Source organism: Etheostoma cragini, chromosome 24 (assembly GCF_013103735.1).
Source record: "Etheostoma cragini isolate CJK2018 chromosome 24, CSU_Ecrag_1.0, whole genome shotgun sequence".
Taxonomy (NCBI): domain Eukaryota; kingdom Metazoa; phylum Chordata; class Actinopteri; order Perciformes; family Percidae; genus Etheostoma; species Etheostoma cragini.
In genome coordinates, this window is record NC_048430.1 from 4664958 (window position 1) to 4737046 (window position 72089).

General features: G+C 39.5%; 1 protein-coding gene across 1 annotated transcript; it reads right to left on the reverse strand.

The window, feature by feature from the left end:
- Positions 1 to 42142: 42142 nt before the first annotated feature.
- slitrk6 (SLIT and NTRK-like family, member 6) lies at positions 42143 to 59621 on the reverse strand. The gene is made up of 2 exons (XM_034864750.1): positions 59052 to 59621; positions 42143 to 46143 (listed from the first exon to the last, which is right to left on the reverse strand). The coding sequence occupies exon 2, from the start codon at positions 46126 to 46128 to the stop codon at positions 43591 to 43593; it is 2538 nt and encodes an 845-aa protein (XP_034720641.1). The 5' UTR covers positions 46129 to 46143; positions 59052 to 59621; the 3' UTR covers positions 42143 to 43590.
- Between the last annotated feature and the right edge of the window lie 12468 nt (positions 59622 to 72089).

A 72089-nucleotide genomic window follows, 5' to 3' on the forward strand; every position in this document is an offset into this window, starting at 1 on the left:
ATCTCCTGTGATCAAGACAACAAAAGGGAACTGGCGCTTAGAGAATGGTGTCTTCTTTGCTAGAACCCTGAATTACAAACATATCCATTGCTAAATGCACCAGGTACCAGTACCAGGGAGGCCTAATCTGAGGACACCCTCAAAGCAGCTAGGGTTTTCAAACTTTAAAACTAAGATTAATTTCAAATCCCCACACATGCAGTCATTGAGGGATAAAAAAGGAATGTCCTTTGATCCTCTCATTTTGGTAGAAAAAAAGAAGACCACATTGAGAAACCTTACAATGTCTATGGACGAGACAGAACAGCAGCAGCTTTGGCCACAGCAGTGCCCTGGTGGCTACATGCAGGTGAGCCTCGAGAAGTCATCAGTACTCATCCAAATATTTATGTCACCCAGCCGACCCCCACCCCCCAGTTCACAACCCTGATGCTAACACAAAGCCATCAATGACCTGCCACCTGTTTACCTTGAGGCTAACAAAACCCCATGATGCAGCAAGATCTCTCCAGTTGCTTGCCCGGAGCCAGCTGCTAACAAAAGGTCCTTAGAAACGTGTGTCAAGGTTCTCTGTTCTTGCACCCTAACTGTGGAAGAAGCTCCCCGCAGAGGCCAATACCTAAGGATCCCTCGTGGCCTTAAAGAGAACGCTCTACACAAGCATATGGATGATACCAAAATGTGTTGACTCTTTTATTTGCAGTATCTGCAGTGTTGTTAATTTCTCTGGGCAAGAGCAAGATGCTGTAAATGTCGGTGTAACCTGTGATTTGCTTGCTGCATATTCCTAACATATATGTATTCACTTCTTATGTTTGCATTACTTTCTCTGCAATACTCCACAGTGAAAAAGAGACAATCTAAATGATAAAAAATGAAACCCAGTGATTTGCTTTGTGCTTCATCTTGACTCCCAAAGTTTTTAGAACTGCAAAAGCAGTAGCAGAAAGATGAAATGACGAAATCTGCAAGGAACACAGAACAAAGGGAGACATTGTTGCTTCTCATAGTTTATGATATTGATAGTAATATATCGAAGAGAAATGTATATCAGATTCTCTTTAGAAAACGTAAAAAAAAACATTGTGGAGCTACAGAACTGAACAAACATACCAGCATTCCTCGGAGTTTCTATTATACAGAAGGTACAGTGATGATGCCTCCAGGTTCTGTTATTTTAAAGCCATCAAAATGAAGTGCTATCAAAATGAAGTGCCAATGTAATGTTTGGGCCCTTGGCGTCTCTTTTCTTTGTGATAAACATGAGCATTCCAAGCCATATCACCCTAATCCTCCAGCAAATAGAAGATGACACATTGTTGTCCCCACTGTGAATAATAATTAGCCGCTGGCAGCAACAAACAACGGACATAATAATTTGCAAATCAGATTTTAATGGGTGTCACTATTGCATCTTCATCATTACCTCTGCAACAAGTGTGTATTCCTGAGGGCACTGTCTACAATAATGCTTTAATTCTTTTTTTTCATTAACCGATATTTTCTCTCTTTGCATTGCAAACTGTGTTCAATGATTTGTTCTTTGGCTCAGGCTATACATCAGTCAGTGTGGAACTCTGCAAAACCAGACCTGAAGCAACCAAACAAAATTCCACTTGTGCGGAGCTGGCGGGGGGGGGGGATAAATCTCTTGTTACTCGAAGGAAGAAAAGGATGGATTCCTCGTGGTGCCATTAGAAAGGTGAGAGGCAAAGGCTTTGGAGCTTTTCACACACTTTCCCATTACTGGAGAAGCCAGCGTACTGTGGATTGTACACTGTTTGTGACACTGCTGCACTCCTGACTGTCACAGTGTGCACCTCTGGTTTAGTTTTGAGCTGCTTTCAGATCTTGTACCAAAACAGCAGCGCAATCGTTTTCATTGAGGTGCAAACTTAGTGATTTCTATTAAGTTTTGCTCTCAATTTACCTAAAGAGAACTGTAGTTCCTTTGTAGCAAACATAAGATTGGTTGATGTTAATTGGCACTGTTAACTTTCCCTCACACAACCTTATCAGCAAATTCCAACTGCTGCAAGTGAATCATTAGTCCCCAGAGCAGAATGGGATGAACAACTGATTCAGACCAATTGAAACAGGCAAAGCTGTGCATCCCTGTCCCGGTTCTCCTGCCGCATAGCCGAAGCACATTTCAATTAGGATTGTGGCTGGCAGAGCTAATCAGACATCCCTTTTAAAATTAACTATATTTCTGAGAGGCAGCAGAGCTTGAATGAGGTGACAGTGTCTCTAGGAGGAGGCTTAAATGGAAATGCAAATATCGGAGTGAGCAGACATCTTGAATTTGAGTTTCATCATTGACCCCAGTTGTATCTTTTGATTAGTCCGTCCAATCAGACCGGCCTGTGTGTGAAAAAAATACACAACCCTTTAGAGCCACGGCCCTCAAATACGCTACAGAATCTCATTTAAAAACAACCATGCAGTGAATGATATTACATGTTAGTTGTGTGCTGCTGCAGGTTTTGTGGTGATTCCAGTTTAAGACCAGTGGGAGCAGATTAGTAAGAAAAACCTTATTTGACTTAGTAATCCTAGCATTCTGGGCCCGTATCAGCGAGTAGCTGATGGAGATAGATGGAGCCTTCCTGATTGTGGCACAGAGGTGAACGCAGCATCAAGATGAAGGAAAGTTTCCCTTACAGCACTTTGAAGTACAAGGGAACTGTGGGACCAGCGCTGGAAGCAAATTCACTTTTTTATTACTTTCCACGAAGAGCATTCTTAAGATGCAAACATGAAAGTAAATTGACCCGTGGGGGAACAGAGCACTGTTATTGTAGAGGGCTGGGTTCTTCTCAACCAATTGAGTTGTATACATCCAAGAATTTTGACAAAAGCTGGCCTCCTCAAACACTGGCAGGATTCCACACAACCTGTATCCAGGAGGAGGCAGAGGAGAAACAGCAGGGGACTGTGAAAAGTCTCTGAACCATGTCCTTTAGGATTACTGTAGAGAAACGGAGTGAATTAATGTTACATATTTAGGGATCACTTCATTATCTGCAATAACTTGACATCAATGTGTCATTTCCTCACACTATAAATGCATATTAAACAAATAGGCGTCTCTGTGGAATTTTACATTTGCTTATGTTTGCGTACAGAGGCCACACAGTGTACCATTGTTGGCCATTCCTGGCATCCTGTTTTGCATTTCTGGTATGTATGAGCAGTAGAATAGAGAAACAAAGAAAAACAAAGAAAATGAAAGCGCAACTCCCACTCAAACTGCAGTGTAAATCAAAAATGTACATGACTGACAAGTCATGTTTTGTACCATGCTTTATATTGCGGTGCTGTTTCTGAATGACAGGCAGCACGAATTTCAAATACGTGTGTATTGGATCTCACAGGTCCCTACTGTACTCAAAAAACATTCTAACTTTAAAAATCAAAATTAAAAAATCGTATATCACACAATTTATCAGCCCAGACTCAATGTTTTAATGGAAATATTCTGGATGCCCAAATTTAACCTGACCTAGTTGGTAACTCTGAAAACCTTTGACTGAATGAAGTACTGGGAGGTTGTACAATGTTTGGCTGCAGAGCATGAGTTTGTAATAAGATTGTCTCTCCAAGGGTCAGTGAAGTTTATAAAGGGGTTAATTCAATGTTCCCTGGGGAGTTGTCTTGTAAACAAACAAACAGGTTTTTTTGACATCCTTGCCGACCAACAATGCATTTTCTTTCACAGGTTGCTTGCTTCATTCTTCTTTGTCTTCTTCTTCATAGCTTTTTGATGGTGCATTGCAACAGTTGCTATTGTAGAACCACTTTCACGTTAATATTGGGCAATACCCAAGATAACATTCAATGCCAATGTTTTTTTTTTTAAAAGACTTATTTCATTAATATATTCATCTATGGTGACTACATCAACGCTAGGATGAGAGAAAGATTGTGGTTATCAAAAATACAGTTTAGTTAACCAATAGTTAATATTAGACTAAAAAAACCTCATAGTTAAAGGGACTGTACTTGACAGTCAGAACATAGCAGTGAACAAATATTTGCTATGTGAAGATAAAGTGGAGTAATTGTGTCCTGAGCAGAAAACAAGTAGCACTCCCTCTGTGTGTGTGTTGGAATCCAAGCTTCTCTGTTCTTTGTTTTGATAGCGGGTTTAGGCATATTTTAGTAGATGTGTAAAAACGTTTTTCACATATTGGGGAATGGTTTGGGAGAGCCGTGTGGAGACAATCCTAGCCCACAGTATTTTGAGTTAACAAATCCTGATAAAATCCTGCACAAAAGTCAGATGATTTAAAACGCCTATCCAAAGATATTGTCTTTTCTATTTAACACATGTTCCTTTTCAGAACCCAGCACCTACATTTCATACAATGCAACTCAACTGCAGACAGTTTGGTTGGAGATTCAGTTTTGTCATGGAAGTAGCAGCAAATGTAGCCTCCTCTGGCATCAAGCAGAGTTGAGGAGCGGGCTGTAGAGATCACGCCCAGGTTTTCAGACTTTGAGTCTTCAGACCCAACCAGCTCATTACACTTCATGCAGCTCTCTCTGGAGCCACAGACTCTACAACATTTAAAAAACAGACTTTGATGTGGACCATAAGCTCCCCTTCAAGGATACTGGGCTGGTGTCCTCATGTGCATGCTACTTCATGCTAATTCAGCAACACATACATAGGTGCCAACACATCCAAACATTTCCTTAAAGGAGCTAGTGTTTAAAAACTCCAGAGGGTACCTTTAATTTAGTCTATGGTCCAACTGGGAAATAGTGTGGTAGGATGCTGAATATTAATGTATGACTGAGCCTTAAAATCCTTTTAGAATTCCATGTCACTTTGCCCCACATCTATTACTCTATTCCCCAACATGAGCTACTCCAGGACCCTTTCTAAGATCATCACTTGACTATCCTAACCGACAAACACCAGACGCTAGTAGGCAAATCGGACGACAGATTTTAGTAATCAAACCACAGGCACAACCAACGGTCAATATCTGTGGCACAGTGCTGCGCTTGCAGTTGGCTGGCAGGCAAACATGATGATTTGGAACGGTGTTAGTAAAAGCAATGTCATCAGAAATGATTCTGCATTTGCATAAATCTTCCCTAATCCAAACTCTCTCTCTCTTTGTATAATGCTAGCTCCAATGTGATATTGTTTGCCAAATATGCATGGCAACTAGAGTCTCCAGGCTGCAGCTAAGTGTGGTCCACACAAGCAGGCAACCTGGCTGTTATAGATTATCATCAGTGTGACAAATGAGCAGCACCAAGGTGAACTTATTTGTGTTGGCCTTCCTGTGCAGGTAATGTTGTTAAATGCAGAGCAAATTACAAATGTCCCAAAAGTGCAGACCAATACTGCAAGAGTTTGCAGTGGTTTGATATACGGGAGCTGGAATATCAAGCTATCAGACATATAATCAAATCTCTGAATGAGTTAGTCATGCATGGTAATGTGTCTGAACAGGACAACATGTACAGAACAGTAAAGCTGATGCACGTTGTCACAGCAGAGTAAAGTGTGATTTTCTCTTAAACCATCTGGCAGTTTCTTGAAGGCAGTTGCAACAGACTTTATTTCCCTTCTGTGCTTGTTAGCATGATAGGAAAGAATGACAGCAGTTTAAGGTTATGTAATTGACACTGCATGGCTTTTACTCTCAACAACCAAGGCAGGTAGATTACAAAGGTAGCAGTTTCCTTCCATGTGCCACAAAAAAAGTCTTATTGCAACAAAAATTGGCAAAGTTTGACCCCATTTAACCCCAGTTTAGGATATCTCAATAAATTAGCATAGCAATAAATAAATAGCAATAAAAGAAACTTGTAAATATCACTGTTTTCATGATAATGAGGACGACATATTTGAGTCATAAAACTATTTTACATAGTTATTTCCCTTGCCCCCCGGGGTTTAAAATGAACGTTGCATGGGAGCGCAATGAGACAGAAAGTGTCCTATGCTTGAATAATGCATATTCATGGCCTGGATACTAGAAGTATGAGTTAAAGCCCAATATGTTTTAATGAGCTTGGTTCCCAGGGTGAGGGACAAAATTTCTCATTTTAGTTCCAGACAGAAAAGGTTAAAGGAGCTATTCTCTGCCAGAGAGAGGAAGAAACAAAAGGGAGAGTGATGGTGTGTACACAGCAGCCAAAACCTCCTGCCAGGTTACATCCATGAACTACTCTTTTTTATTCCCCGGATCACATTTTTTCACATTGCAATCATTTGCTAGCATCTAGACGTCCTTTTTTGGTGTTGCATAATTCACACAGTATCTGTTTCCATGTCAAAAAAATTAACATTGCAAAATGCTCATATTTTATTCAGGTTATTTTCTGAGTTAATTGAACTATGACAAAGCCCTCAGAGGACAACGAGTTTAATCTAATCCCATTTTATTATCTCTAACCTCACAGTCTGCTATAATTGACAGAGCTGCTGCTATTGCCTTCTAATTTAACACGTGTCAATTTTGACTCTGTCGACCCCCATTTTTGAAAAACAAATTTGATTATGATCAAAACTTTATAGAGTGAATAATTCTGAAGAACCATTCCAATGTCTGTTCTCTATCTGAGCTGCTGCTGAAGGGGTAATAATAATCTTTATGTAGCCTGGTTGCGTCACACATTTTATCTCACATTCTAATTGTTATTGTGAATATATTTATAATATTTCTTTTTCCCCTCTTGGTATTGAAAGCCATCCGGCACCGCCCTTCGCACCTGCTTCCAACAATACGCAGTAATATCCGAGTATGCTTCACTTAATCCATAGCACAACAAGTTGTCTGCATTCCGCAGAGAGGAGCGGCGTCTCACCACGCAAAGTTAATCAAACAGAATCAAGTGTGTGACAGCGACTGTGCTTTCATTGCATGCGCACCCCCTCTTTTACAGTAATGAGTAGGGACATTCTTTTTTATCCCCTTAGAGGCAAAATCACATCTAATAACAGAGGAGATGCCAGATGGGTTTGTCCCCACTTCTTATTGTCCCCGCTACTGTTTACACACCTTCTTGCCTTTACAGTCCTAATCTGTGTTTCAGTACCAGTCCCTTGGTTCTTGATATACTATCCACTACAGCATGTGTCATGTCTCATTTCCTACATGGCTTGCATAGAGTGCAGTTCTTCCAAGACTTAGTGCCCACTTTACATACATGAATCATGTGAAATGCATGTGTGGTCCCCTCAGGAGAAGCCGGTACCAATCACATATTTTACAACATGATTCCCATGAACGTGAATTGCAAGTGGATTCCTTTATGGCTTCCATTAGTCTCCATGTCAATGTGGAGCATCTGCAGATGGACTATGCGTGTCTAATGGATTACATTTTGTTTTTGACATTTAACAAGTATTCTTCTAATATAGAAACAGTGTTTCTGTCCTTAATGTAGATCCCGTACGTTACACACTTATCCCAAACCAGGATCTTTTCCTAAACCTGACCAAGAAGTTTTGTTTCAATTCACAACAACAACGGGATTAAAACTGTTTGACAACATGTGCATATCACTATCATAGGCGGGGATTTACGTTTTTCTCGGGGCATGCTCACAGGCGCACGCCCTTTAAAAAGAAAAAGTATTGAACAACTGTTTGCAACTCAGTAGTAAAGCCGTAAACATCTTTCAATCTAGGACACCGCCACTTCTCACAAATACAAATAGGATTGGAGATGAAAAGCTGAAGTAACACACAACCGCGATCTGCTTCGTGGGAAATTAAGAATCTTTGGATCCGGGGACTGACAGCAACATGAAAAAAGACGCTCCACTTAGCACCAGCTGCAATGTTTCATTTTAAATGAATGTAGTCTACTGGCATTCTGGAACATGTGGATGCTCAGTATTTTCCATCGGCGTACCCATGGCATCGGCGCCTATGATTGCTAGTATGAAGACATGTTGAAAAAACTGAATTCCTGCTTTGCCAGACCTTCTGTGTAGTCCACACAGCATTCCGGGATGGGGGGAAATCATGCTCTGGTTTATAGTCACTTCTTTAAACCAATCACAAATGTCATGGGTGTCACTAAGCGTCCGGACAGAGCCACAGTGCTGCTACAAAAGCCTCGGGAAGGAAATTGTTGTGATGGAATGTGTATGTTCAAAAGTTGTTTTTAGTAGTAAAACAGAAAACGCAGATTGGACAGATGTCTGGATTTACTCTGCAGAGATCTGAGGAGCAGTTAACCATAGCCCAGAAATCCACCGGAGTTTAAAATTACAACAAAAAGAAAGCAGAAGGTGACGGATATCTGGGTGAAAAGAGTGTGATTTGGCTGAATTTACGGTAGCACCGGAGCAATCCCTGAAGTGGAGCGTCATAGAGATAGACTAACACAAACGTAATCCTTGAGAAATATAATTAAGAATGCCATTTAGCTGTATTGGTATGTAAATTTTTTTAGGGAGACATGGTTGAAGCTGGAAGTGCAGTGTCTCACAAGTTCCCTAGGAAGGATTTTAGTTTAAACTGTGAATTCAGTGTCAGAAAAGAACTGCTGTGCTTGGACTTGTCAATTCAATTCAAATTATCTTTATTTTATTTATTTTTTCACAGTAAAGTGGCAAGGAGTATGGGGAGTTTGAAACTGTCGTTTTTTGGGTCTTCAGCTGCCTAATAAAACAATAAGTGCAGACACCAGCCATCCCTTGAAGAGCACACATATTTTGTACAGGTTAATCAATTATTTATAGCTCTATCTTACTAATGCGGTGAAAAAAAAATAAATAAATCAAGGTGCACCAGAGAAGCTTAAGTTAAGAAACTTGCAGCACACAGTAAGACCCAGAACAGCTACTGGTAGATCTACTTTTTGTGCTTTCAACTTCAAAAATGTTGCAGTTTACCTCACACACAACGTTTCTGTCATACTTTCATATTTATTTACGCTCTGAGCCGTGGATCAGGAATACCGACTTCATTGTGTTGTCGGCTTAACACAAAGGGGTCTATTTGTAGCAAATATTAGGGCACACGTGGCAAATTTGATGTCCTGAAATGGGACATACGAAAGGCCTCGGTTATAAAAAAATAAGAATGAAAAGGCACAGGTCCAGATTTATTTTAGGCGCATTGTCCATGCAATCATTTTTACAACACAGCACCACTGCACATGCAACAGCCTTAGCTGGACAGGCTTAAAGTGTACACATTAAACAAGGACTTGAAAGATAAAAATCAGGCGTTTCTTTAAAGGAAAGTGAAACTAGTGGTGTGTCATGTGAGTTTCTTGGCTGATAGAGACAGGAAAGAGCAGACTGAAAATAGCTGAAGGGTTCATTTCTGTCTGATATTAAAGTCACCAGAGAGTTATACTCCGTGGATATTTCTGTCTTTTGCGTATTTAGTTCTTATTTGCGTCAAACATTTACGTGTTTGCCTTTGTCTGTAGTTCCGGGGCTGTTCCACTGCTTCTTATGTTCTCCATTCACAAAAAAAACAGTAAATAAAGCTCTGATGGCGGATTGAGGATCAATCTAACCTTTGCAACTTTAGTCAGATTTTCTTCATCTTTTTGTCCTCATTATGGAAATGTAATATGTGGTGGAGAGCAGCCAGATTAAGAGGTCAGAAGCAGGAGCAGCTGAGCCTGACGGCTCTGCATGTTGAAATTTGGCAGAGAGGGATATTTTACTTGAAGGGCACTTGTCCTGGCTGAGTACCAGTGGTGGTCTGTGTCATATTAGAGAAACTTACACAGAACGACAGCAGGAGCCCACTGTGACATAACGTCACAATCATTATAATTTAAGAACATTTAGTTTGATAAACTGGCATGCTACAGGGATAAAAGTAATGATGGAGAGCAATGCTTGTATTAAATAGATATATTTCAAGAGTGTTAAACCAGCATTGAGTTTCAATTTCGCTCAACTTTCAGTGGGTCATTTTGCCACAAGGGGCAGATAATCATAAAATATTTTCAATAGTGTTAAATTATAGAGTGCTGTTTCAGTAGTTGAAAAGAATATGTGAATATAGGCCTATATTTCAAGCATTGTACCTGAGTATAATTTTGATTTCAGAGAGACATAATACTTTTGACTCTACTACATTTATTTTTCAGCTATAGTTACTGTCATGTTGGTTATCTTTCTGTTGAGTTAAAGGTTATGTCTTATTATTTTGGTTGTCTTTCCTTTCAGTGATGTATTTGAATGTTGTTTTGTTTGGTGGTTGTTTTTAATCTAATCACGTACACCAATGTATGGCGGCACAAGTTTTTGGTGCACTCCAGAAAGAATAGCTGTGGTTATGGCCCCAGCTAACGGAGATCCCAATAAATCAAATCTAATCCGTCACAGTTGGAAAATTCAAAAGGAGGACCGGAGTGCAGGAAACCCAGTGGGGAGGTTAATAAAACAAAATGGGAGCTTTAATAAAAAACAAGTCAACTAACTAGAGGGTATGACACACTAGGAATGCTTTATTTTAGAAAAATAGAAGCAAAGTCAACTGCAATTTTGAAACCAGATTGTAAAACACAGAAAAGTATATATATTTTTGTTGTGCCTATTCAGAACATGCTGCACTTTAACTATATTAAAAAAACTGAACCCATTCTACACTCATTTTGTAATTTACTTGAAAAAAAAATAGCAAGAAAAATAGAGGCAAAGTCAAATTTACAAAAAGTACATAGTAAAACATGGTTACTTCTAAAAAGGTTTGTGGAGTATTCCAGTAGATTCCTGTTCAGACCAGCCATGACTTTAACCATAACACATTTAAATGGCTACACATATGAAGCCACTAACACATTGCCAATATCCCATTCTCCATTAAACAGTTGTGTTTTTAAATCGCTGTCTGTCTCTTAGTCTGAGGCAACAGCTAGAACATAATTCTTGTTATGAGTGAGCATGATGTCAAAATAATCATTTGCCCTGCAAGTGACAGTGATAAAGATGCTTTAGATCATGAAGATGCACTCCAGCAATGTTAGGAGCCTACAAGTCCAATTACATTCCGCAAAGTGATGTATACATTTCTTTTAAAGATGACAAATGCCTCAGCCAGCAATACCCGTGCATTTTCCACACCCCTCCTCATCCTCCTCCAGCCCAGCAGAGCATTTTAACGGCCGAGCCGGCATCAAACCAAGCCATATTGAGGCAGCTCGACACGCGTGACATTGATATTCATGGCGATCACGCAGGTCATTTAGGCCCACATTAAGGGGAATTATGCAGAAAGTGCAGAGTGATGCAGAATTGTCAGACTAGGAAGCGTCTGGGACCAAGAGATGCCCTTGGATCGTCCCCCTTTAGTGGACTCCAGCATAGTGACAGGAGTGTTCGTGTGTTTGTGTATCGGTGTCAATATGTCATCATCTCAATATGTCTTCATGCTGTTGAAGGTCTCATAGACCAAAATATCAGTTGCGTCTCATGAATATGTAAACAGCGAGATGAGGCCGGCCACTCGGAGGAGTTTGATGTATTTGTCCTTGTTGGAACACCTTTGCACAGGAATCATACAGTGTTTCTCATTACCAATTTAGCATCTAATAACACACAAACACACAAAAGCTGCGATATACAGGTGTTACGAAAAAAGAGGGAATCCTGCAGAAAATATGCAGCAACAAAAAAACAACTTCTATTTAACTCCCCAAACTTCTCCCATCCGCTGAAGCACATCCTGAAGTTTGATGCAAAACGTCAGATGGCTTTGGTGAAAAGTACTGACATTTGCATATTGTACTTGACAGAGTCATGCTATCATTCAGCAGCAATGTATCAGCAATGCTGCAGAGTGAAGCAAATGGAAGCCATTCCCGTCACCACAGTCTGCTCTTGTCATTCTCTATCTAGGTCACACAAACTGGGAGACTGGCGATGCTAAATGGCATCGATACTCCACTAAGTGCTCACCCTCCTTTGACTTTTTGTGCATTTCTGTTAACTTTTGAAATTGCTTTTTTTGTAATACAAGATGGCAATTTGTAAAGCAGAAAAATGAAGGCAGGGTGTAAGAAGTGGGATAAAAAAAGTCTTGGTCTGATCTTTGCACCATTATCAGACGATCAAACATCACATTCTTTGATCTGGAGTGATTTGGGGGAACTCTAAAATGAGATCATAGTGACTACAGAGGATGACTGCTATCAAAGTGATTTGGTTTATGAATGGGAGCATAGTCTGCACAGGAAATACCAAAATGGAATGGTTTGATACTTCTGAGTTGTCCACAAAAAAAAAAAATCTGGCGATTCCAAAATGCTAATGATTCATGTGGCTATCAAAAGAATTCTGAAGATTTGATCACAGCATTTCTAATGCATCGTGTAATGGGTCATGAAGAAATGAAAGGAGATGGAAGCATTTGTGAAATGTGGTTTTTCCAAAAAAACAACCATTATGAGTGTGGCTTTATTACACCAATTTAACAGTGAAATTGTGGGACATTTCACATGAATTTTACTTTTCACACACAACAAGGACAAGGTGCAAGTCGAAATACTAAACCATCAGCTCCTTCAACTTGTGAATGATTCATCATAAAGCAGAATGTGTCAGTGACTTGGCCAGGATCAAGCCAAGTCTCGGTGAAAGAACACCACAGCCCCTGAGGGAAACTGACCCACCAAGTCCACCCAGCTCCCCATCTGACGCCTGCACATTGGGAAGTAGAATCCCTAGCAGAGAAGTCAGAGGCCATGTTTGGTCTTCAACGTTTTCCTCCTTTCCGCCTCCGATGTAGAGATGAAGATGGACACAGAGATGGTTTTGCTCTGGACTAATTTGTAGTGAGGCTGTCCTCGCAATATGTGTCAATAGCAAAACGCAATGTTTTTTTCTATACAGAGGTGTCCTACAGTCATCACTGTTAACACCACTTGCTTTTGGAAAATGACATCCCATAAGGGATCAGCCTCGCATTTTCTTATCAGGGAAAGGTGTTACACGAAGATGACACCATGGTGAATTATCTCAACACGAGTGTCACCCTGATCTCTGTTGAAATGTCACAGAGCTAGAGCTAATAGAAGAGAGATTCCTTTTTTATATTCACAGTTCTGTTTAACGGCGGTTACAATTAGTGTAGCTCTGCAGGGCAGAGGCAACCGTCTGGTTACTTTCGACTCTTAAACGTTCTAAAAATGGGAAGTGTTTACATTGCGGGACGTGTTCTTTATGATCCCATATGAGCCGAGTCAGATCTGTTTTCAGTCAGACTCTGGCGAGACTTGTCTGCTTTTACTATTCTCCTCGGACATGATGGATGGTCCCCGGTTGGCAGCCGTTTAAGATCAAGGAAGTTCAGTGGTATAACTGGAAAGTGCCCTTTACAACCTGCCACATGGTATCCATTTGCTTGTTTTAGGTCTTGACAATGGGGGAAATGAAACTCAGGTGCTGTAGTTTGCTCGAAAGAAATATTGTCTTGCATTCCGTTTTCATGTTCCTGTAGAGTCTGTGTGGCATTGTAAATGCCCTTTTGGTATAATGTGTGTGTAAGAAACACATTGGGACACTGTGGCTACTTGTGGGGCACAGCTGCCTGGAAAACATTGCTTAAATATGTATGTGTGGGTGAAAGATGACTCGGCTAGTTGTTTTTTTCCTAGTATTTTTGTGACAGAAACATATTAACATTTAATATTCCATGTATGAGGCCTTTACCTATTTTCTATATTTATAGAAAAAAAAGGTTTTGGATGGTGTATCAATATTGCATTTCCTATGCAAATTCATTGGGAACGTTCCGTCCGTATCAGTTAATTCTGTTGGGTTTTAACAGTAAGCTATCTAACTGGCAGATTAAACTGTCGTCATGTGTTCAATATATATATCATGTGAGCACGCCCAGAGAAAAACGTAAATCCCCGCCTGTGATAGTGATATGCACATGTTGTGAAACAGTTTTAATACATATCAAATACACCCATGTGATTGATGGTCAAACTGAAGAAAGAACAAGATTCAGGAACTCCTTTTAGCAAGGGCTGATGCAAAAATGATCAGACAAATTCAAGGAAGGCCATGAGACTTGTTGTTTTCTGACCAAATTACAAAACCGGCTATGTCACCACAGTGTTATGAGCATCATATCCTGACTCATGCATGCTCTAGCCAGTAGTACTCTGTAGTGTTAACATTGTTGCTAAGTACACATCTGTATCTCTGATCTCTAAGTCACATTAATGACTCTTGCGCATTATTCAAATAAGTAGCCTATTTTATGCAAAATTGATTGTCTCATTGGAACTGCAGCTTGCTTGCTTCTTCAGTCCCCCAACAGGTTGTCTCACAATGAGACAATAAGGTCTATTTCCAATGAGACAACCTGTAGATGGAAAAGTTACATAGTTTTGCTTTAAAAAAAAAGGTTTCACATGGAAACGCCTTGTGGTTATCCGATCCAAATGGCAACGTCTAGCACAACACCTGCAATATCATCCTTTTTATTAAGGATACAAAAGCCCTGGAAATTAATTTCACATCCAAATCCCCAGCAACAAAAAGACCCCTGCATTTACATTTGCTAAAATAAACAAGGGTTAGGTCTGTTTCATGCTTTGCTCACCCACCAGGCGAGTCATCAACCCCAAAAAAAGCTCACAAGAGTTCACATTTACACTAAACAATGAAAATATATTCTTTAGAGAGGCCTGTGATAAAGCCATATAAAAAGAATTCAATAAGTCTTTCCCCCGCAAAAATCAAATGTGGGTCATAGGATTATGATAAAGTATTTCACAAACAATTGTCATCTTATTGCCTCAAAGCTTGACTGCCTTGCAGGATTATGTGAAGAAAAGAAGCACACATTATAAACCTGGGTTGAAAAAAACATTTGGTCAAGATGGAGCTCCACATTAATCCGTTGGAGTCAAGTTTTTTTTCAAGTCAGTAGGAGGTCATACAAGTGGTATCACTGGTCAAAGTTAAATGTTTGGTAACACATTTTCCTGTCTTTTAAACAGCAATTTAAAGCTGTTTGAATGGCGGTTTACCTTTTTCGCACCCCCCACTCTAATACATTGCCAAAGCCAAAGGTCACTAGCTCAGATGTCACACCTTGACAGCTTCACTCTCCGGTTTCAGAAATGAGATACCCGGCCACGTCCCTGTGGTCATCCTCAGATATGTGCTCCTGTCAGCTGTGCTTTTGAGTCAAAAGCAACCAGCTCATCAGGAGCCAAACACGAGCTGAGGTTGTTTGCCAATAATTGACTGTTTCAAGATGCTGACTGTATTTAAAGAATTACAACGGGTGTAGATTCAGCAAAAGAAGCACTTGTTTAAATATTGATAAGATAATTGGTGGCTATAGGCCTTATAACTTACACAATATTGTATCTGTTCAAAGATGATCTGTCACTAAAGCTTAAAGCGTAACAATAGTTGCGTAAATGCAACTTTTGTTTAAAAGCATAATTAGGACGTAAGCGCCACTTTTAAGATTCACTGTTTTATTGCTTATGTGGTGAAATGGCCTTTTGAATGGGAGTACTAGGGGCACAACTTCTCATGTTGTGTCAAGCCTTCTGTAGAATTTTAAAAATAGTGATTTTGATGCAATCATAGAAGTACCCCAAGCACTCCCATTCAAAAGGCCATTTGACCAAAAAACAAGAATACAATAAATCTTAAAAGTGCTTCCATCCTAATTATGCTTTTAAACAGAAGTTTGACTCTAGTGCATAAAAAAAAGACCCTAGCTTTTGGGTTATTTGACAAATAGGTTATTTGACATTGAAGTCTGAAATGTCAATTAACACATTTTTTAACACATAGCCTGTTCCCACCTGGCCACTCTCCGTTGACAAATGTTAACTTCCTTAAAGGCAAAACTACTGAACTATTGGATCTGACCAGATAGCGTGGCTCTGCCCTCCTATGTGCTGTCTGTTAGGACCAGAGGGTAACAAATATCAACAACTGTTGGCATAGCATTGCTAGCGTTAGTCTCAGCTAACTCTTTTACCATTAACGGAGCAACCTGGAAAATCAAACTTTTCCCAAACCCCGTGGGGAGGAGGGCCACAACGTGACGGCCACCAACAAAACCCAGCAAACGTTCTTCTTGCTCAGGCTCTAACGTCGCGGCCACCCGCACTGTTTGCTGATTGGACCTGTAAAATTTGATCGGAGAAGAATATACCACAAACCCAGGTCGTAGGACTGAAGGACTATTAAAACGGGAAACATTTTATTTTTCAACATGGTTACATTGTGCTGCTTTTGGAAAACAGTACATTGTGTTCAGTGGCTGACTTCTTTATTAAAACAGTGTGAGTTTGGTTGGCTGGACTCTAAACAATAACATCAGTTTAGTTTCTGCTATATTTCTGTCAAATTAGCCACTCAATTACTGTTTGACGTTCATTTTAACATGCACGTGTCATTACCACAGCAACAGGTTGTTTTCCCATATCAATTCTGAAATATTAAGGGTAACTTTTTTCTTTGGAACACCTTGAATAGCCAGTATACATAAATTAGCATAATTTTCTCGTAGTTAAATAAGTTAAATCCAGAAATCCTGGATTTGTGTTCCTGTTTGTGACAAGAAGGCCCAGAGTGGGGATCTAAATGTACATAAGAGCCTTGTTTGACTTGTTTTACGAGGTCAACAGTCCCACCTGAAACTGCGGATGACAGGGAGAAGTAGTTCAAGGACTCTCGACGGCGTCCAAGCATAAATGAAAAGCCTCGTCCCATATTCAGAAAGCCATCAGGGACCAGCTGGGTCAATAATGTTGAGGGGGAAACAGCCCTGCACTGTCGGAAACAATGTGGCCTTTTATGTTTTACTGAAAAATAGAGAGAGAGAGTCATTGACTCTCGCCAAACCTTCCACGTTTCTCTCGCTCGGGTTATGACTTTGTTTGTCATCTCCGGGTCCTTGGATGCCCTTTGCACCTCAATATGAGAGTGAGACTACAAGTGAGCTATGAATATAAACACGGAGAGGAAGGATGGACATATGAAAATTGCTGGACTGTAGGAAGGGGAAAGAGTTTGAGAGGTCAGTGATTTTCTGGATGTACATACTAAAAATGCAAACCCTATTTTATGCATTCAAGTGTCAAGGGGAGACAATACAGTTAAAATTATTTTTCAATTTTGAGTTTTTGGGCTATATCGCTTCCATAACATGCAAAATGTTCTTTCAGATTATTATTTCCAAAATACCCTTTTAGTTGTTAATTTTATCACATTTTGTCTATTTGCAGCTGTGTTAGCAGAAGATAATGCCTCATTTACACAATTAAACACAACTTTTCTGGAAACCTGTGTCATGACCTGGCTCAAACCTATGACAAAATGTGGAGAACACACATTTGCTCAATTAAATTAAATGTATTTAAATAAACAAAGGTAACCTTGCTGTCAGTTTATCAGTAATCTGTGTAGTAAATGGATGTAAGTAGGTGTAGCAATGCTAGATCACAAAGTAACTCCACCCAAAGTCCAAGCAAACCAAGCAACCTTGAGGACTGCCCAGGAACTCCTATTTATGGATATGTGAGCAATCAGCTCACCCAGGTGGCAATCATCCGTCCTTATTAGCTAATTCCCAGATCCCAGCAACCAACAGGTCTTAATAGGTCTTAAGGCCAAGGAGCTGTCACACCAGTAATATAGAAAATACGAATATGATCTCCATATTGAAACTACAAGACTGTTTTTGTCCCTTGCATTGCAGAGGGGAAGGATGGATCTTCTAACCACATGCAGCCAACCACCTTAATTCCCTTTAAATCAGCCTCCTCTGCACCACTGTTTATCCTCTGGACCAAAACAGTTACCTCACACAGACTATTTCCTCGCTGGTCATATTTAGATTGCAGTGACAGCCTACCTGCGCTCTCTGGGCCATGGTAAACTTTTGTGGGCCCTGTTTACTCCTCTGGCTCCAATAATCATCACAAGAGGCTGTAGCCTCCTGCTATTAAAATATTATTTATCCTTGTCTGAGCTAGGGTACAAACAGGACTTGCTCGCCTCTCTCTTTCGTTTAAGGCTTTACAAACAAAGCACATTTGGATTCTGCACACATGCTCGTTTCCATCTTATTATACTGTTTGCTGCATGGTGGCCAGACAATACTCGCACTAACAAAATTATGATATGCATTTTGAACCGTTTTTTCAGGTAAACTCATTTCCTGAGGCAAAATTTGTATTTTGTTAAGACACCGTCAATGTGATTTTCCTCCCATCTGGGACAAAATGTTCCCCTGCCCTTGTTGTTGTTATTGTTCAAGTCAATGTTTAAAGTCTTGGAATAGGCAATTACTGTGTGCTATTGACAAATAATAAAACCCAAGTAGTGAGATTACATCTGTCAAATAAACACTTTTGCAACAAGGCCATCATACTTAACTCCCAAAAAGGGCAACAGTGGGCCGACATGATTACATTTCAACTGTGTTTGCGTTAGTCATACAATGCGTCCTGTGAATTGGGTAGTGATAGTGTAAAGGATTACAATTTAAATGTGTTTACTAACTTTAGTGTAAAGTAAGAAAGTACTATTTACAAGTGTATACATAGTACTTTTCAAGTAGCCCACCATGTTCACCATGTTCACAATCATTTGCATTATGATTTATGTGGCGCACAACACATGCACACAAAAGGTGAAGATCTTGTGAAAAAACTATTTGAATAGCAAATAGACCCTGCTGTTGTTGGTGCCCACAGAGGAGCTGATGGTTTGACAAGAGTCAAAAGGAGTGACAAGTGGAAGCAGAAGAAAAAGACAAGGGAGCTGGAGAGAAGTGATGGTGGCCACCAGCTGGGAGAGTGATATAGAGACATTATATAATAATATGTATGTATGTATGTATGTGCAGATGCAGAGGTGGCAGAACATGGAGAAAGACAGTTAAAAGGCATGTGTTCAGGCAAGAGAGAAAGAAGCAAAGGAATGAATGTCGGGGGAATCCATGCAAGGGGTGGTGCGTGCATGTGAGACAAGAAAATTAAAAAAAAGCAAAACAGACTAAAAGGGAGCAAGAGGAGGAAATAGACTTCAGAGAGAGGACAATGATGAAGAGACAATAAGGGACAACAAAATAAGAGACAGAGCTGGAGCTCACTCACTGTGTTTATAGATCCCAGATGTCCGGAGGTAATTGTGCAGAGGGATTGCTCTGCAGACATCTGGCTGCTGAGAGCTCAATATTCTTTCACACAGACACACACTCAAACAAATCCATCTGAAGAGCTCCACATAATCCCATTGGAAGCATTGCTTAAAGCATGTAACCTGGCCTAATTTAAATTACTTTAGGTTTGCCCTCCGATGGAGTTCACCAAATGGGGTGGATTCTTTTGAACAATCGCTTTAATTCTCTCTAACAATTCCCCATTATTTGAATAAGTTTCTTTGAAATGTTAAACTTTGATGCAAACTCTGACTTTAATAAGTGGAAGATATATCATAATGTTGTACAATAGCACAGGAAACAACTGAACTGTAATGGCAGCTTTTGGTTTTGACTCATCGGTTCAATGATCATCTTTGTCATCTCTGTAAATTAAAAAGTTCCACTCTTTTCCTCCTGGCATCAATTGTGTCTACCAGGGATTGGGTTCAAGATGTGCTGAACTGTTTAATGCTGTTGCAATTTTTCCAGTTCCTTACTTTTAGGACAATTTTCACTGATGCCTGGAGTCCACCTCGAGGAGCCAGACTGCAGCTCTTTCTATTCCAATCCGTCTTCTTTCAAGTCGATTACTGAATTATTGAATTTTTGTTGTTGTAGCAACACTACTAGAACCATCTGATTTGAAAATTAATCTGCAGCTGGACCAGAAACTTACTGACGCATTGTAGTCTACAAACCAACCTGTATTTCTAATTAAAGTTGTAATCAAGGGTAGTTCAATTACCACTGTGATTTCTATTAGAGTGTGTAAAGGCCTTTCTCAATCATATCTCCCATCAAGGAGCTTGTAGGCAGTGGAACTGTTTGGTGTTCTAGGTAGTTTGCATCTTATTATCCAACCCGCCTCCATCTGCTTTTATATAAACCTAAGACCTCTTCATATTAAAATAAACCTATTGGCATCCAACAAAACTGCTCTTACTCATACTCTATCTTTGCACAACGCTTCCAAAATAGCTCTTTGTGAATACTTACAGATACATTAAGAGATTTACTCTTAGAAACAGGGATTGTGGTATCAGTAAATTCAATACTATGAAATTTTGCCAAAGCATTTTGGCGGAGACTTCTAAAAAGTAGAACTTGCCTTGGGGGCTGCATTTTAAAACAAGTGCCTTAAAGGCAGTCAGTACAAAGTGTTGCTAGACACAGGCTGCTAAACATACAGTCGCCTGTTGGAAAGCAGAATGCCATGCTTAGCCTCCCAGGACTGGAGAGCAGAGCCTAGGTAGCTGCCAGACAATACCAGATGCTTGACAGGAAGTAAAGCCATACAGGGGCAGCCTTTTAGACAGTTAGATATGAATTAACCCCCCCAGGCAGTCAGGAATACCAAATTGCCGTAACAGTGCCATATGCCCAGCAGAAAGCAAAACTACTATAGGGACAGTTTATTGAGTTATATAGTATCCATTGGCTATCCTTCTTTCTGGCCAGTGTTGTTGTGTGTGTGCTGTAATTTAGTGTGGCCGGTCATCCTTGGATTTTCTGTGCACAAGGATGTTTTTGGCAAACCCCAACCAGGAGGGTGGACCATAGTTAGGGCAAGAAACATCCATTGCACAAAGAAATGGGCGTGAAAGATGAATACAACAGGACAAGATGTTGGTATCGGAAGCATCCTGGTTTCTGTTTGTAGCCTGAGTAGTATTGACCAATCACGTTTGAGTCGGCGTTGGTTCCATGCAGGTGAACAGTCTTTGAGAAGACCAAAATAGCCAGAAATGCAATCTATTGTGGCTGGTTAATAAGAAGATGTTCTGAATTTTAGGTCTGTGCAGTACACAAAATCCCATCCCCTGCATGGAAGTTGGACGCTTTCTGTCTCTCTACACATAGGACAGACTACATCTTGCATTGGCAATGAAGGGTGGCACTGAATTATCCAATATGGATCAATTCGTTGGCACACTGGGCTGGCATGAGAATATTTTTGTAACAATGGTTAGTGGAGACATTAAGGGCAATTTTACTCCCCATCTTTTTCTTGCTTCTTCCTATTTAGCATGTGCGGGAAGATTATGGAGGATGGCATACCTGAAAGGGACCTTTGTCTGTGCATCTTTTCTATCATCTTTTCTAGCCGAAAATGTTCAAATTCTGACTTGATGGCCATATCAGTTTTTGTGATCCTTTGTCTCTGTCGCCCTGCTTACATTCTTGTGTCAACGATTTCTTTCTGTTGGGTTCTGTTTTAAACCATCTCTCTTTGAAAGGCTGGACATCACAGAGACATCTTCCAGACTTTCAAGATTGTGAGCTGGAGGACCCATCAGTGACTTCCTTTCAGTGCTCCCAAACTAATCTTTCTTTCTGTAAATGCATGTCACAAAGTATTTAGATTACACTTCTCTAACTTTTGGAAATATTGTAAAGGTCTCTGGGAGCAGACATATTTTAAAATGTTTATTATACAAATGGATCTACAGTTCAATGTGCAGCTTGTAAAGATTTTCTTATAAAAACTTTTTTTTCTTTTTGTCCATTCATGTTTATTCACATGTGCACACACCGAAATATATATGTGATTTCTGAGCTCACTGCAGGAACAGCTGTTATGTTGCTGGTGCATCTTGTCCCTGAGGAAAGTAATGGCCTGCCCTGGAAAGTCATATAAAAGAGCTTCACACAAACACGTGCAAAAGCAAGAAAGAGGATTTAAAAATTAATTACTTTCCATCTTATCTCTGTACATACATATTAAGCTGCTTAGATGGTATCAGTTTTATTGTAAGGGACGAAAAACATACAATATCTTGTTCTTGATAGAGTTCTTGCCGAGGTCGATTCAAGGGGGGAAAAAGATGAGTTACTGAGCCCAAACTTTAAATTAGTTGTTATACATGAGGTGGTTGAAACTCAAAAAATGGTTTTTGAGGTGTATCGCTTATCCTGCCGATTAGACATCTACATTTCTGACTGAATTTTCAAGGCAACACGGAATAAAACAATTTCTCTAACAAAACATACAGGCTATTTTATTTACCTTCATTAATTATTCAGGTTTTTGGAACTTGTCCACTACCCAGAGCCAACGAGTGCATACGTGCATCAACACCGTTAACGCACCATCCCCCACCTAAGATTAGGAATCAAGACACCAACCTAAAATACTAAATGTATCTCTCCTTTGTTCCCCGCATCAGAGTTATAGAAAAGGACAGGAGCTTTGGTTGGCCTTCCCCAGAAGTCGTGACCAAAGTGGAAGAAACAGTGGAGGAAGACAAATGCTCCCTCCCACTTCTGCAACCCGCTGTTTAGCCAATAGGTGTACATTGTGAATACGTCTCAAAAGGAATTATACACAGTGGACCTGGGAGCCGTTTGAGTTTGAGTGCAAAAACAAAATGATGTGCTTTCTTTGATCTGAGGCACATTAAGCAAGCACAACGGATGTGTCACCCAAAATGATTTTTTTGCATTACAGTTGGTTGCTGCTCGCTTGCATAATCAAGTGACCACATCAAAGGAAATACAGAAGGCAACTGTTATATATATATTTTTTTTCTGTTGGTTACCATTTTATGGCCCAGAGCTGTAACATTGTATATCATCCTTATTTGATTTTTAGAAAGTTAGAAAATTAGACCCCACCAACACATCACTTGTGGTTCTGTAAAGAGAACCGTGGCACAATTTGTTTGAAGTTATAAAAAATAGACATCAGTTTCATCTTTTTACATCTTGCTTTTACTTTGTGCTCTCTCTCTCTTCATTCCTCTCCTCACTCTTGATCAGTGGAGCAGGAAATAGATCCCAAGTTATCTAATAGCCAATAGAAAATTGCCCAATTTACATCAAGCACAACTTGATGTAAATGACCTTCTTTACGGCACGCTCACCGCTGTCAAAACACCCTGTTAGCAAAACACCCGCAATCAGCTTTGCACTTTGCCATGTCACATCGATATGGCTCGCTGTGTGAACACGTCTGAGGAGATGCCACACACATACATATGCACACACACATGCACAATTCTGACCACTCAGACCAAGGATTGTGACAAGGTGTCGAGACTTGGCCAATGGCTCCCGGGTCCTTCGGGGATGCCCAGGAAATATACTGTCACTAACTTTGTTTGTGTGTGTGTGTGTGTGCACATGTGTCCTTAACTTCTGTCACTTTTTAGCAATAGTGAGAGACGGAGGCTTGAGGACCATTACTGATATAACCCATGGCAGCCATACAACAACACAAGGTCATTAAATCCAAAATGCAGACTGGTAATGGTAGCTGAATGTACAGTAGAAGGGTTGAGGATTGGTGGATAGTAATGAGCTTTTTTAGAAATTTCTATCACTGCTGCTGGAGCTTTTTTTTTTTAAATTTTCCAAAGTGATCCTTATTCATTAGCAGTCCGGCTCCAATGCACTGATAGTTCACGGCAGTTTGATCTGATCATTTTGATTTACATGAAAGCGGCCTACTGATAGAGGGCTTTTTTAGCTCCAGTGCTCTTTATATGTGCTCCAAAGGAAAATAAAGCACAGGAAATGAAACTCTACCGCAAGTGTCCCATAAAAAACACATTTTTTACATACTTTCTTACTTTTTGGGGGGAAATATAGCAAGGCCTTTACCAAATGAAGTTTTGCATGTTCATAGTTTACATTGTGTCATCAGTGTTTGGATTTAGCTAAAGAACCAGTTTTTTTTTTCCATCCATATGGTAAATGTTGATAAAGGAAATAACACACTGGGGATGCAAGGTTTCTGATAACACTGTGTTGGTATACATCAATTTGTGACAAGGTAACAATAAACAAACTGAAAGATTGGCTGTAACATTTCCACTGCATGGTATCCAACATATCCTTTGATCATATGCATTTCAGACACCACTAAGACTCTTGGCTTTTTTGTGTTTATGTTGAAAATAAGTAAACTAACCAAGGTCATAGGAATTAAATTACATCAATGCATTGTGTTACAAAATGGATTTAGCAACAGTGGGGTCTAATACAAGCTGTTTCTTTTAAACAAAAAGGCGCATGAACTCTGTGTGGCAGGCCTGCTCACCCCTGAGGGTGTATTACTCCAACGCACTGTACGGCAGATTGTGTGAATCACATGTTAACATTCCATGGTCTTAGTCTACACAATTCACACTTTATTTCGCCCCCTGATAATGACCACGTTTGGAAATCTCTGTTGGAAAGTGACACATCCTCGGCGTGCTAGCATGGAACTTGGTTGTACGTACGTGGCAAGTTGGCATATAAAACACACACTTCCAACATCAATCAATGAACTGTTAACTCACAATTATTGCCTCGCTGCACATAAATCTGCACATATGTTAAAGAAACTCAGTTTTTCGAAACCCGCCATATGTAACTTTTCAAAAGGATTATTAAGTCCAGTTGTTCTGCCCTATGCAATCAAATTACTCAAAATGAAATATGAACTGACACAAAATAGATTGCCTTCTGGCCAGTTTGGTATGAACACTTTAACAAAGCAACACTGTGTTTTACAGGTAAGGAGGGAAACACATGAAGTAATAATCCATCTCAATACATGACATACTAAATAACGATGACGACAATCCAGATAAACACACCTTTAAGCTTTGTTTAACACTGAACCAGAACCTAAAAAACCTGTCACGGCAGCAGGCAAGCGGCCTCTAGCCATTATGCCAGATGGGAAATCACTGAACACAGTCATCTGTGAGGGCTGATCAATCCCTACACTAAATGTTTAGCTCAGCTAGTGCTGACCTTTCTGGTTCTTGGAGCGAGATTTCAGTCACATTGTGTGATTTAATGTTTGATTCAAGTTTCTGTGAAATGTCTGCTGTTTAGCTAGCTTGCTAATGTCTCTTGTGGAAACGGAGTTTACTTTAGAGGTACTGTATGTGCTCAAATTGAGGACTATTACTGATATAACCCATGGCATGTGTTAAAATGGTTATAAATTTACTGCATATTGCACTATAAATAAAGACATGTACTCAAGTTCTCACTCAAGCATTTTTAACTAAAAACTCATGTATAATTTGATATAAATGAGGTTTGTTGACCATGAATTCCAAGAACAAGTGTAAAACCTGTCAGTAAACCTACTCAGGTTTTTAAAAAAGCATCAAGAGCATTTTAAAAAGTTACAAAAACATTGGAAAAGAAAAAAATGATGTATTGATTTTCAATTTTGACCTGGAAGGACAAGTTCATGGTTAACGGGAAGACAACACAAGGGTTAATATGATGTTAGGGATGAGAAAAGGTTTTTTGATGAAACCTTTAGCTTGTAAAATTTAAACCTCTGTTACTGAAATAGTTTGACTTTTCTTTAGAAATATTCTGACTTTAATTTAGAAAGATCATGAGTTTTACACTTGAAATGCTGCCCTTTTTTTCTCTCTAAATATTCTGACTTTTCAAGTAAATGCACATATTTATTTCTGAAATAATATGAATGTATTCATGAAATTGTTTTTACCTTGGACATATTCCAATATTCCAGTTTTAAAATGAATAATTCAAATAATACAAACCTTTTCCTAGTAGTATTGAAACATTGACTTTATTGTTGATAGAACATGCCATCTCCAGCTATGCTTATGAATTCAGCAAGAAATTTAAAAAATAAACACTAAAGGGAGAACTTCAGGACCTGAAACAAAGTCGGTCCTGCTAATCGTGCGTCAGCGAGAATATTTCAACCATTTTCTGCCCACATGTGCCCCTTAGCTCCAGGTCCATGTTGAGCCTATCAGCACATCTTGTTCAAGTAAAGGAAGCCCTCCTGGAGTCACGCAGGACTGCTCTGGCTGTGAGACAGATCATCTGTCAGCTGATAGGGTGTCCTCACAGACCTTTTAGTTGAATCTGGAGAAATAGACTAATCTCCCTCTTGTGGCAGTAGGGGTGCTGAAAGTCTTGGACAGCAAACGTCTTCAATTATTAATGGTTATTTAAATAGTTATCACCTTGTCTTCAGTTTACTCTCTTCTCACTTTAGTTGACACTTCATCAGGAAGTAATGATCAATACTCGTTTTTCTTTAAATTCTTCAGAAACAAAATCATTACCCTGTGAAAGTGGGACAGAGCCTCACTAAGGCGCAATGCACAAAATTAAACAAATCATTGAGATTGGCAGCTTAACGGATACCCAACCACCACACACACACACACACACAGTTTCCGAGGCCTTTCTTCATCCCTTCAGAAGAAGCAATGTGCTGTACTTGAAACAACTTGACAGAAGTTGCCACTATCCATCATAGTAAACATGACGCCTTAATTTGTTTTTGTCCAAGTTTGTTTAATCGGTATTACATTGTGCAACAGAGTGGCTTCACATCAGTGCTGCATTAGTTTACACTCTACTCACTGCCAATCCTCCGACACCCACAGAAAGGTGAATATGGAAGTCTCTGTCAGGGAATAATCCCTCAAAATATGGCACCAACATTGTCACATCCATATTTTTCTATTAAGGGTCTCTTTTGAAGTTTTGTTTATCTTTAAATGTTTCTTAATATAAATATGTGGATTGTAATGCATATCTTGCATTATATGACAGTTTGGAAGTTGACATTTTGGAATGGTTCAGGTACTACTGAGCTGGCATTTTCAGCAGCAGTTGTTGATTGTCGCAGCGAAGACATTTAAAATTTAACATCTTAAATCCTAAATCTTTTTTTACTGTTCATGCACTTGCACATATTGATTTATCATTTCCAGCTAACTTGGAGCTGTGTGTATATATATATATATATATATATATACATACACACACACACACACACACACACACACACACACACACACATGCACACACACACACAAACACACACACACAGCTCCAATTTAGTTAATACATATTTTAATTAATCATAGAAATTTGTACTGGCACGTTTCTGCAAAGAGTACAGTACAGTAACTAGTTGACAAGAATGATTAAGTTTAATTTGGCCAAATACTGCGAACAGCAGTGCCACACTATGTGCTTATCTTCTTCCATTGACATTGTACTGTTTCATGTCTCCGCTTCCCATTCAGACATGCTCTGACTGAGTGTACAGCCTATAAACATGATAATTATTTCTGATCAAAGTATTTTATATTTGTATTGCCTTCAATTAGGTCTTTTGTCATTTGTTTATGTTTGCACATTGCCAAAAAGGGTTAGTGTTAACCAAATGAGCTCATTGTTATGCCCAAAATATTGAAAATATTTTTGGGTGATTCTGTCTTTATCAAGCACACAGAAAATAGACACATAGATGCACGACTCAAAAAAGTAAAATATAATAGTTTATTGAATAATCTAAATAAAATCAGCAATTGTGTTGAGTTACAGCAGGCAAAGGGAAATCCAGGAAAAGGGCAAGGGTCAAAGTCCAAGGGAATCAAAAAACTCAGGCATACAAGAAGACGGGGCACAACGCTTAAAGGCTGGGGAAAGATAGAACTTAAATATCCAAGACAGGGGAGACAAACCGGAACACGTTATGGCGGGAACAGGTAATCACAGTGGTGGGAAAATATTGATAACAGGAAGTAAAACAAGACAACATAAGAACAGAACAGAAAACCTTCAAAATGAAACAGGAACTGGAAAACAAATTGGGAATCTAACTCAAATAAAAACTTGACATAGGGATGGGACATGACAGTCATAAAGACGATACATGTCCAAATGTTCAATCCAAAATGCGACTTGGACATGCCAAGATGACATACATAACAGTTAAACAATAAATATCAAGTGTCACAAACAAGGTGACTACAAAAATAAAAACACAAAAAGTGAATATAACTTATTTTCATGGCAATATATTGCCATGAAAATAAGTTATATTTACTTTTTTTAGCCTGCTAAGCTGATCTCCAGTACATTCAAACAACTGAATGGATGGTTGGATGTAAGGATGAAGTAAATTATACTTACTTTTAGATTTAATTCTTATTTTGAAATTGTTATAAAGCAAATCATTGCCTGTGTGCCTTTTTACACACATAATTAACAGAGTCAACATTCAAAATAAACCAAGGCACCTGTGACTGAGCCACTTGTGACTGAGCTGTTGTGTATGCCTATAAGAATCCATTTATGAAGCATTTGTTAATGATACAATTGCTTTTGTTTGAACAGGTGACAGCTAAAAAGTGTGGCTGAGTCGTGAAATACCTGCTGACTCGGAGGCTTCCAGTCCCCACTCAGGACATCATGGCTCACACACTTTGCAATCACATTAAATCTTTCATTTCATCTTTTGGCAGTGAACAGTGAAGCTCTTAATTGTATATTACATTGCAGCTGGCATCCGGCTCTCCTCATCAGAGTTCCTAACTGCGTAGTGAGCGCACAGTGAGAAAATCTGGTAACATCAGTATTTCTTCCATTTATCTTTAATTGACACTTGACATATCCATGCACCGGTACCAAGTTTTGCAGCCCTTGAAAGACAAACCGGAGCATCATCTTAAAAGAGCCTCATGTGGGGATCCCAGCTTTGTGTAGAGCGCGAACAAAATGAAACCTCCTTCACTGTAATCCTATGCATTACCTTGCAGTCCTTCACATAAAGGAATGAGGCTTGTCACTGTATTTCAAATTTTATCCATGATTTAGTTCAAGGCTACCCGAAAGTCACAGTGCCTGCTGCATGCTTTTGTTATATATAATAAACTTCAAATTTATGTAACCCTGTTGCAAAGTCCTTGAGAGTAAAATGATGAAGAAAAGTAGAAACTAAGCTTGCTTGATGTTTTTGCAGCCTTTAGGGGGAGAGGGCATGTGGGGGGGGATTGGTCATTAGAATGTAATGCTGGCCGCTTTCATGAGATTATCCATCACTCTTGCCCAAAATCAAACTGCTTAAAGAAGCATTTTGCTCTATCTTGATGAGGTAAGCCATTTCAGTTTAAAACCTCTAATTGTTTCATTTAGCTATAGATTTAACATGGACTTTTAGGTTGTGAGAGTTAATCCTGTCCATACTAAATGAATAACTTTCTTGTTGCTAAGTGTATGTTGGCATAGTTATTCACTTTGTAAACGTAAACCACTGCGTGTTCTATTTTTGTAAAATAAATCTCACGATAGCTTAGGCTACTAATACAAACTGAATAGCTGTTGATGTATGCAAACCATCTTCCCCAGTTATGTATGTTAATATTAGTAGCATTCCCCTATGGTATGCTAGCATTACAGTTTAAAAGAGTCAATTATGTATGTTTGCATCTTAAAATGAGACTGTCGAACCCCCAACACCATCACGTTGTCCCACCAGCCAGGCAGCTGAGCATGATGCCTCCATTTAGGAAAAGTATCCTAGTAGTTGATTGGCTCAAAAATGGCAGCTGCTATTGATTAGATCCACACCTGTAAAAAATGAACCAACCCGACAAAGCTGAGACTTGACATCAACCTTCATTAGAGAAGAAATGTGTCCAAAGTCATGAAAGGCTGTCACTGCTCTTATCCAAAATGTCTCAAATGTATGTAGCATGTTTTTGTCCAGGGTTTTCTCCCCCCCATTTTTGTTTTTGCACTCTGCTGGTGTTTGTGATTCTAGGTCACTGAATTCATTCATTTAAATCCACCAGTGAAGTCAGCGTATGCAAGTCAGTGCTGTGTACTCCTCTTTCTTGAAAGAGAGACTCATATTTTTTTCCCAGGCTAACGAGGAGAACGCATCCAAAAATACATAATGCTGAAGAGCCGGAACAACATTAAATAAAAGTGAGACTGCAACAAAAGGTCATTCTCTCATTTATGTCCTCCCGTGCTGGCACCCCCTGCGACGCATGTTAAAAAAATGGATGCCTGTAATAAAAACTGCAAAATAAGAAAAAGGATTTAACTGAAATCTGAAAATGTACCCTCTGGGTATACACACATTAACAGTGATTGACGGGAAAGAGCAAAGAGGACATAGTTTAAAGGACTGAGTGATTTCAGCATATTCATCCACACGTAAAAACAAGCTTGGACCAAAGAAGAGATACTGGAGAGACCTGTGGAACACAGAAGCACTGCAGTCACATCTGTGCTATCTCCTAGAGGATTTAGGGACCTGTTCTGCAACACAAGCCCAGTGTATCAAAGTGATTCAATCTTTGGAGATTTTCTCCTCTCCTAGTCTAACTTTGTAAGGGTGCCGCATAATCACATTCTGGTTAAGTTGGAAGAGTCTGTGTGGCTCATTTGTGTAGGTGCTGCAAGGCGGCTATAAATAGCCCAGAGGGTGATGGAGAAAAGGAGACTGCATGTGATAATGCTTGTACCTCAATGAGCATTAGAAAGATAGTGGCATGTTGCTGCATTTTGTGTTTAACTGCAAGACAGGAATGAGGAAAAGGTTCTGTAAGTGGAAAATGTGATGGGGAATGGGGACAGCAGGAGCAGGATGGAGTGTGTGTGTGTGTATGTGTATGTTTGTATGTGTATGTTTGTATGTGTGTAATGGACGGAGACAAGAAGAGTTTAAAAGATTCTTACAGCAGAAGATAAGAAGAGAAGAGACCTAACTCCAGGGGCTTGCAGCCTCCTTTCACCAAACTGACATCACGCTGGAACCCCTGCTGGGAAAAAGTGTGTGTATCCTGTTACACAAATCCCCTTACGCGTGTGCACCTATGGATATGTGTGTGAGGGGAGGAGGGTGGAGAGGTGGGCTCCTGCTGAAGTGTGTGATCTAGCTCAAAGCAGATATGAGCCCACTAGCACCAGGGTGGATAACAATGCAGTGTCAAAAGCCTGTCAGTGTCCTGTTCACCCCTGGAACACATCATATCCTGCTTCAACAAAAAAAAAATGCTCCAAGGGGATTTGGGCATGATTCACCATGTCGGTTAGACTCACATTTGTCTTTGGGCAATGTTGGGGAGGGCCAGGGGGCCTAATGCAACGTGTGCTGAACTCATATGTGTCCGACAGATCGTTTGTGGAGGCAGAAGATCAGCATTCACACCAAATATTGATCTGCTAGTTGAGTTGGACTGAAAACATTTACCACACATGTACAACCACATTGTAATGAGACCTGCTGATTCACAAAGTGTGTGTGTGTTTGTGGGCATTGAGGAGTGTGGGATGTCATCAGGAACAAATTAGCCTGGGTTTGCACGATTAAGGGTGGGTGGTATCGAAAAGCACATGCTGGCTTAAATAAGCATGGAAATGGCTAACTCTGGAAGGGCACACACACACACACACACACACACAAATACACAGAAGCATCCATGCTCCCACTATATGCAGCCATGTGTACTGGGCCATTTAGCATCAAGTCGTGGCAATCATTCCAGAGCAAGCTGGGACTGGTGTGGGTGTGTGTGTGTGTGTATGTGTGTGTGCGTGAGTGTGTGTGCATGTGTGTGTGTTATATGCAAATCTACAGGATGCATGTGGGTCTCAGTTTCAGCAGAACAGCAATAACATAAACCAAACCAATGACCCCATTTTATGTTCTTGATTTTGTGTGTATGTGTGTGTTCCCTTCCTGTGGCCCAGTATTTATAGTGCTCCCCTGAAAAGACAGACATTTATTACAGGTGTAGCTACAGTAACACAAACTGTTTAAAACGGTCCTTGATTACATCTTGAACCCTGTTGGAGAATTGAAAAAGAACAGAAATACAGAGAATTTGTGTTCTTGTTAGAAAAACTATCCAAATGGAACGACTAGTGCAGTCATATTTAGGGTGGTTCTGCCTAAAATTACTGCTAATAAGGGATTTATTTATACCATCTGTAACGTGGGTTTTAAAACCACAGTACGGATAAATATTTAATATGTCCCAAATCTTTGAAAAGGAAAGAAAAAAAGTGCCTGTGTCTGTTCCATGTGAAAGAATATATGTGTTTAAATGTGCCTACTCTCTCAACTCTTGCAGCCTCTATACAACACAGGCCTATGGCTGAAGACTGACTTAATTGTTTTGACTTCTAACGTCAAGAGTACAACAACAGGAACACACGAGGCCCAGAGCCAAGGGTGCTCAGATATATGGTTGTATGAATCTAAAGTTTGCTGTCAAAAATAAAGTAAAAAATACAGCAAGTTCTGCAATCCACTGTAAATGCATGCTAGATATGCACTCTTAAATTGGAGTTCAAATTTAAAGTGCTCATATCATGCTCATTTTCAGGTTCATACTTGTATGTAGAGGTACATCAGAGTAGGTTTACATGGTTTCATTTTCCAAAAAACCATATATTTGTTGTACTGCACATTGCTGCTTATCCTGTTTCCACCCTTTGTGTTGAGCTCTCTGTTTTATCTACAGAGTGAGACATCTCACTTCTATACTATCTTTGTTGCAAGCTATCTGCTTCTCCAACTTTGTTCAGTCCAGGCAGGATTAGAGGGGCACTTGTGGAATACCTGCAGAACCGGGACATGGAAGTAGTTCTTTTGTAGATCATGGTCAACCAGTGTGTGTTGTAGCAGTGTTTTGCCATTGAGAATGCTGGCGCTAGTTTCGGCCAATGACGTTGAAAGCCCTGCAGATTTTGAACATCTCACCTGGAGACGAAAACGCAGGACACATTCAGAAACCTGTATCTCACTCAAAGCAGCATTGATGTTTTTTTTTAAAGTTTGTATGCTTGTGGAACCACCAGAGACAGAAAAAATCCCAGAAAAAATGTTTTTTTCATAATATGGGTACTTTAAAGTTGGATTGTTGAAGCTGGGTCGGGTTTTGTCTTTAACATCCTCTGTTCCACCAGAAATCTTGGAGCACATCACTATGGAAATAAAACCCATGAATCGCAAATGACGTAAATCGTACCCTCACAGGTTTGCATTTTCAAGATGATTACAATTCATTGTATGTCTGGTTTTATTTACTAAAAAAAAGCTTGTGAAACGTTAACACTGTTGTGAACATTCAATCTACTAAGATCTTTTTTTCCAGGAAAAATTGGGCTGTCAGAATACTTGTATTGCAGTGAGGTCTGTTGTTCAAAAAGGTTGTAGGACCTTAAAGGAATAAATTCCATCACCATTTTATTAATATTCTGTTTTATAAACGTCTCTCTTTTCTGTTAAGCATAATATTTTCCTTTTCTTTGAAAGTAATCCGTTCCTCTTGAACCCACAAGATTAAGGACTGGCTATAATTCTAAATAAGAGGCTTGAGAAATCCACATAATCGACTTTGGGGACTTAGTGATATCACCAGGGGATGGTTTTAAGCCCCAAACACCAAGTGGAAGTGTGTCACTAAGACTGAGAGAGTGGGTGACTCCAGACAGTTGGGGGATGTGACCTTTAATTTGCATGCGATTCATGGAGTGGATGGACATCTGGGACAGGTCTGTTGATTTTTCCCGAAAAAAACTCAAAAGTGTCACTAAGACCTTTCCTGAAAACATAACCAAGTGTGTTAACAATCAGCCATTTTTTTAGGATCATTGCTAAGTAGACAGCAGCTTACACCAGATGTAGCTTTATTCCAGCACATCGCCATTTTGTTTCATTTTATTTTATAGATCATTACACAGTTGATTTAACACATTTATTTATGGCATTTCTGTAATTCATTCTAAATGTATTGGGTTTGCATTCCTTTTTATCACAATGAATAACATAAATAACCCTCTGGCAACATGTCAGACAACATGAAACCTTCTCTGAGTCAATAGTTAAATAAATACACGCATTACAACAAAATATGAACAGAGGAACCAACAGTCATTTAGATTCCTTCATTTGGGGTCCCTTTAATGGCCCTATGGTCCAAAGCAGCCACATACATTTCCTCGGGCTGCTCTTCAAACAAAATAATTAACCAGATGTGCAGTACTGCTATATGCTGTAGGGCTGTCAATTGGCATTTTTGCAAAGCCTTAGAGTCTGTTGGTTTGTTAAACTGTCTATCGTTTTATAACACATTTGAGTTATCTCTGGTAGTCTTTTTTAGGTTGAAATTTTAAAAAAACAGAGCTTTTGATGTGCATGTTTCTGACTATGTATCTGCCAAAAACACTTTTGACTTTAGAACTTTTTTTAGCCGACATCTGCTACAGTTTGAGCAACATACAGTTTGAGCAACTGAGAGAGAAACTGAGAATACATTTAAGCCAAGCAACATCAGAGTTGCAATAACCGTTTGACCTCCATATCTACATGGACTACTCGCAGCCCGCAGAAGATTTCAATACATCACTTTTCAAGTATTCTGACGCAGGCTAAACGCCACACCGTTGCATGTGGTTGTTTTATGTCAAAAAGCAAAGTTACTCATTAATAAGATGACATCTGAGTATGATGGATAAGAATGTGCTTGTCACTTTTGATCATATATATAGATATATATGTATGTATCTTAAAAAAGTCATAAATAAGTCACAAAGAATATGTCAGTGGTTCACTTCAGGAGGCTACTAGATAGAACATGTAGAAATCTGAGTTTTCAGGCATCCATATGTAACTTATGGGCATGAATATATTATGATTGGGTTTATGAAGCACAAACAGCTCAAGGTGGCATGTTTGATTATACATGGTGCACACAGTACAAGGCAAATACAGTACAAAGACACATCTTGTCATACTGCGTGAGCTGCATTTTCCCCTGTTTGGTTTAGTCAGCGACATCTCAACACATTTGTACAACAATAATATATATATATTTTGCCTATTTTGTTCCTGTTACATTCTACTTTTGATGACGGGCTGTCCTTATGTGTCATACCTGTGATCTACCGATTTCTCGAAGGAACAAAGGAGAAGAATCTTAATCTGTTTTCCTGTAGATACCTTGCATTTTAGCAAAAACATTTGTGTTTGTGAAGTGTCTTGCAACACGCTGTGATTAAAGAAGTGAAGTGATTGAATAGGCATTTGGTTTCTCTCCTCCACGGTTGGTCTCTACGTCTTATATAATACACAACAGAGAGAAGGAAGCAAAGAGAGAAAGGTGAACATGCCTTTGTGCAGTGCACACAGAGATCAATTTGAGAGCAAAAGGTTTGAAGTTAACTTCTCTAATTGACATGACTTAGCTGGACTGCTGGAGTGCGGATGCTAGGAAACGGATAAAGTAAGATAAAGTTAAATAATGATGCAAACACAAGAAAATATAACGAAACAAAAAAGAGAGGGAAATAGGAATTAGGCTTGCATCTCATCTCTTTGTGCTTTTCATGACACCTCTTTGAGGCAGAACATAGCTGGGATCTACTGCAGTGGTAGTACTGATGTTGGCACACTATGAAACATTTAATTGTACCATCAGTCAGTGGAGCAAGAAACAAATGGCTTGTGCCGCACGTATTCTTGAGCCATGAAAGCCCATCAGTGATCCTGTTCAATGTTCCAAGTGGGTCGGGACAGGCACTTTTCAAAATGGGTCATTAGCTTGTAATATTATTAGAAACACTTTGGGCTACCATCTCATATTTCTGCAGCGCGATCACGAGGATATTTGTCCTGATGAAGGGAGAACAAGTTGAACTTGTGAATATCTGTCTTGGAGGGTGAGGCTCTCTTCCTCTTCATTCCCATTGCAGATGGGCATGTCACAGGAGACCTCGCTCCATGATCCGCACTCCGTGTTTCAGACAGACAGAACAAAGAGTTCACTTCCTAATGGTTGTGCGTACATGCAGCATGCATGTTAAATTTGCATGATTTGGCTTATTTTTCGCTTGTGAAATTCTGTTCATCGAATCCATGGCGAGGGAATGCAGCACTTCTGGGATGAAGGTCGTTGAGCTTGGTTAGTTTATTCATTTCTTTGTTTCTTCAATATTGTATAGGCAATACCTTTATATATGAACGATGTCATGTGTGGTCTGTCACATGATGCTGCCTTCTATCTGAACACTGCTCAGATGTTGTTCTGCCTAATGTGCATAATAGTAGTCATAGTTGTTTTAAAATGGTACACAGTTGCCGCAGTCATGCACGCTGAGGTGGCTAACATACGTAGACTTTCAGCATCTGCCATTGATGCTCTTGTGTGGGAATAAAAACCTCAAGCTGAAAAGTAAAGAGCTGCTGTGTAATTGATTGAAGCACACTCACAACAAATTCAGGTATACATTTTCACAGATTGCCTGAAGGTAAAAAGGAGAGAAGCAACATTAAATTATACTTTCTGAGGAGCTGTGCAATGTTAAAGGCCCTTGAAAAAAACTTTCGAAAAACAAAAAAAAAGATTTAAATAGTCATTTTTTTTCAGAATTTGGCAAACATCTTCACATAGTAAGTTTTGTTGCTTTTGTTGCCAGGCTACTGTTAATAAAATATATAAAACGCCCACACACAAAACAAATTAGCGAAGTGTTCAATTGAAAGTCGCACTCCTTAAGTTAAATAAAACCACATTTTGTATACTAATGTAGTGACCATGCAGGACTAAAATGGAGAGACTCTCACTGTCTCCTCATCATTCAGCTAGCAAGCCAGCCGTGCGGCGTAGCAGCAAGCAATACACTATTTATGGTAGGAAATGTCTGCAATAGCCATTCAATGCATTATATTCAATAACAAACTCACTATGTGTACATAGATATGTACATTTCATTGTTACTGTAGGAGTCCGCCATTAGCTTGCATGTTTTAAACGGCCTTCATGCTCTTAAGGGACTCACAAGAAAGAATACATATGTATAATCCAGTGTTCTTGTTCGTGCTAAGCAACATTTCCTTCTGCTACTAGTTCAACTGAAAAGCATTTAACAAAAAACATGGTGGCTTTTATTGTAAATCAGTCAAAGGAAACACAGTGAAAAAAAAAACCAAAAAACTAGTTTCTTGCATTTTTTAACAGCGGATAAGATTTACGAAGGGAAGTAATTGAACAGGGGGGGAGCAGCCACTTTAATTTGTTAATTTAGTAATGCATGTTTAATGCTATGGGGAAAAAAACGTTGTGTTTTAAATCAAATGTAACACATGGCTTTCTAAATGAAATGAAACATGTAAGAGAATCCAAGTATAATCATCCACAAACATTCCTTTGAAGTCTTGGTTCTCATCCGAGTGACACATCCTGGCATCTGGTATCCGGATGTTGAGCTACATTAAACTCATATGTGTCCAGAAACTCAATTGCTGGCTTCACAATGTCTAGACATCATAAAGGTCATGTCCAACTCCTTTCACCTGTAAATGTTTGCATTTTCCGCTCAATTGTATATCAATTTAAATTGGAACTATATCCAGCCAGTCATTGGACATGTGGAGATGGAGGTTTTTGTACAGTTGTCTGTCTAATTCATTGTAATTCCCTTTTATGGTCAATAAGGATGGTTTGACCAATAACAATATGATGGCTTTTCTTTGAAAGTCCTGTGCTTCATGAAAGAGTTATTGTTCACGGTTGCATTAAGAAGAATTGTGTGAGCAGGTCAAATTAAACTATGTGTTCCTTTACTTTACCAATGTTACCCATAATGTAATCCATCAATTGGTTATCATCTCACTCACAATCCATTTCCTCTATTACCTGGTCCCACTCCTCTCCACTATTTACTGTATGTCATAAAATGATGCACACACTCCAATAAAGGGATAAATCATCCCTAAGATAGTTTTAATGTTATATATCATCATCTAGGACATTCCAGGCGTTATTTGGTGATGGAGTGGTCCAATTTACTTTCTCTCAGTGTACCCTTATTAATTTGTAGTCCAGTGACTTCCTACATTTTCCGGAGAACAACCCTCAACTTCCAGCTGTGACATTTGCATGCACTGAAATTAATACCAATTGCATTTTTGACAACTTTGTAAGACTTTTTTTTATGTCCAGAATAAACCATACATTCTCTCTTTAGGCTGCATTGCATGCTGATCTATTGAGGCTCACGGTTGGTGGAGAAGCAGGTGTTTCTGCTTCTAATCAGTGCAACACATTGGCATCAAAAATGAAGTGACACAGTTGCAATGAAACAATATCTACAACCAACAAAAAAGAAAATGTTTTAAAAAATATTTTTAATGTTTGATGTGAGGGAGGATTTTCATACAGCAGTTTGTGTCCCCTATACCTGAGAAGCAGCTCTCACAACAACAGATTTAACACGGTACATCCCATGACTAAATACTTCTGATGTTGTGATACAAAACTGGGTCACCAGCTTGCTGTTCAATCTGTGTGCCAAGCGAACAACAGGATAGAGGTTCAATGTCCATGGCTTCATAGCAAGCAGCTCTGCTTGGCAAGCCTGCATCATAGGATATCACCCCAAGGGTAAAAAGCTCAGTAACAGACTACAGTTCAGTCAGGAAGTGGGGGTGTACTGACAGACAAAGTCACCCCTCATGATTCTTTTTATTTATGGTCAGCTCCTGAATGTAGTACACAGTTTATGGACACTTGATATGGATTACTGTCGCAGTGCCTTGAATACATGCCCTTTGAGTTTTTTATATGCTTGATTTTTTTATTCATATTTGAGTCGTATTTTTGTTAAAGTGAGGAGTTTACGTAGGTGTTCTGTGCCAATGGTGTCTATTGAATGCATGCCAGCACACTTGCCATAACAACATCAATTGACATTTTTATAATTTTAATGCAAATGTTGCTGCACTGACATGTTCAATCTTCCGTATCACTTTACATGAACGTGTGCATTTCTGGCACGTCTGCTCTCCATTGCCGTAGAGCATGCTGGGATTGGCTCAAACCCCTGTCATGACCCTGGAGACTAAGATGTGAGTATAGAAAATGGGATGGAAGGGTTGATGGATGGATGTGCATTTCATTCTAAATTCTCCATCAATTAAAGTGACCACAGGTGGATTGAATGATGTAAAGGAGAGCATTTCAATGAGCCTCAAGTCAACTTGTAATGCACTACTGAGTTTAATCAGCAGCTCATGGAAAGCCAAGGATGCCAGATATAATAATGCCCTGGTTGAGAAGAAAAGAACAAATCTTTAAAACATGATCAAATTCCCTTAGTTTGTTAGTGTTACATTCTGTGAAAGTTTAATTGTGAAACTAAATGATTGCTTTTTTAACATTAAAACAATATTTTTTCATTGCATGTCTGGCAGCCACCATGGGTTACGCTACCCTCAGCACATAGCAAAGCCAAGACAGACAATCCTAAACAAGGTTTAGAAGCCAAGGAAGTGAGGAGGAGGAGAGAGAGAAAGTGATTTGTTGCTGTTGTTTTTATTTTCGGGATTCTGATTGGCTAACATGGGCTTGAGCTTCTCGTTACACTACCACCTGCAAGTTTGACATGCTCTTGTTGGCATTGACATTTATGTTGATATTTACACTGCTACGTGTAAATGAACACTTTTCTGAAAACGGACAGCTGTGCATGATGTGCCTTTATGAAAACTGAGAGGTTGAAATTTCCCTTTATGAAAAAAGCTGGCCCCGTCTTAACGTAGCCCAAATGTCCATCTCGCTATGGCATATAAAGGGAGGGAGTAATTTAAGGAACAATAATCAGCTGAGACAATGAACTCACCTGGCACTGCTCTAACGAGCTACACCCACACTTCTCTCCTCTGCAGCTGTTTGCAGACCACGACCACCTCCACACATTGTATTTATATGATAATAGTTCAAATCCAACCGGCGGCTCTTTGCTGCGTGTCAACCCTCATCTCTCTCCCCTTATCCGCTCTATCCACTGTCACTAATAAAGTGATAAAGCCCCCCAAAAATAATAAAATTAAACATGACTTGCTGTTATTATATTGCTTAAGCACAGATTCTGAACACTCCTTCCACCTCTGAAAAATAGTAGCTTATTTCACTTTTGGACCTTCATCTTTTCACCTCTTGCCACATACTATCCTCCAGCAAGCATATCCAACAGCATTATTGTTCTGCATTTCTAACACTCACTTTTCTTTTTTTTCATTAAATGTCAGGAGGAATTAAATGCAAGGAAGAGGTGAAGCTTGAATAACGTAAAATGTGAGACATTAATTGACTGCAGCTTACCACAAAAAAACCTGGTGAAAGTCCTGGATGCATACGAGGGATCAATAATGTTGCACAGAAGAGATGTTCTTTTTTTTTGTTGCAGATATGAATATTAATGACTTGTGGTTGGGGGACGATGCAACTGATTTTTCACAGGACCATTTTATAAAATAATAACAGGGTGAGATCATATGGATTTTTCAGACTGTTCTCTGAAATGCTAATAGATCATCTGCAGTACAATGAGACACATTTGGACCCTCCAATAAGTCTACTTTAGTGCCTGTATTAATGGAGGCAACACATGCTATAATGGCAATAATACGCTGTGTTATTTGGTGCGTCAAAAGCATTATCTGTGTGCCGTTACTGAGTGCTCATGTGTAAAAAGACCTTACCGCTGAGTTTTTGTAATAAGATTTTGATTAACACAACATTATTGTTGCCTGGTGCAAAACTAATTCAGGCGGGGTTCAACATGAATTGTAAATAGTCAGAGGGTTACCAGTGTTTTGTTTAAGTCTCTGTTACCTGTGTGCTTTGTGTGCATGTGTGTATAAACAAAGTAATTTATGTCTGTTTCACCATTGGTTCCCTTTACACCTTTTATGAGGCGTACAATCAGCACCATTGGTCATGCTTCCAGATAATTGCATTGCACGTGGTAACAGTAAGAACATCAGTGGTAGTTTTGCAGCAGCTGCCTCTAAACATGAACATCCATCGTCATTAGAGCGAGGTCTCCATAGCTATACCAAATAAGAGGTACTTATCTCTAATGTAACACAATTTTTCATCATCATTGTGCAAATTCATGCAGCTAGGCCGCGCTCTGTTCACAAAAGACAAAGACGGTGTGCAAAATGCTATAAATATAGACAAACTTGAATGATTGAAGATATTTTATCTCTTTAAGCCCAATTCTTATTCTCAGATATTTGATTTCTTTAATTAAAAACTATTCATATAATTCTCAAGGGTGAATCAAATCAACAAGTATAGGAGGTGAATTTAACTATTTATTTAATTGTATGCATGCAGCTTGCTATGTGTATTTAATTACAAAACACATATTAGAAAAGTTTTTTCTGTTCAATTTTTTTTTTCTTTGCCAGTGCTGTGCCATGTTTTTTGACAATTGTTATATACTTTATTCCCTTTTTCTTTGAGTTGTGGATGTATACTTATCTTCTTAAGTGTATTCAACCGTGTAGCTCTGTTACGAGTTGGGTGCCTTCGTGAACTGTAGTTCGGATGTGATTCCATTTATTTGAAGTCAGTCCCTAAAGTGAAGAATCTTTCTGAACACAGATATGCACTTTGCTAATGTCTCACCTTTAGAGGGGAATATTGCTTATGAGTCTCAAGAGCTACAGAGGATAATTTATCTTCCCTGCTGTGTGTGTGTGTGTGTGTGTGTGTGTGTGTGTGTGTGTGTGTGTGTGTGTGTGTGTGTGTGTGTGTGTGTGTGTGTGTGTGTGTGTGTGTGTCTCTGACAGTCAATTTGCCTTTGTAAGTTTGCATCCCTTAAATGATGTGTGTCTGCATACAAACATATACACATTCATGTATTCATGTTGGTGGTGTATCAGTATTTGTATGAGAGTACTGCACGTGTGTCTGTGTGAGTGTTTTAAACAGACGAGGTTACGTGTGTGTTCTTGCAATGGAGTTTCAGATACATCAATTATGATGGGAAATGGAGGAATTAGAGAGGGTCCTATGTTTCCCCTAGAGAGCAGGAGGAAATGAAAGTCATGCAAAAAAGCAAGGCTGCTGAAAAACCCTGCAGCCATTGTTGTGTGATTAAGGACTAGGTTTGAGCCATCGTGGGGGGGATGAATTATTCACGCAACAGGAAAACAAGCAAACGGTGTTTACACAAGTACATGCACGCACATTGCATATACACCACTTTAACACATTAAGAGCAAATGTAATTCTTTTGGGTGGAGCTCAGGCTGCCGAATTAGTCAACAGACTTTGCACTGCAGAGAGGCTACAGTAATTCCACATGATTGGGATTGTGCAGCATCTATGAAATGGAACTTTATGAATGGTGTCTGAATGAGTTACTTCGGATAACCAAAAATTCAGTTCCAAATATATGTAATATTGCAACTTTTTATTTCATCAGTTACAGCTTCTGTTTATATTCTGTACAGCACTTTAGGCACACAAAAACTAAAGATATAATGGAACATACGTATGTACAAAATATACAGAATAAATAATTAAATCTACTTAAGTAGAAAAGCTACAGAGTGTGTGCTTACATGAACTGTTTCAAAGTTGAATGTTTTCATGAGTATGAAGGGAGAGTAAATTCTGACAATGTCCACAAATTGCAAATGTCAGTCACCAGCAGTCCATTGCTTTTAACATGAGCTGAGAAAACAGAGAAGTTGGCTGAAGTCAGATGGCAGGTTGTCTGCATGGTAAACTCAAGCTTTTGGGTGATGCTGCCCGTCAGTTACCATTCATATGCTAGGAAGTTAATATGCCCCGCCTCTATTGAGTTCAAAACACTTCCAAATCAGCCAATTGGCATTAAGGAAGGAGCAAAGTTCCTAAGTGCTGTTTGAGGATTGTCAGACATACAATTATGACATGAAACACAATCTCACATTCACTCGCGCACACAAACGTGCACTGAAAGATCATAAACATTTGTGGCTCATTTTTTTCTTGCAGACATGAAGAAAAAAAAAAGTTTCAGCAGGACTCCGTTGATTGTCATGCACCATCTTATGGCATTTGATAAGTGCATTGCATTTTTACAATATTACAGTTGTGTTAAATATACTGTACTTTAGGTGCTGTATTTACTGATTGAGACAAAATAAAATCATCCTTTATGAGAATGTCACTAGTGTGTATAAAAATAAATAAAAGGACCCTATGACCCTAACTGTGCAGTGTGTTGGATCGATCAAAATAACTGACAGGAAAATAGCAGCGGAAGCATGCTCCTATCACGGTTTTTCAATGTACAGTTTGCATTTTGCTGACTCTACGGCACAATGAGCATTACGATTGCAGCGTTCCGGCTGGCTTATGTTGACACAGGGTGTAATCAGGTCATACCCAGAGTCAGGATAGACTGATTAAACAGCAACTCCGGGTCAAGTGGTGATTGAAATTCACTCACTTCCTTCCAGGCATCTGCTTTATCCTATCAGGAGGTCAGATGGGGGTGTGTGAGCAATGGGGATCAACTTATTCGGTGTCAGTATGCCATGGAAATTCAATCAATCATCAAAAGCTGATTGAGTGGATTTCAAAAGAGGGTTTCACCCTAGGCCCACACAACACACTGCTTTATCTTCTTGAAGTTACATTTGTCCAAAATAACTCCACCTTTCACCAGCTACATAGCATGTCTGGCAAAGGTAACACCGCCTAAACCAGTTACATTCTGTGCTACAATTAAACCTAAAGTGATGTGCCCATGATATATATTTCACACTGTGGAAAGTACAGGAGGGCCAAGAGGACAAGGCACTTGGTTGAAAACATAATATAGTGTATATTGTTTTATTGTTCTTCTGCTTAAGCTCAGTTAAATGCAGTTTGATGCTCCAGAACCTCCAAGTAGTCTGGCTCCGTATGCAAGTTAGCCTTAAGTTCAAAGTACTCGTTTTGAGTTTGCTCAAGCATGACCTTGCGTGGTCTTGAGTACATTATTGTCTCCATTAGCTTTAGCTCTTCCTGGTGCCCTGGGACCTGCATGTCTACAGCAGACTGAAGCTGGGGCATGTTTTTCCTAAGGTACTCAGTTATTCCAAGCTGCTGCAGCTCCTTTTCCCTCTCCAGGATGTTCCTGTACAAGGAATTGGGGTTCCCGAGAGTGACAAACTCTGCGGGGCACTCTCCAGTCACGGGTCGGAACTTTAAGCCGGGGTTTCCTGTGAGTGGAGACGTGTTCTCCTTCTCCATGATACTCCTGCAGACGTGATGCTTGGCAATGGGTTCCTCAAGGCCGTAATCCAAATCTGCATCATGCTCCTTGTGCTGGGAGCAGTAGGTGGGGTTGCGACAGATCTGCACAATAGGACTATGGGATCTCTCTTCGTACAGAGCGGCGGAACCTGTTCTTTGTGTCAGAGTGTGGTGTGTAGTTTTCTGCCCGTACATGCTGTAATGTAAGTGAATGGGACTACTGCTGCTGTTTTCTCTGGGCTGCTCCTCTGCTGCTTTTTTCTTTGCCCTTCTGCGCCTCCGGTGCACCACAAACACCACCAATCCGGCTGAGCAGAATATAATCATGAGGACAAACATAAGAAGGCTTAGGATGAGCACAGAGAGTGGAACAGTGTTCGTGAGTGAGCTAAACAAACCTTTGTCAGGGCTGTCAGGCCCAAGAGTGGCTGTCACGCTTTCCTCCGAACCTGGGGACATAGGGTGGTAGGTCCCTAACCCGGCACAGAGCATCTCATGACGGAGGCTTCGGAGTTCAGCCTGCATCACTTTCTTTGGTGTGTGACACAAAATGGAGCCCACCACTGTCTCCTTTCTGAGTTTCTCCACCCATTGTTTGAGGCTGAGCAAGTCACAGCTGCAGTCCCAGGGGTTGTCCTCTAAATAAATCTGCTCCAGAGAGTCGAGTTGATCAAGCACGTTGCTTACAGGCAGGTGCATAAGTAGATTTTTCCTCAGGTTTAATTTGGTGAGGGGCACATTGCGGAATATCTGGGCTGGAAGAGAGCTGAGCAAGTTGTTGTTTATTGACAACAGTTTCAGGTTTGGCAGGGGATTAAATGTGCCTGGAGAGATCTCTTTGATAAGGTTGTATTCCAGATACAGGTATTCAAGGTTGTGGAGACCCACGAACATTGTGGAAAACAGTTTTTCAATTCTGTTGCCATTCAAATACAGTTTTTTTAAACTGCCCAAGCTGAGGAAAGTTTCGTTATCAATGTAATCAATTCTATTGTTTGCCAAGTTGAGCAATTCTAAACTATCATATGTAACAAAATCATACTTCAAGAGTTTCTGAATCATGTTTCCTGTCATGACCAGTTTAGTAGGGCTTTGCTGGAGTATTCCGATATCTGATACCTTTTGAATTCCTCTGTCTTGACAATGCATCAAAAACCCAGCCACAGGGTGATTGTGACAAGAACAGTGCTCCACACAAGGACTGCCGGGAATGTGAGACGGTGTCGGTACCTTTGCATCATCTTTGGCGTCGATCAACTTGGGACTCTGAGACACTTTAGATGAGGGAGTAACAACCATATCCAGTGACTTTGATGGCTCCTCCAGGTTAATATCTGCATGGGAAGGGCATAGAACATCCCGTTTGACTTTAGCCAGAATGGTCCCCTTAAGGTGATGTGGTGTGCTGCAGACCACATCCCCGATTGCTGACTGGGCCCTCATGTTCTCCATCCAGATTTTTAGATGCAAAATATCACAGTCACAGACCCAGTCATTGTCTTCCAGGAGAAGTTCCATTATCCGTCCTATGTGCTCCAAAAATCCGACATAAGGCAACGTCTGGAGCTTGTTGCCACGTAAGTCTAGGTGGGTGAGGGGCACAAACCGGAAAATGTTGTTGGGTAAAAACTCGATGGAATTATCATTGAGGATGAGGACCTTGAGGCGGATCAGTTTGTTGAAGGCCCCGGGCTCGATGACCCGAATGAAATTTGTGTCAGCTTGGAGAAACTCCAAATTCACCAGGCCTTGAAAAGTGTCCTCTTTCAGAGTGATGAGGAAATTGCTATTTATATGTAGCTTTTTCAGTGAACCGAGAGTGCTAAAGACCCCTGGTTCCAGCTCTTGAATGCTATTACCCCCAATGTGCAGTGAAAGGGCATTTTTAAGCCCTTCCATTTCCTCGGTGCGGAGCTCAACTAAGTCATTTTTGTAAAGGTTCAGATGGAAGGGCACACCTGATGGGACTTTGATTTGGGAGATTTTGCTGATGTTTCTCTGCTCACAGTTGAGATAAAGAATGCCATCTTTTTCCTCACAGGAGCACAAGGAGTCACAAGACTCACTTATAGAGGATGATGCCTGCGAGGGTTGGATGTCTTGGGATCGGGCCGCGGTGAGAAACAAGCCGATGAAAACGATGCAGGGCAGCATTTCGGTCTGAGATATCTGTAAAGACAAGGTAGAAGCATAGGTAGAAGGGATGGGGAGAGGAAAATAAATCATTAAGTGTACATTGTTTTACAAGTCATGCAGTTTTACACAGATTAAATGTATGACACTGTGAAATGATATTCAGTCCCAGTGATCCAAATGTCATATAAGTTCCATGTGTTACAATACATGACCTTTGGTTGTTATATGTGTCAAAGTGTAACAGCATAAAATTACATTCATGGGTGCATCAAATGCATGACGGGAGTCACACTTATCTAGGACAATAGAGTAATGTTGTAATATTGTAAAAATGCCAAACAGTGTCTACAAGCCAACTATTCTACCCTCCTTTAATTTTGTAAAAATACCACTTTATCTTAATGTATCTTCATAAAATTATCTATATGTGGTCTTTATACGAGTGAGCAATGTTGTGTCCTGGGTGGACTTGAGGAATGGAAGTTAACCAAGTGAAGCAGCTAATGAGAATCCTATTATTTTATATTAATATCATCAGATTTCACAGTATCTACCCGGACAATGCGTTACCAATGACTTAATGCATTTCACAGGGTGAGCGATGACAGTAAGACAGCATCTCTTTCCAGTGACTCACACTGGGATAATGGTACATTTAAAGAAATGACTTTCTCATTTCACTGATTTTTTTGCCCTTTATATTCAGACTCATTTAAACAAAGTGAGTCATAGGAAGGCAGGAGAAAATGCAGTCCATATCAAGGCAACATTTAGCCATTTCAAATAAAGAACTGAAAAATGAATAGTCCTGCCTTTATAGTTTAACCAATTAACTCTCACTCGACTGGACTGAAGGTGAACTATTCACAAACCACACCTATTCAATGAATCCTCAATCTGATTTCTGATACTGTTATTCTGATTGAGTGGTATTCCACTGTTAATCCACACAAGCAAGCTCTTTTGAAGATAATTCAAACTTCATTATAAGCAGGATTTATTGTAAGAGGCGATGCGGAAGAAATGTGATTTTAATGATGAGAGGCCTCATTTGACTAAGATCACAATAGATCAAAGGCTAGATCACTCTTAGGGGATTGGTGGACAAGTATATACATCTTCCCATAATAAAGGATCCCTATCCACTATTCCCTAACAGAATTATTTAAAGAGATAAAGTAGCTTCTGGAAATCTTAATTCTAACAAGACTAGGCATGCCTAGCTCAGTCAATATATGTGCAGAGCAGTGTGTCAGAGACTGAAACCTCTGACTCATGACACTTCTATAAATGGTGCTCAACTTTCTTTTGACATAACTTTCAAAAAGAACTTCCCAAACATTCAGTGAGATTTAGAGCACATTCCTGGTGGTGTTTGCAATTGCCTGTGGCCTAAAGGCAGGCAGTGGAATAAGGAATTCCAGGAAAACACATACAGAATGCAAATCTATCCTTTGTACCTCAATGTATATTAATTGAAATACTTGCTACAGCCTGACTTCAAATATTAAAAGATTTATCAGATTGTTGTCCTTAGTTTGGATTAAAGTTTTTCCAACCCGACACACACAGTGTCCAAGGAGCCCACCAAACCCCTCAACAGAGCTCTCGTCTCCACCTACAAAAGCTGAATTTGAAAGATTCTCTTCAATTCTAACTTCACTCATGCTTCTTCTTTCTTTTTGACCTTTTTTTGCCCATTTCAAAATGCCTCAATACATGTTTGTGATGTTGGCTGAAGTGAAAACTATTGATGAAACCAAGACAGCACTATCTCCACCATATTTGATGTATTCTGAAAAAAACCCCAAGGTCACCCTAAACTTTTCAGCCACAGCAGATCTAGACTCTCACTTCACAAAATATTACAGAGAATACACAATACTATCTAAGGAAATAAAAAAACACTTAAAACACACCCCTTCACAAAAGAAAAATAAATACAAAAATCTTTATATATATATATAACTAACAATGTACCTACCGACTTAAATAAAAGTTCACAAACTAAAATAGTTAATAATAATCCCATTTACTTATTTCTACAGGGAATCACCACAACATCGGAAAGCATACACCAGCAAAATAATTAGTTGCATGTTCCTGCCTCCAGGGATATCCAGTGCTCGGAGTTGGCCTGCACATCAATATGATAACAACAGGGAGATCCGCCTTTACAAAAATCTTTCTAAATGACAAGTAACTCATTGTAAATCATTTAGCAAAACAGGAAAGGAAGAATGTGAAAATTATTTCAGCTTACGCTGTTCAACTATAACCGATTTTTAGTGGTAGTAGCAGTAGTAGTAGTAGTAGGAGTAAACCTTTCACGTCATCTTCATATATTTTACAGTTAGTTTGTTAGTGATATTCAATTTACAGATACTCAAGATAAAGACCTTGAACGGAGGAAAATGTGATATTATTGTTAATGTTAATGTTATCTTATTGCTTAGAACATTTTTGGAAATAGACAAATTCTGACATAAAATGCAGAAAAAGATGCGTGAAATCCCACTTGCATGAACTCCCACTGGCCCAAAACGTGCAGGCATTGATATCTCCCTGATTTGTAAAGCCTCTTTGAAATCACAAAAGAAATCATCTTAAACCAATAGGCAGAAAATGGGGAGATATTGTCTATGAGCTCCAATTATCCTTGTTTATCAATGGAAAACAACATGGTGAATTATAAGGAAACGCACAAATCTAATTTGTCAAACCTATTAAATATGCATTATTTAGTGATAACATTCAGAAAATGGCCACACAACATATCCTCCGAGAATAGATTTGCCCATTTTCATTTACATTAGTTATCTGTATTTGTATCTGTATTATAAGTCTGGCGGTGGTCATGGTATCCAAGGCGCTCACCTCTGTGACCCTGATGGCTCGTAAGACAATGTGAAATGAAACAGATTATTAAAAGATGCTATCGCATACTGCATGATAACACTGTAGAGGGCAGATATGGAAAAGATTAGCATAGTGCACTTTTTCTTCTGTATTTCAAACAGACTTCTCTAACTGATCCCTTTTCCAGGTAATCAATGTTGCATGGAACTCAGCGTGACGGGCACGAGAGATGAAACGCTCTTCCGGTGCTGCTCTCTTTTTCAAAATTCAAATGTGCATCTCTTGCTGTTCAGACAATTCAATTAAAGATTTACTGAAGCCCTATGAGAACTCCCCTCCTGCATGTGGGAAGCCAACTCATTGTCCGACATCAAATGATATAAGTTAGAAAGAAAAAAAAAGTACAGAGCTGAGGAAGGAAAGTGGAGAAGAAAATCTGTTGATGGAATATTTCTCACACATTGAGGCTTCCTACAGGCACTTTAATGTACACCATTAGGCTATGGTCACTTACAGAACCATAAATAGCATGTTTACACTTTATTCAAGCAAGCTATATTGTTCCAGTGCAGTGAAGTACTCCATAATATCATACAAGTCCAATGCCTCCTCATGGATATAATAATAATAATAATCATGCCACAGCAAAAGGCTTTTATGTGGGTTCCTAGCAGCCCTCACAAAGATAAGTGATGAATACACGTTTATATGGCCACAGAATGCTCTAAGCCACTGCTGTTTTTTCATGACGATCAGATTTAATTATATTAACGGATGATCAATGCACATAAGATACCCACTGTTGCTAAGACGATGGCTGATATCAACATCCAACAGACTCAGCTGCAGAATATCACACGCAGTGGCGTAACAATGCTGTGTACATCACTGACAATGATGTTCAAGTTCATGTTTTAGACTTAATTGCTCCATCCTTTTGTCTTTTACGTCAATCACAGGAAGGATTAGCTACAAGACAGCAGAGCTGTTGCTAGTAAAGACTTTGCTCATGAACACTTCAGTAAAGCAGCCAACATAAAGGGAAGAAAGTTTGGTTCCCGACCCTGGCTCCATGATGCCGCACCATACTACATGACCAACTTCATTATTCTTTTCTACTTTATTTTCTTTCTTGGTACTCTACCAGTGTACCGCCAACATCCATAATTAAGCTTGAGACATTAGATCTATCCGTCTATGTAAAGTGAATAAGCAATGGAGCTACATATATTGCCATAGGTTTTGCTGGTGAGTCCAACGCACAGCAACATCAAGATTCTAAAAATCACAATTATGTTGATACTGAGAACCATATGTTGCAAAATATTGTTCTATCCGGTCTATCCTGTTTTCAATAGGAACGCTCACATTCCGAGTTGGACACAATTCATTGAAGACAATGGTATTCACTGTACGTTTGGAAAACCAGGGGTCACACTGAGCATGTCATAGATGTACTGAAAAGCACCAAGCACATGTAACCTTGCTTTTTATTGATTTTGCATGCTTCATGCACCAAGCGGTTGGAGCATTTCAGAAACAGGTATTCTCATCTTCCAAACATGATTCATTCAAGTCAGCTCATCCATGAAAATACCCATATGTAGAGCATAAATACAATACAATAAATACACTATACAGTACAATACTATACATGAATACAGTAATGTAAACACTTGTAAAATGTATGTTTAAAGTGCTTGTTGTGCTGTCTGATAGTCTGAGGTATAAATGAGAAAGCATACCGCGTAGTTCGTGTCACAGGAGGTCTTAGCCTATCACTACGCTACATAACCTGACAGTCAAATAATCATGGAGCGGGTGACCCGGTCCCTCATTGTTTTCTGTGTCATTTTTACCAGACTATTGTCATATACCTGATCCACTGTATTCCCACTTTCCCAGCCCTTTTAGTCACTCTATGAACCCTGGCCTTCTCAGGTACCCCAGCATTCCCTCCCACCCCACCACATAGTAACTCCAAACACTACATACGACGGGAAGGATTGCAACTTCCTTATACAGTAGACCATGTAGGTCTGTCATTAAAAACAATGCCCAAATACTTGCATGTGTTCACTCTATTTCTACCCCTTTTGATTTCCACTGCCTCAGCTGTGATCTTATTTCTCCAGTAATCTATGACTAATTATTTAGTTTTCTAAACGTTGAGTTCCAGGAAATGTGTATCGCAATAATCAAAGGCTTTTATCTCATTTTGATAGTAGCTATAGTCATCATTTTGATTAACCTGATGAGCGCTGTATCATCAGCAAATTTAACTTGACAGCTTGCCTGCTGTTGACAGTAGTCTGCCGTGTAAATTGTAAAAAAAAAAGCTGATAAAACAGTTCCCTGAGGCAAACCTGTGTTTGTATATGATATTGTCTGACTTACCTTTTGAGTTTGGCTTAACAAATTAAGACCTGTTTTTTAATAAATTTAGAATGAAAGAGATAAAAACACCTTGAACCTTCATCATCAAAAGCTTATTTACAAGGATGTGTGGTTGTAATTCTCACACACTGTCAGCCTACAGCCAGATGAGCATAGACACCGTCCAATTTACAGACAAAAGCATCCTCTGCCCCTCTCCCTTTCTAATAAGCAAATTACCAGGGGTTAAGATACTGCTCCACATGGGGCTTTGGACTATTCAACACGATTTCTCACATACTTTCATAGCTATGGAGGTTAGAGCCACTGGTCTTAGGCTTTGTTTTTAGGTTCTGTTATAATGCAAGATTGTTTCCATAAATCAAATAAAGGTAACACTTTATGAGAGAAACAATAATTAAAAGTATTTGAAAAAAATGTTTGCCAACTGAAAAGCACATCCATTGGCAGTGAATTGACACAATATAGACACAATATGTAACAACACAATGTGAACCTAGATATGCACCGTGCACCCTATCCAGTTGATAGTTTAGAGCATTATTTTTAGATAATATGAACACTGCTCTTGTCATGTTCTGTCCTCGTCACTGTCAAAGTAAGAAAAGCATGCTAGAGCTACAAATAGCCCACAAGGCAGGAGCCTAATTCTTTTTTCTGTAGCGTGAGGAAACTTTATGTGAAATATGAAAAGCTTGTTATCCCTTGTGACACCCAACAGATAAAGCCATTCTCCCAACTTCATCAAGAATAAAAAAAATGTCACTATATGTGTGTGTTTTAAAAAATATTGAGTGCATATCTGGATCCTTCAGAATTTTCTTGGTTTTCACAACCACCTCATTTCAAAACAATTTATGACCTCAGTCCTCCTCATTGACAGGCTACCTGCAGTTATAGTGATTTATGGATCTTGACAACAGGGAGGTTAAAGGAGTCCATTTTAATTCTAAGGTTCCCTGAATGAACCACATACATAGTATATACTATACTGGCGCATCATCTACATGTCCAACATGTTAATGTAATCTGTACTAGGTAACATGGACCAAACCCTATGGTGGTGAATTCTAAGCAGGTGAAAACCGCTCTTTAACTGACTATTATTTGTGTCATTAGTGCAACTTTTGTAGGAAGCAACCTATCTGTGCTCAATATCTTTATGGTCTCTACCAAAATAAAAAAACAGGTATATTTAAACCTCTCCGGTCAAAAAATAATTATTTAGATTATTTTTGTAATAGAAAACAATGACAGTTTGTATGGTTCTGCTCACAGCCAATCATCACAATCCTTTTTTGCCAACTATTACAGCAGGATTTCTCACAAATGACTGCTTCCATACACATGATGGGTATTGAATGAAGTAGAGTATCAGCAGCACTTTAAGAGTACAATCATTGGTAATGACATTACTTTTAAACGATACGCATCCCTCCTCTTACCACGGGGGTATTGTGGAGTTATACACAATTTCAATACACATTGATCACCACTTGCAGCTTGAGGAAACTCTATTTTACTATATTACTTCAAAATACTATCGTGTCCAGCAGACCAACTGGACCAAACTGGTGTGTCTTTAAACTATTAGCTGTAGTAACCCATAGTTCCTCCACCAACTGCTCTATCATGCAGAAACAAAGCATCTCTTGGCTGTGCTGCTGCAGAAACGGCCTTGGTCTCGACCAGGGAAGCAAGAATCATGCCGCGTGCTCTATTTCCTGCTACAAGGGTTGCATCTTTAGAATCGTCATCAGTGGGCTGTTAGAAACCTACATCAGCTGTGTGCTTTTGCATGTCATCCAGCAGTTCTAACAGCTGGCAGCAGATCATATGGCAAGATATAAGCAGCAAGGCATCATATACTGAACTGCTTCACACATAGAAACCTCATGCATCCACATGGAATTAACCAATACATTGTTTACTGAAAATCCTGTTCTTTTATTGTCCACAGCTGGTGGGCCTTTATTTCTGATAGCGAACAAATGCATGATAGAACTAATAATAGAATCACAAAGACCGCACAGGAAGGGGAAGGGGAGGGGGGTGGTCCTGCTCCCCTAGCAAGCGTGATTTAGCAGGCTTGCATTTCAAATGGTCTGTTTAACTAATGCGCAGTAATTAGTTCTCCAGAAATGAGCATGGAGATTACGCCAGTGTATTGTGGCATGAAGGTACATTTTGTAAGGAAAGACATCTGCGGCAAAAATATGTACGTAATCTGTTTACATTATTGTCCCTTAAGGGATACATTGTACATAAATTCACATTCACACACACATTTTTATTTATATATATATATATATATATATATATATATATATACATACATATACTGTACATACATTGTTGCTCTTGATTATTGACTGTCATATTATTTAGTAGTAATTATTGATTGTGTATAGTTGAGTTAAATAGCTGTTAAATATCGATTGGATTTCATGTGCAACTTTAAGTTATGGTGTCCTCCATAATCGTCCGGAGTGTCTTTGTCTTTATCTGTTCTCATCCGTTTGAATTGGCCATTTAAAATAAGTATCGATCTTCTGTAAAAAAAGGCTGTGGGGTAACGGTAATGTCAGGCTTATGATTCACTCCATAATTAGGCTTAGATCTGCTGTCTGATACGCAAACTTCAGACTCAAAGGCGTCATACTTTACAACAACATAAAGGGCACCACCTTCAACATCATGTAGTGGCTGGACAGCCGAAGTTAATTAAACTATGGCTTATGTTGTCAGAATCAGAAGTAGAATCAAAAATACTTTATTGATCCCCGAAGGGAAATTCTGTGTCGTTGTGTGTGTAATTTTGTGAACAGACCTTTTTTCTTCCATTTTTATAACTAACCAATACAAAAAATTGTGATTGAATTGTAAAAATACAGAACCCTTTACAAATTATTATAAACTAATTACTAAAAAGTACTGTAAAGTCATACAGTAAGCCTTTTTTATGACCACATCTGCCAGTGGATGTATTCATTAGTACCAGATGAATGGCATTTGGTTTTAGTCAAGAAGAGAATATTTTGAATTTAAACAAAGAAATTGTGCATGGTATTTGTGGAATATGCTTTTTTGTATTTTACTGATGGTTACAGTGTCATCTTCAGTGCTCTTACTGTCATAAGTGATTCTGCACATTTTGGCAAGAAGCTTCACATTTTGGAATTTTAATAGAGTTGATATATTTAAGAGTGTTGAGCTCATGCACGTCCATGAGAAGAATGAAAGTAATAGCAAAACAATATCCTAAACAAAAGAATGCTTCCCAGACTTTAAGCACTGTTGATTAGCTTTCAGTTTACCTAGCAAAGTCTTATATTTAATGTTCCCTTAGCTTGTAAGGTGATGAAAAAGTCAACAGGAGAGACAATTAACACAGCCTCTTACTGTTTGGGAAATCCCCACTGGCAAGCTTTACCTTTCATTGAAAATCACAGTTTGCAGCGTTTTTATTACAGAAACGTTCCCTGGAATAATTCCAGACAAAGGAACTGCTGACTGGCTTTGGTAAAAGCTCGCTCTGCGAAGTACGTCATCCAGATCGTTGGTCTAATTGGTTGAAGGACTATCCAATTGAGTACAGAGTCAATTAAACTATGCCACGCCTCTCTTGCAGAAAAATGTAGAGCAAACTCCCCAGACCAATACTCAATCTCAAATCTATTGAGCTTGGCTTGGTCTGGTGATTGCCAGACTACCCTCCCCGGTTTCATCACTACACCCTCTACGATTTAGTACTGTGCTTTAAAAGGGATCTTTTTAAGTTGCTTTATGTTGCACAGCCTGTGGAACAAACCTCCACTCAGATGACACCCGGAGCAGACTGATGCACAAACTATAAAAAGCCAGCCTATGTATGACAAATGGAAATAACAAGACTGGCTGGAACTGCCAGTATCAGAAAGTGCAGACGGAGCGTTTGGGTTGATGGTTAGAAAATATTTCACAGAGGACTGGGACATAGCTCCTCTATGTCCCTCAGCAAGATATGCTGGTTAGAAGATAGAAGAATGGATGTCAAGTCTGTACAAGTAATGCATAACCCATACAAAGGTTAGAGCCAGACCGCTTTAAGTTTCATACCTCAAGTTTGTATTTTCATACATTTTCTTTATCAGAACGTTAAGATATTTGGATATCCCTCTGCTCTGTTATGAAACAAACATGTTGATTTTTTATCTGTATTATCATGTAATTTTAGTGAGAATTCATAAATAACTACAAATAACTAATGTTAGGGAAATCTTTTTGTTTTGATACACATTTCTGAATATATTTTTTAAAATACATTGGCCATAATACTGGAATACCGGATTTTTTAATTACCAAATATGTGCATTGATATCTACACTACTTAACTTTCACAAAACAGGTGCGGCAAATGAGATTAAAAACAACCCCCCTAGATAAAGGCATAATTTTTACTTGTAGGTTTAATAAGTGACTAGAGTGCACCTAAAGGAACAGCTTTAACACAGATTTTATTCAAGGTAACGTGTTTTTTTTTTTTAGATCAGGTACAGTGGCTGAGTTAATTGAGTGTCTTATGACTTGACAACGGCAGAGACCAGAGCTGACCTGCATCGTCTCCCTAAAAACAAGACCTTTCACGACCAATTAAGCAGGAATGCCACAGCGGTCAGTTAGAGAAGCTGGATGGCATTCTAAAGCTCCTGTTTAAACCTGTTTCAAAGCTTTGAAGTTCAATTTTAAAAAGTCTCACCCTTTTAATCCCCTGTTTGTATTTGGGATGGATTACTGGCACGCACCTTAAAATGATTAGAATCCTAACATAAACTGAAAGCATTTACAGACAACACAGCACATACCACACGTCTGGGGTAAGCCATGTGTGCATATCACACGTGACATTGACGCAAGAGAAGGGAGTGTTGCATTTCAAACACAGGCTGTTTATTGTCCTAAATAATCTTCTCACTGAGCATTTCATCAGAACACTTACCACAGCCCATCATATTTAATGTACCACTTTCCAAATGGCAAATTTTCCAATAACACATTCAGCAAGACAGGCCGACCGATGGCAGATGGATAGGCTCAGCACCTGTCAGGGATGTCTTTTTCTTTTTAAGAAGACGTCAAAACTGAGTTGCGTTGTGTTCACCATTTCTGTAAAATGTGCCTTTAAAAACATTTATCTGTATCGCAACTTTTAAAGAAAAATCATGCATATGTTGTTTTAAAAAACATTGTAAATGCTGTTCCTATATTTGGACGGAGGCTCCTCACATATGAAAGTAAGGAACACCAGTGCTCCGAGTTGAACAATCTAATCTGGAGCCCAGAAGGACTATATCTACTTGACAGACTGCAATAAGAGAGCCACTGGCCTGAAGCTTCCACCTCCTACAGTATACAGTATAGTGTACGTCGAACAGGAGGTGTTCCAAGAAGGGCTTTTCAGTATAAGAAGCTGTTTTCTTCCAGGTGTTTTGAGATAACACCCTCGAGGAGTGAGTAAGCACAAACAGGAAAGACCTAGTTTTAATAACACTAAATAGAATAACTTTATTCAAAACTATCATTCAAAACAATTCAAATACCATGTCTGACAACTACACAGGAAGCCATTACAGGAGTGTTTTTCAAAGAATGAGTCCTACCTGCTAATTTACTCAAATATAAAACAAGCCACACCTTCATGCAACTCATTAAGCAGATAATGCCAATGAACTGGCTGAGCAGCCCTTTTTTACACTTGGAGACCCCCGACCAACAGTTGCATGCATCATAATACTTAGTCAGGCTGCTTTTGCTTGGGGGCTGGAACACAGAATGAGAGGGAGACTAAGACGGCGAATCCGAGAAAGTGAGACTTGTTGCGTCCAGCTAGGGGTTGTTTAATTTCAGCCTGACATGGGATACCAGATTAGAGCCCCGTGCGCTCTATTGCTTTGGCGTGCATGCGTGCGAGTGTGTGTTTTTGTGCCCGTGCACGTCTCCCTGCCTTGTTTATGTACAAGGTCTGACCGTCCATCAACTTCCCCGGAGCGCCCTGCAGTGTTCTCAGGCACCAATTATGGTGGGACTTGTCCCTTTCTCTTCTGTATTGGAAGTGATGTGGCTTGCCCTACAGGGTCGACACCACCACTACACCCACATATCTGCAGACATTCTGCCAGCGCCCGCGGCCCCTCCATCGCAAACCTGGAGAAATGATAATTATGACATCCGCCCACTCAAGAGGTAAGGGATAGTTCAACTCCCTTGCCCCTTGTTCCAGCTCTTTTTTTTTTTGACTGATTCAATATTCTGTGGGCTCGCGCTGCCTACTCTCTCCGTGTCATGAAGAGGCAGAAGCTCTCCAATATATCTGCAGGCTCACTCTGACTGAAAGTATTGTACTTTAATAAAGTTTGTCAATGCCCCCTTTCCCTGCTCTATCCCCTCAGCTCATTCTCTTAAAACTGCAGACCACTCTCACTTGTCAGACCAGTTTTCATTTGCCCGTTTCACAGAGTACAACAACACCGATTCAAACACACATTTGTGTATCCCTTCATTGCAAGCCATTTGTTCAATAGGGGTCTGATCAATGTTTGATGATTGGTATTGAGCCATTGGTCCTTTAAAGCAGGAGAAATGCATTGATTCAAAAAATCCAAAGACTTATTATCAACAACAGAATATTGGGGAAAACAACATTAAGCTCAAGCAGTTCATACAGGTATGTCATGGGGCGCTTATAACTAAGCTATTACATTATGCACCAATGATTTATCCAAGCACAAAGTTGGGACCGAAACTCTATCATGCAATTTACAATTTATGGCTTATTAGTCACGTCTTCCTTTCATCAATTTGCACTTCTCATCATCACATAAAAGAAAAATTAAGCTTGAGTGCAGTGTCTTTCATCAATCGTGAATATGGCCAGGGATGTATGCGTCATGTTCACAGTGCTGTATAACGCCTAATGAGTTTAAATGATATTAACAGACACAATGTTTCTAATAAAACGCTCCTCTCTGATTGGCTGAGGTCCGTTAGAAGTCATGATGCAGTCCCCATTAACAAGCCACTGACAGTAATTATATATATATCCATACGTCAATACTAGCTATGGCTAAATTACACAAATAAAGAACCATAGAATAATAACTTTTGGGCCTTAGATTATGTACTTAAGCAGAGGTATAATGCCGCAAAGAAAAATAGAGCCACTTAAGGCTCCATGGATTTTCATTAGGTAGGTAAGGAAAAGAAGTGTATATGCACGGCGCCAGTCTTGATTACCATCCGCCTGCACAGTGCCGTAGGATACAGTAGCGTGTGGCACATAGCCAGGTGTGCTGGAGGTACTCATGGCTACCTTCCTGTCAAGCCCAGACACATTTGTGCAGCACCTTCTCTCCTTTTCAAACTATGCTATAGTATGTTTTCTGTAAACGTCGGTCCACTTACAGCCCTGTGCATTTCATAGTGCTTTATTATGGTGTGGGACGCTGCTGTGTAACATACTGGAGCTAGTTGGAACCTGCCCATGATTGACACCTGGATTCCTTGCTACCTAGGCTATTTCATAACACAGCAGAAGGACAGCTTCCGTAAAGCCCACCTGGACACCAAAAAGTAAAAGCACATTACATTGAAACGTTTTAAGATATATGTACATAAAATACGTCAAGTGACTGGGATTCGTGGCTTACCGTCTAAAAGTGATTGAAACAGGGGAAGGTTATTCCAAATGTCACCGTGCTCAGTCCATCAGTAGCCTATTCGGGGAACCGACGCATTGGAGAGGTGCAAACCTCCACAACAATTTCTCCCCGGTGCTTAAAAACAAGCTGACACACGAAAAAACTTCACAGGGTCCGTCAGTCCACACTTGTCCTCTCTGCTCCACAGTCTTTCTTCAGTCTGACAAGGCTGTCACACAAGGGCTACTAATTATTCCTTTGCGCGAGGAGCTCGCGGTGAGGTTTCACTCCGGTCCCGGGATGATTGAGTGTCGCCCTCCTCTTCCTCCCGCAGCCAGCCAGCCAGCCTCCCCACACTTAATTAGGATTAAGTTGCAAGTTCGAACCACGAAAGCCTAACACTGTTGTGATTGAATAATACTTCTTTCTTCTTTTACAGTCCACTATAAATGATGAAAGCGCTAACCATGTCCTGCTCTCGCGCCGCGCAGCGCGCTCTGTGTAGTTAACCAATCTGCGCTATTTTGGAGTCTCTCCGTAATTTGCATGCTGTATAGGTGGACTACAGACACGAGAATATGCGTCAAGTCAGGCACGATATATAGAAGCATTTCTGGTGGTGCCTTTCACAAGAAAAGCCAAAAAATATACGGACAATTTATTGATTTTTTTATATCACTATGGTGGTCAATTTTACACTATTTCCCAAATAAGCATAAGCCATTATAGACGAAACATAGCCACGTATATAATGTATCTCCATATTTAATGATTGAGAAAAAAAATCGGTTTCATCTCTCTCCTAACTAAATTCCAGGAATGTATATAGCAGGGAACACCACCCAACTTCCGGTATTTCCATGTCTATATCTGGTCATGCTTCACACTTGTGGGGAAGCTCTGTAGCAGTCATACAGGGCTCCTCCTCTTGGAGGTTCTTACTATAGCTTCCAAGGAAAAGGAAAAACTTGCATAGATGGGCTTTAAATAGCCTAGCTGCAGCACCTTGCCTAAAAGATTAAATGTAGTATATATTTTAGGCATGTACTGATCAAATCACATATCTATTTAGCTAAGAAACACTCTCTTAAATTGATCAATTTACAATAATCACAAAAGTATACTAAATTGAATTTATATAGCGCTTTTCAAAATGGACTCATTCCTTATGAGAGAGGAAATAAGGCAATTTATTTGGAGAGATTCCAGTTGCTAAAAGACGGTCTTTGCGTTTTTCCACTGCATGGTACCTGCTCGACTCGTCTCAACTCTACTTGCTTTTTTTGGTTTTCCATTAAGAAAAAAATTCCCTGGTGCCTGCTAACAGTTACTTTTTTTAGTAAAGCCTCAGTCGAGGATCCAAATGAGCTGACGCGATAACAAAAGGTGAGATGAAAACCTGCAGACTACTGATTGGTCGGTGTCATTGACAGTGACAGACGGGGGGATGTGCCCTGAACAAAGCCGCCGTGTTTATGTAAAGGCTTTTTTTTTTAACCGCCTCCAGCTTCTTTTAAAAACTAAATTTATCAAAAGCGACACACCTTCGTTCTGTTTTTTGTGTGTGGGTGTGTGTCACGTTGTATCACTTGTCGCTATGACCGTCAGCCATGCTCATGCACAAGGTGGTACTAAGCTGCAACGGAAAGAGGAGGACGGGGCACCCGGTGTCGAGTCGAGCAGGTACCATTAATAGAAAAACGCCATTTGTGTTGGATCAGCACGGACACACAAAGATTGCACACCTCCCATTATGCAGTAAACTTGGGTTCAAGCTGTGTCTTTGAACAAGACACTGAAGTAAAAACAGATCCAGCTAAGTTGTAATATGGTTAAGCCTGACCTCTGACCTCCCTATGGCGCGGGAACTGATATTAAGTATGCAATAATTTCAGCTTATGCATCTTTTTGATGAGAAAAAAGGCAACCTGTTTTGATATATCAAAAGCCAGGGCCACAACTGATTCATGTGCATCTGAACCCCGGCTGTAATTCTCTGGAGCTTACTGGTTGATCACTTTCAGATGGGCCGGGAATGTCTCCCTCATGGTGTGCTGTTGTGCGTCTCCCCGTAAAGCCAAGTGAGTTTGTCACAGGATTAGAGTAAATTCACCTCCCATCTGGAACATCAGAGTGGTGCAAGCCCTCACCAGGCGGTGACCCAACCCAGATAGAGCTCCTCAAAGGATGTTGTCGGTGGATTGAGGAAGCAGAAGTGAAAAATCACAACCTTGAAAACACTTGAGAGCTTGTAATGGAGCCCTTGGCAGTTATTGCAGAAACACACAAAAAAAACTTGGCTAATGTATCACTTACTAATTCATTAACACAACCTGGTAAACTCTGTTTTGTGTGCAGATTGCAAGAATTCAGAGACAAAATGGATATTTGACAGGGCCTGCTACTAATGGCGGTGATACTGTTTTAACAGCAAGCGCTGTGTATTTGAAATGGCTTCGCAATGTAACTCTTCCAATAACTCCCCCACCTCGTGTCTCGCTCTCTTTCAGAGAAATTATAAGGTATTCTTTCAGTGGCGCCTTGTTAAAAAAATACTCTATACCTACTTTCTACTGTGGATTTCCTGTTAATAAAAGCCACAAAGTAACTTTGTCAGTAAGTTCTTTATGTGCTGTTCCTAAGCAGACCAGGTGCTTTCACACTTAACAAATAAAACATGGAGATAAGATGCATGTATTGCTTTGTATTTGCCTTTGTGGACTGGGGCTAGGACCAAACTGGGTGTAGTTGTAGCTGTCATCTCAATTATGTATTGCCTTGTTTACTGATCTGTTATTTGATCTGGGAATGAGGTGCTTTTTTTGTCCTAAACAAATTAAATATTAAATATTATCCCTGGCACGGACAGATGGGACATCAATAGACACGGAGCTTCATGCAAATCCCTGTTCGGGTGATATAAATGGTGTTAGATTTCAGTGGAAGTTGGGAGAAGAGTCCGTGCATATCGACGCTGGAAAAAACAAGAATAACTTTATTCAAAACTATCATTCAAAACAATTCAAATGCCATGTCAGACTTTGAGTTACACATTTCACACTGCGACTCAATAGCAGAACGTTGAACAGACAGTGGGTGGACAAAATAAGACAAACACCTTACATTGCAATAATGGCACTATAGGTAATATGAATCTGGTGTAGCTCACAATGTTTGACTTTGACGACTTTTAATGCAGACAGATGCTATTTATCAAAGCTGTATTCCGTGTATGTAGTTTGCAGTTGTTGCAAGCCAATATCCTGTAAGTTTCTCTCAGCACATTGCTGAATTTCTATTGTGACAACAGTGTCTGCGTTTGGGATGTGTCATTAAGAGTTTGCCTTTTACATAATCTTGCAGCGTTTGCACAGCAGCAACTCAAGCAGCAAACTTTTGAAAGCAATTAGTTGTACAGTGGTTCTAGTTAAGGCTGCCAGTGCTGATGCCGACGCCGGATTCATTCTATTTATGAGAGCTGTTTTTTTATGTTTGTTTTTTACCATGGGACCCCTTAGATTTCCCTGCTGTAGTTGGAAGGCTTTAAGATACTGAGCCAAGTGCCCTAGGCTGCAATGCATGCATCTGGGTTTAACATTTTGTACACTGAACACCATCATTAATACCAAACGCGAATTGAAAAGTAGGGTGACACTCAAAGGAACCGTCGGTTGGCAACTGTTCAAACACAGCTGTCCTATTTTTATTATAATCATCATATACTCAACAGCAAAATAGCTTTGCTGCATTCACAATTTGATCCCATGTCTGCGCTTTAAGGCTCCATCAGGAATGAGTGTGATGTTATATACTGTACCTCTCGGTTACCTCTATGCATTTAAAATAATACAGAGGCAATTTTATCAACACAATCACATGCCTCCTACACGCCTGAGCAGCAGATGTAAGTATTTGAGTAAATATGCAAGAGTACCTGGAAATGTGCAAGAGGCTAAATTAGCAACTGCAACAGCAAGGCTATTCTCATGTTGGACGTGGGTTGATAATCTGTTGTTGAAAACTAAAATTGTTTCATTTGGAGACTTTTCAATTTACAACAAGGCTATCCAAATTCTCTTATACATTGAGTTTTGTTAGTTTCTTAGTTACAACTGCTCTTATGCATAATGTAAGAGCTCTCGAGCTGCAGTTTTCTGAGGCAACCCTTGTATTTTCTGAAAGTTGAGTGTCTTCTGTGGAAAGTTTCTTTGCTAAACTGAGTTTTTTTTTTTTTTTTTAAACACATACTGTTTTGCATAATGGATCTGTAACAATATGAACAATTATCATCAATGCATTCCACAGCTGTTTGTATTTTCTACCAAGGTCATGTTCCATGCTCCACATTAGGAAACACAAACACGTCAATGTTTTCTTGGCTATGTATGGACCTGAAGCCATACAGATTTTGAAATTTTCATGCTCATACTTTTAGTACCTCTGATGTCACTATCTCTCATCTTCACAAAAGTAGTGGGGTACGCAAGAAGCCAAAGGAGTAAAACACTGCTGCGTGATGACATTCGAAAGACAGGGGAACTTTTGCTCATGCTGAAATGAGATTCTCTTCCCAAATAATGAAAGATCCACTTGTGTGTGTGTGCATGTTTTTTTCGTCTTGGCCCAAGGAGCTAGCCCACCCACAGTCCTATGCTGCACGATGTGTGTGCTGCAGTCTGAGATGTTTCACATGCTCTGCATCAGGGACTCCTATAAAAAAAATGTGTCTTGCCAGGACCCAGGACTGGGTAAATTTAGTCTCGCTGCTGCTCCTGTCAAAAAGGAGACCCACCAGAAACCATCTAACTCAAACTTTAGAATCCCATTGAGTATGTTACGCTGCTCTTAATGTAAAAAAACAAGACCCGACAGATAAACCCTGAATTTAAATTTCGGAAAATTGCCGTTCTTTGTCAGACTGAAGCAGGAGCTTAAAGTTTAAGATGGCGATAAAACATGTCCAACATCCACACTACATACACACTATCACCTTTTCCTTTTTAAATGGCGTGGACAGACATTGCATTTTGTGTGGGCTAGTACAAAAGTTAGTGAGCCATCTTTTCCCAGAAAAATGATTGAGAATCAGAAGTAGAAAAAAATAATAAACAGACAAATGGGGGAAAAAAACTGCAACAATTTTACTTTGCGACATTCTGCATTACAAAGACAACAACCACAAAAATGAGCAACATGCTCATCTAATATAGCATTCTAAAGGCTGTAAGCAACAGTATACACAAAACCTATCCTATTCTGAATAAAACACGTTTGCACAAGGAAAACTAGCAACGGCTCTATAGTGCATAGCAATGTTAATTAAGCATTTTACTGCACAAAGTGGCAACTAAACATAAACCCAAACATCAGAGCAGGTGTTAACACACTGCATGACATAGCATACTAAGCATCAGACAGAAATTGCATATCCCCTGTGCATTTCAGCCATTGTTGTTCAGTAGCATTGCAAATGCGCTAGCAGCTCTTTACACAAATGAGCAGTAAAAAAAACAACAACAAGGATGGAAAACACCCGGTCAAGACCCGATTGAATTAAGAAACATAAAATGGAAAGTAGCCTACACAGCTCCAAATCTTTGACAGTCCATTGGCTGCACAGCAGTTACAAAGATAGGACAAAAAAAAAACTCTGGTACTAATAGATAAATGGTCTTATTTAATCTTGGCAACAATCAAAGGCGTTTTAGCTTTTAGTTTAGCTAGAAGCTGTAATTAGCGTTCAGGATTTCTTATGGAACTTACCTGTGCCGGAGTTTTTAATTTTCTTTAAATTAAGAAATAACAACACAGTCAAACTCCTCTCTTGCAGGTTGGCCGTCAGTGCTGCAGGGGAAGTGTTTGCACATTTTACAGTGAAGCACGTCCTCATGCACACCGCATTACATCCAACAAAAATGTCCATACCACTTAGGAGAAAAGCTCTCAACTAACGCATTAAATTACTTTTTGTTTTTTATGGCGGTAACATTACATCAATTGAAAAGACAGCTTGCTAGCTGCTGACATAAAGCAAACCGGAAAGTCTGCGTGTCAGAACCATAGAAACCAATTATGTTATGAAGCTTCTTCAACTTGTGTCAAGACAAATTAGACAAACACAAGTCAATATTCAATTTTCAATTCAATTCAATTTTATTTATAGTATCAATTCATAACAAAAGTTATCTCAAGACGCTTTACAGATAGAGTAGTTCTAGACCCTACTAGTTCCCTCTAGAGCAAGCAACAGTGCGGCAGTTGCATGGAAAAACTTTTAGGAAGAAACCTTGGACAGACCCAGGCTTTTGGTAGGTGGTGTCTGATGGCCGGGTTGGGTTGAAATGAATATTGGCAATAACAGTTGCAATAAAAGATAATGGAACAGTGACTAAAAAAAAGTAATTTAGTAGTGTATTTCTGGCAACACTCCTGCGTCTGACAATTTATATCCCATGACCATCCGCATACACTTGTCATGCACTTGCCAGTGTAAATAGAAATCAGATTGTCTAATGTTACTCTGCGTTTGCAAATCACGCATGTATAAATTAAAAGCACAGAAAATGCTGAGAAATAACAATGATGGGAAAAAGACCCACGATTTATTTGCCTAGATCAACGACAGTGTGAAACTGTTACCGAAAGGTATGTAAGTCCAACTAAAATATTGGCCCGACCGACCTCAACGCATCCAAAAGGTCCTTGTTTCTGCCCGTCCAGACTACAACACAACCTCAGAGTTTTAGAACTCAAGTGTTGTCAGCAGCGGCTCAGAAATGCCAAGACACGGGGCGTAAAAGTAGCAAAAGAAATGCGTTTTGAAACACATGCATTAGAGTCAGTGGAGTGTCCTGTTAAGATTACCTGGACGTATGTCCATGTCCTAATGGGACAGAGGAACACTTTTGTGCCCCAGAGTGCCAGTGTGGTTGGCCAAAGTGCCCTCTTAGTTAGCATGATTGTTCCTTTACCGGGACAAATTGGCCTGTAATTTCCCGAGGGCTCTTGTTGTCAGGACCAAGTGCCCTTTTGATTAGCACAAATCCTGTCCTGGTGTGATTTTAGTGTAAAAAATTACAGTTAATTAAGTAATCAAGAAAGTTTCTCAGCAATTATATTTCAAGTATTGAATCATAGTATATTGTTCATGGAAAGAGAACCAAGTTGTGGAGTTGGATGGTTGGTTCTCTAAAATAAGGTCAGTCTTGATACTTTTCATAATGCTACTCATTCTTATCACTCCGTTATTGTTAGCGTGAAGCACCATGTGTTTCTGGGACACATGGATGGCTTTCAACACTCTTATTATCTTTCCTTAAAAATGTGTGTTCAGTATTAAAAGACATCCTTTCATGGTTCTCTTCCCGTAGCAACAGGTATTTGTGGTTGGACTTGTTGGATGAGTCTATAAAGAGAGAAGTAAGATAAATTACTAGATATCATCTCCCTTTGGATGCACTGTAAACACCTTGCATGCCAATTACATTTAGTATGTGGTGTAATAAGATAAATATGTCTGAAACATGTGCACATGGTAACTCTTAAATGTTCTGATGAAAGCCCCTTTCATCACATCATCCAGTGCTGCGTGGACAGCTGCTTTTGTTTGCCCAATGACTTGGCATTTACTGGTTTTTGAACCTTGCCTTTTTGACAAACGTGTGACATGAGAGACTAATGCAAATTTTCCTCGTTGACTCAGGTCCAGGCTTGTAGAATATTTGATCTGTAAGCTCTAGCAGTCAAACCCTTCCTTGTGGTTTTGTGCAATAAAGGAGTTTAACGTTTTTATTCAACCCTAAATGTAAAATACAGAAATGTGTGGCATGAAGCAGTCTAGCATTTTTGATAGTTTAACTTTATTTTACCAGGAATACTTTTACAATTAAGGGGGCTTTTACACCTGCCTCAGTTATTTTGGTTGAATCGCACAAGAGTTTGTTTGTTATCACACTTCTGTTCCATTTTTGTAGGGAGTCGCACATGCACAGTAGCTAGGTAAGGACTACTAGCCAGTCAGAAGCAGAGCATAAGGCCGTGCCACGCTAGCGGCTAGGTGAGCATAACGTGTGTTACAAAGTGACATCACGGAAGTAAAGGCTGGACTACACTAGAGCAGTTTGTGAGCAGTGTTTTCTGTTGGAAATGGTCCCTTTGGGGTGGACTTAACGGACTAAACCTATAACGTGCAAAAAGAGATACATAACACAAAAAAACAAAGGGGATAAGCCAAAAAGCATAATATGAGCACTTTAAGAAGCACTTTCATTTAACAATTTGGGTTTGAGGAATGACATGCACATTTTTTTCTGTGTCACCAAAGGTCGCAGCTATCAATACTTTTAGGTGTTGGTAGAGAAAACTAAATATCAGACAATGTATGCAATACAACCTTATGAAGAAAAATACATCACTGCTCCAATTTATGGTTGTATAAAGAAAACAAACCAACATTCTCATACAAAATGCAATGATGTGTATGGAAACCCCAATCAGAGAAAAATCAAATTGCTTGAAATAGTTTTTCCTTGCACCAAAAAACAAACAAAAAAACTATCCTGAACACTTGTTCTGGTGTTTAAAAGACAAATTATCAGTTAAACAACAAGGGGCAGGCATGTGGGTGTTGCGAAAACATGAACACAACATAACAAAAAGAGATCCCTCCAAACAGGGACTACTAAATATTCAAAAAACAAACTGAAAACCTCACTATCTAGGATGGGTAGATAGGCTCTGAGATAGGATCTCGCTTGTCGGCAGTGTGGGGGCTTTTAAAGCAGCAGGCCCTAAACACAGCTCGCTGATGAGGCAGAGCTATGCAAAATCGTGTCCTCAAAGGGATTTGTTTTATAAATGTCGTTGTGACACAAGTTATTATAAAATGTAAATAAGTTGGGACCCAATGTGGACCCTTGTGTAACACCTATTTTTTTAAAATAGAAAATACACCATCAATTGGACACATTGATTCCTACCGCACAATTGATTTTTGAAATGGTTTTAGAAGACAGGTTTATTAATGAAATCAATTATCTAACAGTGGATGCCAAATACAGCTATATGTACCATTTAAAGTGATGCCGCATCTTGACAATCATGCAATGCTTCAAAGAAAAAAAATCTTAAATTTTAAGCTACATGACAAAATAAAGTTTTAAACAGTTTGGTACTGTTAAAGGCAATTGCATGTCTATTGGTAATCCATTGGCATGATGAGGCACAGAGGGTTATATTCTACAAAATCTAGCTCATGCTAAAACAGGTTTGTTTTCCCTGTGGTTACCGATGATGCATGGACTGTAATGAGATATTTTGCTGTGTGCGGTTGTTAAACTTTTTTTTTTGGTGACTACTCAAAAAAACAAAAACAAAGCAGTGCTGTAGGCCATTGGACCTTAACCACTTAAAGCATAATAAGAATAAGCAACTTCATTTTACCTGCTTTGCTAATACTTTTATCATGTTCCTTCTGTGTTGCATACTTTTAGGCAAAATGTCACCTTTGGATTGGAAACTTGTCACAGAAGTTCCATAGCTGTAATTCCAATTGTTCTTTAAAATGTTCACACATTCCAGGCATGCTCAGCAAGGACTTTCAGATAGTGTATTTCATTCATTGTGGCTACGCTTTATTTTCAGAATATGGCTGGTGCTTTGTTTCAATTCCACGTTTACACTGTGATTGTGACAAGACGGCAAAGGTGAACGTATAGCAGCCAGATCCAAAGGCATGGCAGGACAGGGAACATGGCAGGTGTCGGATTTGATCCCATTCCCCTCAGGGCAACACACTTCAAGTTTATGACAGAGTGTAAGAAAACAGGTGCCAATGGCTACCTGGCCGGGTACAAAGATCTGACAGGAAAGGACAGAGAAACACAAGTGCAGCATTCTTTTCTATAGGTAATGTGAGGTGCAGTAAGGAGCATTTTAGCAAAAAAATTGTGTTGCAAGCTCCTTCCCCCGACAATTTTTTGTTCTGAAGTGCTCTCTTTTCCAATTCCCTTACGAGTTTCACATACACACATTGAGAATCTCTCCACATGAAAGACCAAAGCAAAAAACAAACAAAAAAAGAGATTCTGCACACTTTGGTCCATTGCCGGCATTCACACACACAGCCGAGCTGTCCCATAATCATTCATTGACACAATTGGCAAATGTCTGCTGCAGCCAAATCCAGCCCCTTATAATAGGAACTAATTGAGTGCACCTGCGTGGAGTCATGCAAGGACACATGGCAAATGCAGTTCAACTTGTTTGTTTGAGCCGGTTACCTAAAAATTAAAATAAATCAAGAAATGAACATGTAATGATACAAAAAACAACCAGGCAATCAAGATTAGACAACTAATTAAAAATGTATTGGACAACTTTCAAACACATAAAAATAATGCATTAAATCTTTGGCAAAATGCTGATTCCAAAATGTATTAGTTATGTACGGTATGCTATGTGGTTATTTGCCATGGTTCCTATCAATACATAGTTTTTTAACATGATGTGATAGTTAGTAGATATTCTGAATTACAGCAGCAGGGGGAAAATTATATTTAACCACACATAGCCACAAAAAGAAAATGGATTCAAATGTAATGTATTTTTGTTGACTGTCCGTCACTTTAACCTTCATGCAATAAGAATTCCATTAATGTTAACCTCTGATCAATACCAACATACTCTGACATCCAACTATTAGATACGGTCCTTTTAAATCACATCAAATAAAGTTAACCCTTACAATAAAATACATTGCACATGTAAGCCCTCGTGTCTTGCACGTGCATTACTCATGCTGCCTGAAACCCATTTATCTGTTATTGAACCAAAACCGTATTAGCAATCCAATCCCAGTTGTCATTCAGTGCCCTTCCCTTCAGCATTATGCCTCTTTCAACCTGCGTGAGTCAGAAGCGCTATATGAACGCACCTGATAATGTCACCCTTGTGATATTTTGTCCCGTGGACACCGCTTCAATAATGTTCATTTGACACCCTTCCAGTCATCTTCATGGGAGAGAGCCGCATTCCCGTACCACCGCCCTTCGAAAGCTAACACAAAAGATGACTACCTGGGTAATATCCTGCCTATTGTTCACCTGGGACAACTTTTAATTATAACCCAACGCTGCTTTTGTATTTTCAACAAAGCAACCGCTGTTAATGTAGGCAGGCTTGAAGCAACCTTTTGCGCCTTCCTTTATTTCCAGGTACTCACTTCCAGGTAATGCAGCAAATGACCAACCCATCCTGACCTAAGTGGGGCTGACGTAAATTCTGGTGAAAAAGGGCCGCTTGTTTTGTTGATGAAGTGGCTTTGAGAGAGATCGGAAGAACCCCAGGGTGCGAGCCCTCCGCCACATGGTCCCTCGGTCTATTGCTCTCTGAGTTTGGTTTTATTTGGCTTGCGGTGCCGGTCATTGTGCAATTGGTGGCCTGTTTGGTTCAGTAGTCTCAGCGGTGGACAGAAGTGTGCTGCAGTGTGCATTAATCGCTACAACACACACAGACTATTTTTCATACAGGGCCTAATATAAAATGTATACTCAGAACATACAAACCTGCATTCATTTTAAACATCCAAAGCTCTGAGGATTAACTGTGGCAATGTAATATGTTCTCCCTAATTAACAATTGCATCTTTTTTGTATTTATGATTGATACACATATAAATAATTTATTTAAAAAAATACAGGGAAGAAATGTAAATTTCACATATTCAATTTTAACAAACCACTGCAGTCTTGAGGGGACTGTGGCGTTAATTGTTAGTTTTGGTGGCCCTCTGCTGGCGATATAACGTCACAACATGAAGAAAGCTTGAACAAATGTTTTTCCTGCAGGACATATATTTTTTAAAGCATAATTTAAATTACTTTCTATCAATTGGGCACATACAAAATAAAACAGTATTTCATCACCCTTAGTTTCCTTCTTCCTATCCATCCATCCATCCATCCATCTCTGTCTCATTAAATATACTCTGAATGAATGTGTACTCATATTACCTTTTCCATACAGAACTTAGTTAAGTTGGCAGAAGATATGAAAATTTTTTTTTTTTATGTTTGTGCAAAAGGGAACCCTGAGATGTCAAGTTTCTACTTGATAGGTGTTTTCACACAGGCTCTGCTTCCTTTAATAGCTAGGCAATTTGTTACACAGAATATGCAACTGTTACAGTGTACAGTTAAAAACTAGTGCTTCAACCACCATCAACCAGTAATAAAAAAAAAAAAAATGGAACTAAAAATATATATGAATGTCATATTCTCACTTTTATTTGTAACTGCAGTTGGCTTTCTAGAAATGCTTTAAATGGATTAAAAGAAGCAGCTAATTGCTTTTTTTTTCTGTCCAGTTGCAATGTTGCCTATCCTAGCACATTGTGGATGAGAGACAGTGTATAGACAGCCTGCTCACATTTCCTCTCCAAGGGTACTATTTTAATCAACAAAAAAGCAGTGGTCTTTGCCACGGGCATCTCCAAGCGCAGCATAAAGTACTTACGTGGTGGAAAAGTGAACATATCACTGGTCACAGTACTCTGAAAGAGCTGAGCCAATCACAGGGACGCATGACAACAACATCGCAGAACATAAAGAGAACTTTCAGACGTATATCTCAAGGTCAGAAAAGTTCAACCTGTCCTCACCCAGAAAAGGACCTCATAGGTTGATTGTGCAAGCAGCTTATGACGATTCATATTTACGTTTGTTGGGGACAACCTCTCATGGCTGTAGTAATTCTCCCAAAGAGCAAAGGAACCTATTCTGTCATCAAGGTCTCAAGATGTTTAGAAACTACTAGGATAGTTTTCTTTCAACCATAGCTAAAGAAAAAGTTCATATAATGACATATGAACCACAATTTAATTTAAATATACAGTATGAGCTAAAAAATAATAATAAATATATTTTCCAATGATAACATTTCTTGTTGTCACTTGTCCAGTGTACTACTAACTTTTTTTTTTAATATGGTCAAACTTACACATTATCATCCTTTAAATGGCCTTATAAAATAACCAAAACACCACCAATC

Excerpts from the sequence above, each read along its gene's own strand:
- slitrk6 (XM_034864750.1), bottom strand. The coding sequence starts at position 46,128 with ATGCTGCCCTGCATCGTTTTCATCGGCTTGTTTCTCACCGCGGCCCGA.